The sequence below is a fragment of the Lytechinus pictus genome, chromosome 1, assembly GCF_037042905.1.
Source record: "Lytechinus pictus isolate F3 Inbred chromosome 1, Lp3.0, whole genome shotgun sequence".
Classification (NCBI taxonomy): domain Eukaryota; kingdom Metazoa; phylum Echinodermata; class Echinoidea; order Temnopleuroida; family Toxopneustidae; genus Lytechinus; species Lytechinus pictus.
Window position 1 is genome coordinate 39,629,758 of NC_087245.1, and position 67,506 is coordinate 39,697,263.

Consider the following 67,506-nt stretch of genomic DNA (forward strand, 5'->3'; position numbering starts at 1 on the left):
ATGAAAGTTGTCAGCGCATACTTAATTGTCAGTGCTGACAATATCAGTGAAATCCTTTGTTTTGATTGGCTGAGAGGCACTTACCTCCAACTGTTACTATGGTAACTGTCAGAGAAATACAAGTTGTCAGTGCTTACAAATTTCATGAAACAGTCCACTGATGTAACTATTCTTTTTTAAATAAAGTCAAGCAAACCTTTAAAATATAATTGTCATGTATACATCCAACTTTAATGCAATTTTGGCATCATGCTTGTTTGATTTTCCTTAAACATTCGAATAAAGCTTTTTGTTGGGTAGAAATGGCCCTGGACCTTTTGAAGACAAAGTTACAATTTTACGATACTGGCGAAATGACAGAGAACCTTGCCTTGCGACTTAATAGTGGATGGCCACCTATGAAGTACTGTGTAATAATTCATAAAACAGTACAGGGGGCCGTTTCATAAAGCTGTTCGTAAGTTAAGAGTGACTTTAAGAACGACTGGTGATCCTTTCTTGTGGTAAACGGTATATTCATTGGCGATGGTTTAGCGCATAATAAAGGATCACCAGTCGTTCTTAAAGTCGCTCTTAACTTACGAACAGCTTTATGAAACGGCCCCCAGGGCCCTGTTGCATTGATTTTTATGTAAAGGCAACTTTGCCATCTAGTAGTAATTACCATGGTAACAATGCTGATCAGCCAATCAACATTAAACATTCCAGGGACCGGTTGCATAAATATGTCATAATGACATCAATCTCAATCATGACATCAAATTAAACATAACTTGTGTTGTTGGCATAAACTCAGTTGCCTATAAATACCTGTCTTGTTTTAAAGTTATGTCAAGTTGTGACATAATTGAACAGCCATGACATAAACTGAATAGTAATTTATGAGCCTAGTGACGTAATCTTTAATAGGAAAAGTTAACCCATGGAAAGTTTTTGCAGTAAAGATCTTCGGGATTGCACTCATTCGATCTTGCTCCAAAATCTGACAGGTTACTAGTATGGGCATACTTTGAAATGCATTTTATGTAAATAACTGTCTGTATGTGCAGACATAAGTATAAGTACGGAGCAGATCATTAATCAAATTTTTTTTTTATCGGATGACCGTCCGGTGAGGATGATGACTGCAGATGCTTAATTGATATTTTTATGTTCCTCTTTGAATTCCTTACGTAAGGAGTCTAAAGTAGAACCTATGGATCGCAAGCGATTCTTTGGAAGTGCTTCCTGGCTGTGACAAGGAAGCGCTTACAGAGACAACCCTTTCAAAGGGTCCAGTTGAGGATGTCCTCAGCGCCAATTGCTGGGACTTCCTCATCTCCTGTTAGGAAAGTGAGTGAAGTTAAGCGAGGTGTCATTTGTCCATTTAAAGGGGGCGTGAATGTTCTTCAGAGGGACAAACTTGCTAATCACGCTTTTTTAGAGGTGGTGGAGAGAGAATGCGGGGGCTCCGCACCGATGCTCTAATTACACTCGTACGCGAACTGGATTTGAGAGGGTTGGTAGGTATATATTCGAGTTCCTAAATATGCGATGGAGCTGTGCAGTGAAAACCAGTTTTCAGTGAGAGCTTATTAGCGATATAGTAGAGTTATCAAGAGAACAGGGTTGGCCTGTACCTGCATAATTTAATCCATCACCACCCATTCACCAGCAGTTCCCATGCACTGGCGTTCTTTGCCATTTCTGGTCGGCCAATTGCCTCATGCCAGACAGGCTTGGTTTAAGCACAAATTTTCAGTTCCATCAGTAAAGCAAGAACAGAGACTTCACACTCCTCAGGAAAATCAGCCTCCACCAGCGGCACAACCAGCTTAAGTTACTGTCCAACCTGTGGTTCATAGACCTCCTGAGGGAAGTCTAACTGCTGGGGATTTGCTGAAACTACAAACAACTATCACCAGTCTCTACAGTTATCTGCTACTTTTTTTATTGGCTATTCTGTTTATTACTATTGTGATTTGCTGGTATTTTGGACTGTCGGACAGTCTCGATAGCCAGCTGAGCACTATTTCTCCCAGTTCCTGTTCCTTTTGAAACTTGGAACTGAAACTTTGACAACTGTTGATTCATGCTATATTTTGCTCTAAAAAAATTTGACTGTTTTGACTGTGTATTCTGCATCATTGGATATTCGCATAAAGGTGAGTGTCGTTGCAATTGTATACTGATACTGCTGTGTAATTTATGTATGTTTTATACTGCATTTTCGATAGTTCGAGTTCACCCCTTTAGCATTTAACAACTGGAAGAGGCCAGACCATGTTCTACAACTCTTGCAATCAACAATGTACAGTGGTGAAGAGAGTAATCTAAAACTTCGCAGGGAGAATAACACACAAAGACAGTATTAACAATGTGGCAAAGGCCTATTGTAAAACCAACGTTTCTTTCATTTCACATTACAGGACCCCACAGTGGCGAACTCCCACTACGGTCATAACAGGGAACCCACTGATTAAGAGATCCATGTTGATGGTGAACAGCTATGCAAGGCAACCGGTGTGATCAAAGGGCTATGTGCCACATTTGCTTCTCATTACATATTTGATGTGCAGTATCCCAGTACTTGCAAAAATACCCTGGTTTGCAGCAGTTTCTTGCTGGCCTTCAAACTGGCAAGCCACTGCCATTGAAGGTACATCGTTTAATCGACAGTGTCATCCATTGATTTTTTTTTCTTTCCTTTTATGAATTTGATCTTTAGTACCTCATTCTGCAAGAGTTCACCTTGGCAATAAGTTGGCTTTAATAAAAGCAGAAAAAAAAATAGAGAAACTATATTGGTAAAGAATTTATGAATTCATACTTGATACGGGAACTGTGTGTTATGGCTGGTGTTGAGAAGAAAACAACGACACCTCACCATCCACAGTCAAATCCAGTGGAGAGATTCAACCGTGTCCTTCTTGACATGCTTGGATATCTCTCCGACAAACAAAAGTCAGAGTGGCGACGGCATGAAAGTAAACTTGTACTATGCGTACAATGTTTGTGGCGAAAATGATACAACACATTTCTCACCTTATCGGATGTTTGGAAGGAATGCACGCAGGCCCGCCAATTGACTTGGCCTTAGGAATAGACCCACAGTGGTCTGTGCACACTGACAAGACATTAAAGCACTGCGAGAGTAGCAACCCGAGGCCTACAAGTAAGAATAGGCTGGGAGGAATACGGCTGCCTGCAGTATTGTCAATAAAGGGCACTACGATCAGAAAGTCAAGACACCAATCCAAGAGAAAGGTGTCCATGTTCAAGTAAAAAGAGGCACATCTAAGGGGAAAACACAAGTTAGCCAATAGATGGGGTGATGACGTGTATGAAGTTCAGTCAAAGATGGATGACTCACCTGTTCATCGAGTGCAGAAGGTGGGTACTGACCTTGCACCACAGGTCCTCCATCGGAATCTCTTGTTGAGATTTGACGGTAAACAAGAAACCTAACAAGAAGTGGATAACCCTCCTCGTGCCAAAGTACCAATCACCAACATCAGTCCACATGGTTCATCTGAACCAAATGATAGAGAATATGATGATATGTCATTTTTTTTTCAACTTCTTTTGTAATTATCCATGTTGGAACTAAAGAGAACAGTTTTTGGAGTAAGGATATTGGTGCTTTTGTCTTTTTAGCAGTGTGAGGCAAAGGTTCATCACTGCATGAATTGTTTTTTAATGCATACTTCCCAAATATGATTGTGAATTTCTACATAAGCATTGTTTAATTTAGAACAACAGTTTGGAACAATTTTGTTTGAAGAATAATTGCAACTTTCTTGATAGTGACAGGCATTTTCTTTGTGATTTGTCTTTGTACCGCAATGACTATGTACATTTGAATTAGCAAGGAGCAGAACATCTTTCATCTGTTTTTTTAACATCATCTACAACAAATTATTGAAAAGGGTTCCTGCAAGACAAATACGTCTCACTGGATTCCTCCAGAACCTAAGAAATAATGGATACAACCTCTGCCAAAAAAAAAGAAAAGGAAAGTCCCTGAAACAAAAAAAAGGAGATCGCATACTTGTATGTCTACAAGGCAGGAGAGAAGGACTTCAACTGCTCGGCCCTAATCTGGCAAAAGGGTCTTTCTGCAAAATTTTGGAATTTTTTTTTTTTCATATCTAGGGTTTATGAGGCCAAAATTTTCATCTGGCCAACTCTCAGTGGTGCTCGAGCTTTCGTTTTCGAGATACCAGAGGACACCAATATCAAATTCCATCATTTTACCGGTATCTAATCTGGCAGAAGGGTCTATCTGCACATAGACCCTATAAAAAGTGGTAGTAATCTGGCAAAGGGGTTTATCTGCACAGAGACCCTTTTGCCAGATTACATGGTGGAGAAGACGTATTTATTTAATCAGGCAAAAGGGTCTATCTGCACATAGACCCTTTTGCCAGATTAAATTATGGAGAAGATGTATTCATTTAATCAGGCAAAAGGGTCTATCTGCGCATACATCCTATTACCATTCAATATGTAGGAAAGCTGCTCGCATATGACGTCACAAATAAAATGATTCAAATTCTTTAAACTTTTTGAATCTTTGATGGAGTTTCCTCAAACCTTCGGTAATATGTTTAATTATTGCTTTATGCTATTTTTACAATGAACTTTTTCCAGGGTGAACTTCCCCTTTCACAGAGCTTCCAGCCTTATAAACCTTCTACTTCTGCGGGCACACACCAGTTACTTTAGTATATATTATTTTCATTGAGTTTATTTAAAACTGGACTCTCTTCTCTGAAATGACAAAAATAAGTGAATGATCTAAATCATCAGGTCAAGATTGCCATCAAGTACCTCAAACCTGGACATACATTTATGGCAGCTGACAGCATTCATCGCAATATTGCAATGAAATTAAACTCAAAGTCTGCAATATTTTATTTCCATGACTACCAGGACGAGATCAAGTCTTCCCGAAAGGGAACTAAATGCATTGTACTGAACCACACCGACATGTCCCACTTTGATGATCAGTCTCGCAAAAATACGAAGGTCCGATTGAGAGATGTGAGGGTGGTAGAATTCCTGAGAGGAACGGATAGTCTCTACATAAAATCTTCACATGAAGATCGGGAAGAATTCAAAGAGGTAAATTTTCTTCGAGAATCTGCCAGCAAAGAGATCACTGAGTTGATCGCAGATGGGGAGAACACAGTGGAATCAGTTCCAAGAATGGCATCAGCCCGTGGCATCTCTGAGGACAAGAAGATAATGCAGCTGGTCACTGTCATGCCACCTCACAAACAAATGTTCTACAAACAATTGAGTGTAAATAACCAAGCACCTGACCTTGAGGTGGAAGTAGGTATTTGAAATAAGTGAATGATCCAAATCATCAGGTCAAGATTGCCATCAAGTAACTTGAACTTGGACATACATTTATGGCAGCTAACAGCATTCATTGTAATATTGCCATGAAATTGAGCTCAAAGTCTGCAATATTTGATTTCCATGACTACCAGGACGAGATCAAGTCTTCCCGAAAGGGAATTAAATGCATTGTACTGAACCTCATGCATCGACATGTCCCACTTTGATGATCAGTCTCACAAAAATACTGTGCGTTTTCATGTATTGCCCCTACTAAACTCCCACCCAATATTTAAAAAATGCTCAATCCATTAATTGATTCATTCAAAATCCTTCTCAAAACTCACCTTTTAAAAAACTGTATACAAAAATGTATAACTCACTGTTCTGGAGGCACACACCAGTAGTATATAATATCTTCATTGAGTTTTTTAATATATAAATTAGATATGTTAAGAGGGGGGTGGGGTGTAGATACGGCAAACACCGTAAATGGTTTATCATACTTGATGCAGATGTTTGACCCTTAAAGTCTGATTATTGTGGGGTTTTAAAATAGGTTTTATAAAGCAAAATAAGCTCAAACATATACCGTTCAAGAATAAGCAAACGGAGAACAACTCAGGAACAGGACACAAATAAATACAACTAAGCGAGATGAAATCTGGTCGTTCACCGTTTAGTAATTCAGTTTACTAACATATACAAATTTAAAGTAAACAGCAAACAATTTAGTATCTATATTCATTTCTTACAAATATGAATTCTTATCAATAATTAATGATGTGTTTAAAAAAAAATCCTTTTACCATTGTGAAATTAAATTTATTCTACCGTTTGCCGCACATACTTCATCAACTCAACATATAGCAAGATTATATGGGAGTTCATGATTGAAATTCGTAAAAATGTAAGCAATTCTTCACATTTGTTTATCTTTGTACAGGGCCCCATTGTCACAAGCTATCTTAGGGTAATTTTATATGTATTGAACTCAAATGCAGAAATTGATTCCAACTGTCCACACCATAGTTTGTATATCTTCTGAATAAAGTCTATCCCAATAAATGAGTCTAATACTCTTTTGAAAGCAATATATAAAATCCTTGCAAAATCAAATTTTAAACATGAATACGGGGATAAAACAATTTTATCTAATATCCATATATTTTTAATGATGTTTTACGACTTGCTCTTTTATATGTTCATACTTTATCCTCTTTTTATTTTAATTATTTAATATCACATGTATATTTATTTCATTGCTATCTTGCCTTAGATGAATACATATTTCTTATTGCAGTATATTTACAAATGCTGCTGTTTTTAATGCTTAAAATATGTAATTATTCTATTAATAATTTCTAATTCAGCTGAGACTGTTGTTTTTGATATATCTTGAATTGAATAAGTGACATTGTGGTTAGCTCCATAAATTCATGTCTGTATTCATGAAAAATTTGAACTGTGAAGGAAAAATTATGAATCATTGAATGACCTAGATTTCAATTATGTATGTTTTGCTTATCTCGTTAATTGTTTTTTGTTAAACTGATTGTAATGCACAGTTGCACAACTGATGCACAATTGATTAAATTATACTGAATACATTCACTTTAATTGAAAAGGAAAAAATGTAAATTTGAATGAAATTTGAATGAATTTGTATATAGCGCTCATTAATTGAAATATGATTATGAAAACACATTTAGTGTTTTTAATAGCTGGGATTAAAGTTCAGTACTCAAGCTCACTTAAAATTTGTTTGTGCAGTTTATAACCATAGCCTACATGTTGGATTTGAGGCAGTTTCATGGTGATTGTGTAAGTGAATGATATTGCATCTGTATAATTGAGAGGATGGGCCCTGTACAAAGATTAAACAAATTTTAACTAATTAAAGTGTAAACACTAATCCCATGCAGAACATTGCAGAAGGTGAATACAGATTTAAGAAAGGAAGGGATGGATAGCACGAAAGAAGAAGAGTAGAGAAAAAGAAAAGGAGAGCAAGGGAGAGGAGAAAAAGGCAAAAAATAGAAGAAATGAAAAAACACAATTGGTAGATGTTAGACTGCCATATAAAAAACAAAATCATAGATTTTAGAAGAAAACAGATAGCTCTTAAAGAATGAAAGGCAAAGTAAAACTCTTCGTCAGTCTGTGGCATGTGTGAGAAAGAGAAATCAAAATACAATTGGTTATAATTAATGAAGATCTTATAAGATGGATAAAATTTAAAAAAAATATTGTTATGCCCAACTTTATAATTGATTAATTTTGTATAATCAACAATATCCTACCCAATTAAGTGTAAAATCTTGGATAGTGTCATTATTATTTTATTTATTTATTTTTTGTTGGGGGGGGGGTTAGGTTTTAAATTTTCCAATCGCTAAGACACCCTGTGCATCCAACCAATTGCTTTCAGAACAAAGTCAATTAGTTATAAACGCCTAGCAGATCAAATGGTTTTTGTAACATTCCTGGTAGACCAAATGGCTGTGGACCACATGCCTACTTAGACCAATTAGTTACGGACCAAACGCCTAGTAGATCAAATGTTTTTTGTTACATTCCTGGTAGACCAAATGGCTGTGGACCAAATGCCTACTTAGACCAATTAGTTACGGACCAAATGCCTATAGACCAAATGGTTTTTGTAACATTCCTGGTAGACCAAATGACTACTGAGACCAAATGGTTGTGGACCAGACACCTAGTAGACCAAATGCTTGTGGACCAAACGCCTAGTAAACCAAATGGTTTTGTAACAATGCCTAGTAGACAAAATGCTTGTGGACCAGACGCCTAGTAGACCAAATGCTTGTGGACCAAACGCATAGTAGACCAAATGGTTTTGTATCAATGCCTAGTAGACCGAATGGTCGTGGACTAAACGCCTTAATAGACCAAATACTTGTGGACCAAACGCCTAGTAGACCAGTGGTTTTGTAACAAGGTCTAGTAGACCAAATGCTTATGGACCAAACGCCTAGTAGACCAAATGCTTGTGGACCAAACGCCTAGTAGACCAAATGGTTGTGGACCAAATGCCTATTAGACCAAATGGTTTTGTAACAACGCCTAGTAGACCAAATGGTTATGGACCAAACGCCTAGTAGACCAAATGGTTTTGGACAAAATGGATAGTAAACCAAGTGGTTGTAGACCATGAAGTTGAGAGTCCTGCGCAGCCTGTCCAATATTATAATAGTTTACCAACCGTGCAGATATACCTTTCTGCCTGGTTAAATTAACACAATTTCCCTCTGTAATTATCTGACAACAGGGTGTATCTGCAGATAGACCCTGTTTGCCTGATAAAATAAACATATTATCTGCCATCATTTAAGGCAAAAAGGTCTATGTGCAGATAGACCCTTTTGCCAGATTACAGCCAATCTTTATAGGGTCTATGTGCAGATAGACCCAGTCAGTCCGCAAGCCCCTGTGTTAATGAGCAAATGAGCAAGATTCATCCAAGTCCTCTCGTGGCTGAATTCATGTCCCTGCAAAATCTCGTGAATTGTGAGACTTTCTTTCTCAAAGAATTTAACCACTTTCTCCTTGAGTAATATTGATTATTTTTGTACCATGGGCAAGAGTAAATGTTACCCTTTTATATTGGTCATTTCTTTTGAATGAAATATTTTGATAAATAAGTGATTTTTTTACCTGAAAAGATGCATCAAACAGAATTTTCTTCCTCTGTTTTCACTTGCAAATTGTGCAACATTTTGTGTTTTAGGCACCAACATTATTCATATCATCAGAAAGCTCAAACTCTATACTTTCTTACAATGTCACTCTTGATATGTGGCATCTTTTAGATGGGTCAGCAGCCAGTTATTTCCATCAAGATGCAAGACGAGATTTCTGAAATTTCTGAGTAACATAAAATCCAGAGTTCTGATTGGCTGAATACTGTTTTCAAAACAAACAGGCGCGGGTAATTTGAAGAGATTACCACATGGTGAGTGTGACCTTGCAGAGGCCCAGTGTGGGGAACATTGGAATTTGCGTGGGTGTGTGGTCTGTATGACCAATCAGAGCGCAGTATTCTTGTTTTTGAGCTGCAAAATGTACTTGGCCTATGAAAAGCTGGCTGCTGACCCATCTAAAATACATCTTCTTATAAAAATTATATCATATTAAAGCTTAGATCTTCAGCTTTATCATGATTTAAAAATCATTTGTGCCCAAACAGAAATTAAGTGTAAAAACAACAACTTTTGTTGCATTAAAAAAATATTTTGTTTCATGTTTTAGATCAAAAGTTTTTCCTATATTACAACATTCTTTTAAAAATCCAAACACATGACCTAAAAGAATGATTCTTCTTCTTTACAAAGATACCAAAAACATGAAATTTGGTCAATATTTAGAGCAGCAATGGCCGAATAAAAAGAGGTGTTTTGGTTCGCACCAAGCTCATTAACTATGCAAAAACCCTCTTGTCATGAATATCACTTGGATAAAAGAAGCTACTTTTTCAGGGCTTGCGGACTGACTAGACCCTTTTGCCAGATGAATATCACTGTCTTTGCTTCCGAGATTAATCTGGCAAAAGGGTCTATCTGCATTAAATTGGATCTTACAAGAAAAGGAAAGGGATTAAAATAATAAAATGGGACTAAAAATGATTTTTCAAAGATAAACTAAGTGATAGAATAGAGTCCACCAGCTAAAATTAACTCTCAAGTATTCTACAAGTAAATTAAATGCTCAAACTTCAAAGCTGATTTTCTCAGAAAGTTTTTCGAGGGCGATTGTGCAGATAGACCCTTTTGCCAGATTACGGCCGTGCTGTGGTGGTGTTTTCTGATGGAAACGGACTCCGCAACCCAAGCATCCTCCACAAAGGCACGTGCCAGAATATTGTGAGAGTGCGTTTTATACCCTACAAGACATTGGCAGAGCAGGAGCATCACCCTGGTTTAGCTAGGCCTACATGTACAGCTAGGTTGCTTTCTGTACAAAGCGCCCATGTTTTCAGGAAGGTGATGAAGGGGACTCGCAGGAAGAAGAAAGATAAAAAGGTTACCAGTAACTTATTTATACCCGGCAAACCTGGTCGGGTTTGCTACTGTCAATATGCATCTTATGTACATGTAGGTACATTATTATGTTGAACTTTAAAGAACCAAGATTAATAAAGACAAGTACTATATTTTAGATTTTTTTCTTCTTCAAATTTCAGTACCATCCTGCAGTCGTTGCTGATGTTCCACATTGGACCCTTTATCCTGGTATCCCCAATCCTCGGAAGGACACCAACAATGATGATCATGCTCCGCAAGCAATCATGTCAACTGGGCTGCCTGGCCCTGTTGCAGAGCTTGTTCATCCCCACAACAATACATCTTGCCAATCTTCATCCATTAACACCTTAGTGAGTTAACAACCTTGCCAGCCAGGGCCTGCTCATCAATCTCCCACCATGGCCTGCCAGTCCACGCCCATGACCTTGCCAGTCAACACCAGTACCTTGCCAACCAGTAACGAACAATCTTGTCCCCCGGAGCATCATCAGTCACCATTCTTACATGTATCTTGCCGGTCCCCAGCTACATTTACTCACTTGCTGAAGGAGCCTTGCCGTGGTTTCCAAACAATCATCCTCATCAATTTTGCCCATCATGTAACGTCACAGATTCATCAATAAAGTTGTCAATTTACGATAGATAGAAGTTTTAAGGCGAGCATGCAACAGATTTGCCAGTCAGGGGTAGGGGAAATTCAACGTACAGGGTGCGCGATATATTCCAGCTCAAAGATATGAAGGTACAGTGGTAGCCCGACCTATGGTGCCACATAATTGTAGTAGTAAGTGTTAAAAGAGATTAGAGAGATTAGTCTCTATTAATATTGTATGGTAATCATGTTTTATATATACATATATATATACATGTATACATTCTCGGATCTGGGCAGCATCAAGTGGGGACTTCCATCAACACTGGCTGCTCTGGATCTGGGGATTCTCCAACCACGCTTCACCCAACGTTTTCATCCGACTCAACCTGTACATATCATTGCCTGTTTTACCTGTTTATTTCTTGATGTTCGCCGGCGATGTCTCGGGTGTCGTCGATATCTTTGTAAGTATAATCACCGTTAAGTTTTCCTCCTTTTCCTGTCGTGACTCGCTCACTTTCTCAACTCTATCTTTTGTGTGTGTAACTTACTTGAATTCTTCTTCAAAAAGTCCTCTTTCCGTTCCATATATATACATATATACATATACATATATATATATATAGAGAGAGAGAGAGAGGGAGAGAGAGATTTTGTAGTGTGGGTCAGAAGTGTGGGCCAAACTTTAGGAAGTGTGAGTCATATGGCCCAAACTCCAGGGGAAGTATGGGCCAAAATTTTATGAATGTGTGTATATTTACCAGTCTTGAATGTGAGAATAAATGAAAGAATGAATGAACTTGAATGTCTCGGTATCTAGAAAGCATGCGCAAAGTCAAAGAGTCAAAGTGCATGTTTGTCGGTGCACGTGCGGAACATTTAATTTTCCAGAACGTCGCTGGATACGGGTTTCAAGTTTATTTGGACTAAAATTTGACCTCGAAAAATGGCCGACGACGACATTAACACCATGTTGTCTGATCCTCTGGTAAGTAGATTGAAATTATCTTAAATTTTCCCCTATGATTTAGTTACCTTTATTAAGGGCCTTCGACTAGGCTTTAGTTTAGTTAGACCTGCGGTACCGTAACCAAGGGAGCTCCGGCGGCCCAGCGGGCTCCCTGAGTTAACGGTACCGTAGACTTTAGTCACTCGTACCGCGGAAGGCTGAATGGGGGTCGCCGAAGGACCCTTTGTGACTTGTGTACTGAAACATAGCAGTACTTCTTCCTCTCTTTGACTTTGCTAGAGTCCAGAGTTCCATATGTACCCCTGCTAGAATTGAAAATAAAAATATGAAGAAGGTTGAAAATAATATATCTAAGCTGAATCTAGGGGTTATATGATGGGGGAGTGAAAATAGATAGATCTATCATCTAGATCTAGCCTAGAGGTCTAGGGCCTACCAAAATATGGCTTTATTCCATCAAATTTTCAATGCATGTAATTGTCCGTAGATATGGGAATGTATAGAGAACCATTTTGTTGAAGGCCATACATGCACATTATATCAGAGCATTCTGGTGGCAATCAAATGATCAACTACATGAAGTAGTAGTAGTAGTAGAAGTGGTAGTAGAAGATGGAGTAAAGGTAGAAGTAGTACTGGTTAAATTGTGTGGCGACTGCAACATATTATGTGGCAGATCCCTACTCATTCACGTGTAGCATTAATGTGATTCCTTACCATATTGAATATCATTGTTTCTTTTTTTTTTAAGGCAGCTGGGTCAGTTGTCTTAAAGACAAAACAAAACCAAAACAATAGGATGCCATGAATGGTCATGGTGGTTTGGATCAGGAAAAATGACACATTCCTTATCTTTTATTTCCAGGTGCATGATCACAAGACATCCTCATCATTTGGCCGAGCTGAAGTCGTTGTTGAAGATCAACATTTCCAGTACTTCAAGCTTTATGATGAGTTGCGCAAATTAACACCTAAGAGCACACCGTCAGATAACCTGACAAACGCACCGTACTTCCTTGCACATACTGGTAAGGCTGTGTCGAAGCCAAGCTCCGAGCTTACCGAGGCATGGAGAGCATGTGGCCTGCAGGGAGGGGTCTCCACCAGAACCATCCGCAAGACAGTTGCCTCAGCAGTAAGCAAGATTCATCCTTGACACAGAGAATAAAAATATGTGCGCTGTACGATTGCAATGAACGGCAGAATCTTCAGCAGAATTGTCTGAACAAAATGCCCTTTACTCGACCACCCTTACCCCTCCCCCAACTCTAACTTTTGTCAATCTGAACTTTACACTACCAATGTTTTTTTTTCTCTTATAAAAAAATGTATAATGCAAAATATTTATTATTCAAACCCTAAAAGGACTGTGGTATTATGGTAGATGAAAAAAAAACTGGGGGAGGGGGGCCTAAATGACCCCTTCCCCCTTGATATCTCGGCCAAAGATCACGCGATCACCGCAAAAAATAGCAGAATGGTTTGTGTACAATGTAATCTACAAGTTTGAAATTGAAATTTATCCAAAGTAGTCTTTTTGTGACATTTTCAGGGCGATCCTCGCGAAGGAAAACTTACATCATGTAGATGAGAATGCAAAAATGACCGCGGTGTACGTTGGTGAGTCATCTCTCAAAATGTCCAAGCTCGGTGTCGATATTGATAGTTGCATAGCACACGAAATATGTACTCACTTCGGAAAATTTGTAAAATTGGAGTGCACCGTCAGCATCCCTGGGGCTAATGTATCTGACGCTGGCCCTGCATCTAGATCTAGATCAATTACGGATGTGTTGATGTCGACCGCAAAACAACTTGCCCGTCAGTCCCACATTCCGAACGCAATATCCATCAATTGCAAACGGACAAACCAGGCCAAGCTCCACAACGCCATCGTCGATGTTCTTCAAAGCATCTGACAACTTGGCAAGATGGGGTCGCCGGAAGAGGGGGAGAGGTTCGTGAAGGCACTAAAAGACAGCCTCTGGTACATCGATGGCCACCAATCCACACTGAGAGAGAGGGTCACACTGCCGCCCCTCTTGGCAAGTTTGGAGAGGTAGTTGTATTGAAGTCAGTTAGCCCTATGTTTTTTTTTCATTAAAAAAGAATGAGTTGCGTTTTATTTTCTAATACTGAGTCGACTGTCTATGCCGTATGGTCGCCACTCGCTATACACAGTGCTGTCACAACTCACACGACAGATAAAAGTGGGTTAAAAGGTTACAAAAGGTCAAACTTTCATCTTCTGGAAAACAATGAATAATGAAATCGGTTCCTCATTATGAGCTGGAAAAAATGGGACGGGAAACTCAACATCGAGTTTCATTGGCCTAATCAGTAAAAAAAACTCCAAAATTGCTGATTTTTGGTCAAGATACTCTTTGTGGTATTCTTAACATTTGTATTCGAAAAATTTCTGGTATGAAAATCATTTTCCTATGTACTTTATTGTTTTATGAATTTCTTATGTATGTCATTAATTTTTTTACCTTTTGTTATAGTTTATTTTTCGATGGAATATGTGACAGGCACTTGATAAAACAGAATACTGCTAAAACAATTTAATTTCAGCCATTGAGAGCAAATATAAGCATATTTATATATGAACCATGTGAAAAGAGTGAAATTGCAGTTCTTCTGGACACAAAATCACTTCTTTGAGCGATTTTTGGTCTGACATGTATGTACAAATAATTATCTAACTTTAGAACCGTACCCCTGGGCATCACAAATTTGATGGCAAAATTTGTTGGAAACTCGTAGGAAAAAAATCATGAAAAGTCGTGGCGAGAGCTTTGTGCCTTCCAGAGTACTTGGGCGAAATCTGCCAAATGGTGTGAGTCAAATTATGGTGGTCAAACCATCAAAGCAAGCTTTAATAAACTGCATTTGGAAGTAATGTATAAATGAGTACAGTATTGAAGGAAGGCTTGTAATGGAAGTTTGAGGTGTACCAAGGCATTTTTAAGTTGAAGGCACGGGATGAGATGTCTGCAGAGTGGCGCAAGAAGGTGGCAACCTTCATGTGCCATTCGTTAGAAACTGCTGAGCAGTATTACACTGCAAGATTTAAGACCTCCCAGAACATCGAATGCCGCGATAAGGTGTGGAGTCTTCTTCCACAGGAAAAATTCAGAGGAAATGGTCTGGCCTGAAGATGGGAGCTCTTCGCTACAAGGCTGCTAGAATGCAAACAGGTAAATATGTGGAGGATACAAAAATCACACTACGCAAATTGTGAATACTGTAGGCATGAGTGCAATGGTGCATGATATTACGAGGTGAAAATTCTGTCGCTATCTTATATCGAGTACGAAAGCTTGATTTTTCCATGAACAAGAATAAGAATATTTGTTGTGAATTTGTAAATTGGCTCAGAAGTTTGTTGGAGATCAACTACACATCTCAATTAACCTTTTGTTGAATTATATTTACCTTTGTTGAATTATGAATCTTCTAGAAATTCTGTAAAATATGCTGGAGTTATTTTATGGAACAAAATACCTAAAGAAATAAAAAGATGCCCATCTCTTGCCTCTTTCAAAAACAGATATAAAAATTCCTTATTGATGCCTATAAATAAATTTGAAAATAAGTTGTATTGCCTTATATCATCCACCCATATAATTATGTTTACAGTACTTTCTCTTTCTCTTCTATGATTATTATGATTATATTATGGTCTCGGGAGCCCAGCCTTAGAAAGGCCATTGGCCTATGCTGGCTCCCTCATATTCTCATTTATTCTCTTGTTAAATGTATTTCTATTTTTGTATCTTTATTTGTATATAGTGTATTCTTTGATTTGTATGTTGTATGTTTTTTAATGAGAATTTGGAATAAATAAATGAATGAATGAATGAATGAATGAATGAATGAATGAATCAGAAGTGCCTGCATGTTATGGTTCATATAACATAACAATCTTGAATTATTTGCCCTAATTTCAATTCATGCTTGAATTCCTTTTCCACTCTTACTTAACACTTCTGGCATTGAATATCCTGTATGATTTATCAGTTCCATTGAGTGATTGAACAAATAATTACTAACAAAAACCTAATTTTGTCCTTTTCTTTGTTCAAACTCACCTTGGAGTTTTAAGCAAAAAATGTTCATATTTTATATCATTCGTTTTGCAGGACGATGAAAAACTTCGAGCCTGGGTGGACGCATAAACCCAAACCCTGTTTTCTGTTTTAAGGAAAACAGAGGACATGTGGACCCAGATACCAGAAGACTTCAACTATGTCAATGAAGAGCACGCTAAGACAATGCCCGCTGTAGTCAAGCCTGTGTACTTTCGAGAATCAGAACCACCACTGCGTGCTATCGAGGAACCTGCCATCGAGGAGCATGCCATTGACGAACATGTCATCGATAAACCTGCCTTACAAGAACCTCCTAGCTCTGAAACCCCAACAGTTGTTATTCCAGAGGTTCCATCTATGGACGAAGAGTCATCACTACAGCAAATGGAAATTGATTCCCCAGCTGATGCAAGCCCATTGACTTCAAATGGCTCATCAAGTCCAACTTCATCAAGTTCCTCGTCTACATCATCCAGATCAACAGATTTGTCATACGAAGCTTCAGACGAATCCTCTGATTCAGAGGAAGACTCAGATGCAGTAAAGTTTGCCACACAAAAGAACTTCATTGTGGCAGAGAGCAGCCTTAATGATCTTCTCTTAGGGTTGAAGTGTCAAGCTTGCCAAGATGGGCACATAGCTTAACTGAAGAAATACCAAACTGGCACCATGGTGACTGTCAATGTAAATTGTGTCTGTGGAAATCTTGTCACAAAATGGTCATCCCAACCCACCATTGGTCGACAGCCTGTAGGCAACATCCTTACCGCAGGAGCAATACTGCTAGGGGGGCAATCTTATGAGAAGATGGCATTTTTTGCAAGTTTACTCAACTTAGAATTTATCTCACGGACAACGTTCAATGGAATTCAGGAGTCGATGCTCTTCCCTACTATTAATACTTTTTACCAGCAAGAGATTCGGGAGTGCAGGGAAGCAGTACGAGGAAGACTTGTCACTGTTATTGCAGATGGCCGTTGCGATTCACCCGGCTACAATGCGAAGTACTGTACTTATACCTGCATGGATTCTGCTACGTATAAAGTCATTGCCATGGCTTTAGTCCAGGTTTCGCAAGCCAATAGTTCAGTCGCTATGGAGAAGGTGGGCTGTAAGATGTCGTTGGATGACATGCTGGCTGCTGGGGTCGAAGTTAAGATTTTCGCCACTGATCGGCACGGTGGTATAAGAAAGATGCTGCGAGAGGAGTACGAATGGATTGATCATCAGTTTGATGTATGGCATTTCGCCAAATCGGTTGTGAAGAGACTAACCAACAAGGCAAAGACCAGAGATTGTCAGGATCTTGCACCGTGGATACAGCATATCTCTAATCATATTTGGTGGTCTAGCCAAAACTGCAGAGAGGATCCGGACATGCTAGTAGAAATGTTACAATCCATGACACATCATCTAGTTGACGTACACACTTGGAACTCTGGAGAAAAATTCCACGAGTGTGCCCATGCACCACTGACTGATGACGAAACTGAAGAGAGAAAGTGGCTTGAGCCGGGATCCAAAGCGCATGAAGCCGTTCAGCAAGTCATTTTTGACAAGCTACTAGTGAAAGATATGAAGCATCTGACAAAGGCCTGCCACACTGGTGTACTAGAATCATACCATGGACTATACTTAAAGTATTGTCCAAAGAGGCAGCACTTTTTCTACCCAGCGATGCTTGCAAGGGCAGTTGACAGTACTTGACCATAATGCAAACATAGGAAGAAGTCAAGCAACAATCATTCGTCCAAGAAAAGGACCCGGCAAGAAAGGAGAGGCACGCTACAAGTATGCATATTCCAAAGGAGCAAGAGCATGGGGTAAGAAGGTGCTAGAGCACAAGGAGTATGCTTATATTTTTAAACCCTTAAAGAGGATTTCAGATCTCGTATTTTTTGGCAACCCTATTTGGGTATTTATTTTTATTTACAGCTTCCTAAAAGCCATCCCCCCAAAAAAAGGCCAAATAAAAATAATTGAGAAAAGGAACCTTTTTATATTCTTTCCACATCAAAGTGTAAAAATCAACCAGGATAAAATAAAATCTTTGAAACAATAAAAGATAATTTTTGTAACAAATTTCTTTGACTAGGTCTGGAATCAAACTGAAATTTGGCAAGGGGCAGTTTTCCCCAGGCAAGATTTTCCCACATTCCAATCTCCCTTGCTATTTTCTATCCTTTCCGTCAACGACACATCCCCCACCACCTGGGTGAATATTTCAATGAAATAATACAAACATTCAATTAAAATACAAAAAGACACTTAGGGTAAATGTTTAATCTGGAGTATCAAACAAAATAAACAAAACATACTTTAATGAACCCAACTAAAAATGTGTCCCATACTTCCATTAACAGTCGAAAAATCTGGCACACACTTCCATCCAAAGGTTCAACCATGAAAGCGCCCTTGGTCCCATTTTACATCCTTTAAAAATATCATCCAAACAAGGCATTTGGGGGAGAATTTAATCGAAATTTGTCATTAATTTCATAATATAGATTCTAAAGATGGAATCCAAACCATTTTCTTATGAATTTTGTTTAACATTTGTTCATAAACTTAATTTGAAAAGGTGTCTCACATTTCCCTAACCATAGTTTTGTGTACTTTAGTAAGCAAAAACCACAAAAATTAAAAAAATATTACGACAAATTTAAAGCGTTTTCAGAAACAATGTGATTTCAGAATTTAAATTTTTCTCATTAAAATTACAGTTTGGGTAGAAAAAAAGAATATAGTATTCAAGACTAATGCATAAATCATCTGTTGAGCATTTTTAAAATTGTTTAAATCGAGCAGAAAATAAAAAGTGAAATCCACTTTGTAAGGCTGAATTACCATTTTCCGTTATTCCCTCTTTTCAATACTATATGGGGCAGGTCTTGTTAACATCTTCCATATACAAGGCGAAAGTTTCTAAAACTGACAAAAAGAGGAGTAGTGAATTGAAATTTCGTGAAAGAATTAAAATTGTCAGTATTTGAGGCGATAAAGCATCAAATTTTGTTCAAAAACATGAAATTTCAACTTTATACTTTGCAAAACAAACAAGTAATTTGCGAGACCCACACTTCCACCCCTTGTACAAAACAAATGGGCGGATATAACACGAGATAGCGTGAAATTTTCAAGATTGTTATCATTTCTCAAAGATAGCGTGTCTCTTTTGCCAGAGGGGGAGAGAGAGAGTTAGAGGATTTGTATGGCCTTTTGTAGAGACTGGAGAGATAGAGAGCAAAAGAGCGAGTCAGTGGTAAGTTCTGGGTATCGTGACTCTGGGTCTGGTGGTTATTATTTTAAGAACGGAGGAGTATTTTGAGGAAAATTTGATGGACTCTTCCAGCTTTGCTACCCTAGAGGGTTGAGCTCGCAACTCATAACTCCCACTCCCAAGGTGGTACATCTAACCCCGAGTCATCACGGATCTGCTTGCACGGCTTGGCCTCTCCTTCGGAAGGGAACCAGCGAAGCAAGGTGAAGTGGACTGGGAGACATTTCACAATGTCACGAAGGAAACAGCCACCATGGCTGGTCTGAACGAGCAATCAAAACGTTGCGACTCTACCTCCTTTTGCCTGCCAAAGACTTTGCTAAGCAAGTCTCGGCAGGCACCACTTCATCTCCTTGCCTATTTGGACAGCATCTATGGTGCTGTTCAAAACAATAACCTGCTGCTTCAGGAATTCATGGGTTTGGTCCAGGGTAAGGACGAAAAACAATAAGATTTTCTGAAGCGACTCCAATTGAAGGAAAGTAGACAAGTTGAGGTGGGGAGAGTTCTCCAACCAAGCAGCTACTCAAAAGCTTCTCGATAAATAAGCTAGGATGTCATGACTAAATACCTCTTCACTGTAACAAATCTTCATAATCAGATTATAGCACCCCCTTTTTCGAAATTAATTAGTATTATAAGAGAGGCAGAGGCAACCAGGACGCCAAGATGGCCCAATACAAGCCCAACCACAAAACAGGCTGTAGTTATGTCCAACAATTTGAGAACATGAGTTTATACCATACTGAGCACCAAAAAAAAAAAACCCATCAAAACATAATCAACTCCAGAAAAGCTCTAGCAAAGGAGCATCTTCCAACAAACCCAAGTCCAATCCCTCCATATCCCGTCCCAAATCAGCCCATCAATGCCCAGTTAGGGAGTTCTAGTTTGCTGCTTCAAGTGTGGCGAGTTTGATCACTTTCGGGATGATTGTGAAAACCCAATGAACGAAGAACTAAAGAAAAGAATTTGGCTAAAAGAGATCAAATCATGAAGGCCTAGGAGGCAATGAATGAATCAAAACCTGTCAGAAGTCTCCCAAACGAATAAAGACCTGTCAGTGGACGGATAGGTGGTCACGTCTTTTCCCGACAATCAGTGGAAAGAACATTTTCGGATGTCGAAACAGACATTTGAATACCTTGCCAATGAACTATGTTGAGTTTTGGAGAAGGAAACAATGGATTGAAAACAGCCCATCCGCTACAAATAGAGGTTTTCCGCAGTGTTGTGGTGGTTGGTAACCCCAGTGGAATACAGAACCGCAGCGACCTTATTTGGAAGCAGAAAAGCAACACTCTGCTACATTCTTTGAGAGGTCTCCCGAGGCATTCTTGACCGTTTATTCAACAGATACATTGTTCTTCCACAAAGAGAAAGATTGGAAGAAGTTGTGGAAGGATTCCAGAGGAGAGGCTTCCCTCAATGTGCTGGTGCTATCGATGGCACACATTTGCCTGTCATTGCCCCTGTTTACAGCCCTGCCAATTTAAATATATATCAAAAGGGATGGTAGCCAAGTCTCCATCTAGTTTTTCAGAAAATTGAAACAGAGTATGACTTAAATCTTTTCAATACTACGTTTTCATTGTATTGTGATTCAGTACCCACTACCATTCATATTTGCAGAAGACACAAGTGATTTCACTAATGCAAAGGTTTACATGAATTCAGTATTATGTTCAGTGTGTGACACTAATATTTCTTTTGAAAAAGAATTACATGACAATCAACCTTGCCAATTTCTATATATATCGAAAGGGACGGCAGCCAAGAATCTATCTAGTTTTTAAAGCTGAACATGTAAATATGCATTATTTGCACTTGAAGGTATGAGAATTAAGACAAAAGACTTGATAGAGAGGGAGTGGAATACCTTATTGTGTACGGATTCCCTCGGTCGGTTAGAAAAATCCAGCGGAAATGGAAAAAAAGCCTGAAGACTAAGCCTGAGTCATATCGATTATTTTGAAACCGGTGTTCGACAGCTTTAATTCGATCGAACTTCGATGCATCGAAATTTTGAAGGCGGGGAAAATCGAGTCATTTTTTTTTTGCTCCGGCCGTCGTGTCGATGCGCTACATGCACGCACTGCATGCACTGACAGTACGGTATGCGCTGGCCGGCCAGGTGAGAGTTGCACAAGCAGATGACAGAGCAAAGTTCGTTTGCATTTTCCATGATCACAAAACACAAAAAAGGCCGGGGACCAATGCAGAATTCTTCCCAAAATATCTTCAACAATGATATTTGCAGATGACAACATATAAGTTTAAAATGAAACAATATTAAAGACATGAATCACGCAGAGTCGATCCGAATGATTTTCGGTCAACTAGCATACGCAGTCCAGACTCGCACACACCAGCACCGTACACTCACTCTCCCGAAACGACAGGCGTGCTTGCCAGTGCCAGCAAACAAGTGCAACCAGCGGAGAGCGCTGTAACTTGTCTGAGATTGTGTAGTTGGCGGGGTAGTTGGATCCAAAATGAGCTCTAAATAAATTGATGGGAATAATTACGTAGTTTTCTCTGGGTGGTCATTTGAATTGGTATTCAATGCTAATATAACGATTGTGAGGAAAGATTGTGGAATATGAATGGCAAGCTTTAATAAACTGCATTTGGAAGTAATGTATAAATGAGTACAGTATTGAAGGAAGGCTTGTAATGGGAAGTTTGAGGTGTACCAAGGCATTGTATGTGGATGTATTTCTCTCAATTTTGTTGTTATGTTGCAGGCACGGGATGAGATGTCTGCAGAGTGGCGCAAAAGGTGGCAACCTTCATGTGCCATTCGTTAGAAACTGCTGAGCAGTATTACACTGCAAGATTTAAGACCTCCCAGAACATTGAATGTCGCGATAAGGTGTGTAGTCTTCTTCTTGGATAGGTATTTATCCTTTATTATGCAATGAATATATCAAATCTGTTATTGCTACCCTAATATTACATGTTTTAATGATATTGTCTTTGATATCACATGACTCTTGCTTTAAGATACTTGCAACTGCCAAATAAAAATAAAAAACATTTACTTCTTATCTAACCCCTAATTTTGATTTGACTTCTTAATCTTATCCAATCCCAGTAATATGTGTAATATTTTGCACGTTATAAGCACTGGACCAATGTGTTATAGTCTATGTGGAACCTTTCTCAGTGGAGCTTACTCAAAGACAAAAGAACACAAGTGAATTTACAACCTAACTACCAGTAGTTGATTTTGTTATTAGGTAATTGTACCGACTACAAATTCAATCAAACAATTTTATCCTCCTTATGCCTGCATTGTACTATCAGTGAGCAAAGAACACATTCTTTTGTTTGGGGCCAGTACAGATTTTAACCTGCATATATATTATGCTTCAGATTTGTAGTGTGAAATTGATAACTATTTATAAATTCAATCCTACATGTTTCCTTAAAATCAACAGCAGCCAGAAATGCAGGAGCAGACTGCTTCCGAGCCACAAGAGGAAAGCGCTCCTGAATGTCCTGTAGATGATCGTCATGATGATCATGAACATGCTGGACCATCAACGAGGCAGACGACCGCCCTAGAAAGTACTCCGGCACAGGAACCATCTAAGGTGCTGTTCAAAACAAGAACCTGCTGCTAAAGGAATTTATGGGTTGATTCCAGGGTGAGGATGAAAAACTATCAGGTTTTCTGAAGTGACTCCAACTGAAGGAAAAAAGACAAGATGAGGTGGGGGGAGTTCTCCCAACAAGCAGCAACTCAAAAGCTGCTCGATGAATATAAGCTAGGATGTCATGACGAATACCTCTTGACCATAACAAATCTTCATAATCAGATTATAGCACACCCTTTTTCGAAATTAATTAGCATTGTGAGAGGCTGAGAAAACCAGGACTGCCAAGATGGCAAATACAAGCCCAACCACAAACAGGCTGTAGTTTCGTCCAACAGTTTGAGAACATGAGTTTATACCATACTGAGCACCAAAACCCAAGTCCAATCCCTCCACATCCCATCCCAAGTCAGCCCCTCAATGCCGAGTTAGGGTTCTACGTGTAGTTTGCTTCAAGTGTGGCGAGTTTGATCACCTTCTGGATGATGGTGAAAAACCCACCAAATGAAGACCTAAAAAATATAAATTTAGCCGAAAGAGATTAAATTATTAAGGCCTAGGAGGCAATGAATGAATCCAAACCTGTCAGGAGTCCCCCAAACGAATAAAGACCTCTGTCAGTGGGCAGATAGGTGGTCAAGTCTTTTACCGACAATCAGCGAGAAAGAAAATTTTCCGATGTCGAAACAGACATTTGAATACCTTGCCAATGAACTACGTCCAGTTTTGGAGAAGGAAACAATGAATTGGAAACAGTCCATCCACTACAAATGGAGTTTTCTGCAGTGTTGTGGTGATTGGTAACCCCAGTGGAATACAGAACCGTGGCAACCTTATTTGGAATCAGAAAAGCAACACTCTGCTACATTCTTTGAGAGGTCTCCCGAGGCATTCTTGACCGTGTATTCAACAGATACATTGTTCTTCCACAAGGAGAAAGACTGGAAGAAGTTGTGGAAGGATTCCAGAGGAGAGGCTTCCCTCAGTGTGCTGGTGCTATCGATGGCACACATTTGCCTGTCATTGCCCCTGTTTACAGCCCTGCCAATTTAAATATATATTGGTATTCAATGCTGATATAATGATTGTGAGGAAAGATTGTGGAATGTGCCATTCGTTAGAAACTGCTGAGCAGTATTACACTGCAAGATTTAAGACCTCCCAGAACATCGAATGCCGCGATAAGGTGTGGAGTCTTCTTCTTGGATAGGTATTTATCCTTTATTATGCAATGATTAATATATCAAATCTGTTATTGCTACCCTAATATTACATGTTTTAATGATATTGTCTTTGATATCAGATGACTCTTGCTTTAAGATACTTGCAACTGCCAAATAAAAATAAAAAACATTTACTTCTTATCTAACCCCTAATTTTGATTTGACTTCTTAATCTTATCCAATCCCAGTAACATGTGTAATATTTTGCACGTTATAAACACTGGACCAAGGTGTTATTGTCTATGTGGAACCTTTCTCAGTGGAGCTTACTCAAAGACAAAGGAACACAGGTGAATTTACAACTTAACTACCAGTAGTTGATTTTGTTATTAGGTAATTGTACCGACTACAAATTCAATCAAACAATTTTATCCTCCTTATGCCTGCATTGTACTATCAGTGAGCAAAGAACACATTCTTTTATTTGGGGTCAGTACAGATTTTAACCTGCATATATATTATGCTTCAGATTTGTAGTGTGAAATTGATAACTATTCATGAATGCAATCCTACATGTTTCCTTAAAATCAACAGCAGCCAGAAATGCAGGAGCAGACTGCTTCCGAGCCACAAGAGGAAAGCGCTCCTGAATGTCCTGTAGATGATCGTCATGATGATCATGACCATGCTGGACCATCAACGAGGCAGACGACCGCCCTAGAAAGTACTCCGGCACAGGAACCATCTATGGTGCCAATCAAAACAATAACCTGCTGCTAAAGGAATTTATCGGTTGATTCCAGGGTGAGGATGAAAAACCATCAGGTTTTCTGAAGCGACTCCAACTGAAGGAAAGAAGACAAGTTGAGGTGGGGGGAGTTCTCCCAACAAGCAGCAACTCAAAAGCTGCTCGATGAATATAAGCTAGGATGTCATGATGGATACCTCTTGACCGCAACAAATCTTCATAATCAGATTATAGCACCCCCTTTTTTCGAAATTAATTAGCATTGTGAGAGAGGCTGAGACAACCAGGACTGCCAAGATGGCAAATACAAGCCCAACCACAAAACAGGCTGTAGTTTCGTCCAACTATTTGAGAACATGACTTTATACCATACTGAGTACCAAAAAGATAAACATAATAAACTCCAGAAAAGCTCTAGCATCTTCCAACAAACCCAAGTCCAATCCCTCCACATCCCGTCCCAAGTCAGCCCTTCGATGCCCAGTTAGAGTTCTAGTTTGCTTCTAGTGTGGCGAGTTTGATCACCTTTGGGATGATTGTGAAAACCCACTGAAAGAAGAACTAAAGAATAGAAATTTAGCCGAAAGAGATTGAATTATTAAGGCCTAGGAGGCAATGAATGAATCCAAACCTTTCAGAAATCCCCCAAACGAATAAAGACCCCTGTCAGTGGGCAGACAGGTGGTCAAGTCTTTTACCGACAATCAGTGGAAAGAACATTTTCAGATGTCGAAACAGACATTTGAATACCTTGCCAATGAACTACGTCCAGTTTTGGAGAAGGAAACAATGGATTGAAAACAGCCCATCCACTACAAATGGAGATTTTCCGCAGTGTTGTGGTGGTTGGTAACCCCAGTGGAATACAGAACCGTGGCGACCTTATTTGGAATCAGAAAAGCAACACTCTGCTACATTCTTTGAGAGGTCTCCCGAGGCATTCTTGACCGTTTATTCAACAGATACATTGTTCTTCCACGAGGAGAAAGATTGGAAGAGGTTGTGGCGGGATTCTAGAGGAGAGGCTTCCCTCAGTGTGCTGGTGCTATCGATAGCACACATTTGCCTGTCATTGCCCCTGTTTACAGCTCTGCCAATTTAAATATATATCGAAAGGGATGGTAGCCAAGTCTCCATCTAGTTTTTAGAGTTCAGAAATTGAAACAGAGTATGACTTAGATCTTTTTGATACTACATTTTCATTGTATTGTGATTCAGTACCCACTACCATTCATATTTGCAGAAGACACAAGTGAACTCACTAATGCAAAGGTTTACATGAATTTAGTATTATGTTCAGTGTGTGACACTAATATTTCTTTTAAAAAAAAATTACACGACAATCAACCTTTCCGATTTCTATATATATATATATATATCGAAAAGGACGGCAGCCAAGAATCCATCTAGTTTTTAAGAGTTCAGAAAATTAAACTAATATTTCTTTTGAAAAAGAATTACACGACAATCAACCTTGCCGATATATATATATATATATATATATATCTAAAGGGACGGCAGCCAAGAATCCATATAGTTTTAAAGCTGAACGTGTAATATGCATTATTTGCACTTGAAGGTATAAGAATTAAGACAAAAGACTTGATAGAAGGGGAGCAGAATACCTTATTATGCACGGAATCCCTCAGTCTGCTAGGAAAATCCAGCGGAAATTGAAAAAAAAGCCTGAAAACTAAACTTGTAAATAGGCATTATTGACATTATTTGCCCATTTCAACTGACACAAATCTTGAAATGAAATTGTTACACTTATTTCCAAATGTAAAAGAGCAAAGACAGAGAACGTGGAAGAGGGGAGCAGAGCACAATCCTGCTAGAATGCAAAGAAGTAAATATGTGGAGGATACAAAAATCACAGTACGCATCTTGTGAATACTGTAGACATGAGTGCAATGGTGCACGATGTTACGAGGTGAAAATTCTGTCGCTATCTTATATCGAATACGAAAGCTTGATTTTTCCATGAACAAGAATAAGAATATTTGTTGTGAATTTGTAAATTGGCTCAGAAGTTTGTTGGAGATCAACTACACATCTCAATCAACCTTTATCTTATAATGTCACATTAAATCAATACGTTTGATGCTTTGATGCCCTCTGCAACAGAGTTTCACCCCAAGGATGTTTTGTTTTGGTGAATGTTGTAAATTTTGCCAAAAATGGCAATTGTTCTCTAATTCATTATTGTGGTAAAATTTACAGGTTGGTCATGATTGGAATTGTATGAATCTTTTCGTTAATGACTGATGTGTCTCATTTGCAACTTTTCTGCGATTGACATTGTGCAGATGGTGGTGAGCTGAATGGGGATTCTAAATGAAATGATACTAGAAAAAATAGCGAAGGAGGTGAAGGAAGGAGTAATTGAACCTGAGGAAGCAGGCTTTCGCTCATCTCAAGTCTTCATTGAAAGCAGCACGGCTTGGATGTTCGGCAGTACACCGACTTGTGCGTTTGTCACACCACCCAAGAGTTTGTTCAGTTCCTCGCTGTCACGTACGATGAGCTGAAGGTGATAAGGGATGATCCTAGACTTCTTGTTTCTTGTACATGAGCAGCATTACCAGCAAGTTCCAAGATTTGGGCAGTCAGTGTAACAAGTACATTCTGGAGAACAGACTAAGGAAAGGAAAAGAATATGATGGATGCGAATACGTCTTTGTTGAGACTGTAATGTGTTGAAATTGAATGCCGGAAGCTGTTTTGTGTCTTAGTATACTTTATAGCAGTCAATTTACATTAGACATGGGACCAGGGGGAGACTGCTGCTATATAAATTAAAACAGCTAACAGCGGGACCTGATCTTGTAACAGTCAGGTTTTTCAGTAGTGCTGCCATGAAGATGGGTGCTCCAGCACCTACACTCTGTGCATAGTTGCCATTGCAAAGAAACTGGCGAACACATCCCACTAGGACCTGAAGACCTATGCAGGATGAGCGAGCCTTTGCCTTGGTTCAGGCCTTTCCACTCTTCCCTCTTTCAAACATGATGTTTTACTATTGAGACGAGATGATAGAGAGTTGAAGATACATGTTAGACCAGAGAAATATCAATTTTGGGAATAATAAGAGACAGAATTTATCACAAAAATATTCTTGGTGGACAATCCGCTCACATGACCCTTTTAGAAAACTTGTGAAGGAATGCATATGAAAATGACAAAGTGATTATATTATATTTATTTTTTTTCAAGAGAAATTTGGAAGTAACTGTGATTTCTTTAACCTAATGCCAGGGTCTTTCCCCCTTTTTATTCTTTATGGTGGGTAATCCGCTCAAATGACCCTTTTAGAAAACTTGTGAAGGAATGCATATGAAAATGACAAAGTGATTATATTATATTTATTTCAAAAGCCTTTCTGAAATGGATCTGAGGACTGCCCAGCCTGTCCTTCATATTTCATGTTGTACCCTGTCCCTGTTGCTATGGTAATCTTCCCAAGAGCACACAGATAAAATACTATGGGACATATTATTACCCAACATGGAGCAACCTGATCATATGCCGCTTTTTACATTGGAAAAGAGCTACTCTGCAAATTGAACAGCATGAAAAATCTTCTACCCACATGGAAGCAGAGGGTCATCCATTACTAATGTGACTGAGAATGATCTGTGATTCTGTATCTCTACAACTCAAGGAACCTCAAGATAGGAGAGGGTTTTGGTATATTTGTGACTGACCCGAAGGTCTCTCAGTTTGGGCAGCTCAGCATCTCGAGGATGAACTAATTAAATACCGAATAGTACGTGGTATTACGGAGCTGAACTTGAGAGAAAGCCTGGCATGCTCTAAGTTCAAGACTTGATGATTTGGAAAAAAGAAGAATGGAAGATGCAGTGTACTATTAATGGAGTGAATGTTGACTTTAACCTTAAGACTCTGCAGCCCAAGTTAACATTCTGCCAGAACATATCTTCGACTTCAGGAATGGGAATTCAAACCTTGATGAGGGTGAGATTACGTTCATATTCAAAGCATGTTATGATTCCACTGGGGATAAAATGGGCCCGAAGCAGCGTAAGGAGTCAAAACTCAGAGAAGAAGCAGCAGCAGCAGCTAGCCCGGCATCTTTGGGGGACAAGGCTCGCGATAGTTTGCATGATGATTTTGAATCGTACGTTCGTAAAAATTTGGAAACTTTGGTTGGAGGTCAGAAGCAGTTAGAAATTAAGCTCGCAGCCTCAATTGAATTCGACTCTCAGAGAATAGCAGAACTAGAATCAGCTAAAGACAAATTGGAACAGAAAGTACCTTTGTGACTGAAAGACATGAATTTGATGAAGAGAATTAATGATGATATTGATGATGTGACAACGAAAGTGACATAGCAATCAAGCAAAGCTAACGACGCTCCCACTCGCGCATGCGAGCATAAGCAATCAAAACCCATTCTGAGTCGTTCGTTCAATGACCCTACCAAGACGCATACGGACCTTACAGGATTAGGGAGACTACGCAATCATGAGTACACTATTGCTATTAGACAAGACGTGGAGCCTGTAAAGTGCCTGCCCAAACAATTCCACATAAGATAAAGAGACAATTTAAGGATGAAACGGCAAATCAGTATGCAGAATTGTTTGACTAAAAATATCACGTCATGATTCCTGAAGTAAAATTTTATGCAACAGATTTATGTCAACACTTATGTTGATGTCATGATTCAGGGATTTATGTCATAAATAATGACATATAACTTGTATGCAACAGGGCCCAGGAATGTTACTATAAAAGTCATGTTTATATAATGGGGCACAGCAGAGCTCTCCATCAACATTTCCTTGGTTTTGACTGGATGAGAAGCATGGGTGTCTGTTACCATGGTAACTTTCAGATAATGACAGCTTCTCAGTGCTGGCAACTTTCATGAAATGGTCCCCCGGGTTCTGCTGCATTGAAGTTCACACTATGTTATCTTTGCCATCCAATTGTAATTACCATAGTGACAATGCCCAACAACCAATCAAAATCAAGGGTTACCATGAATTAACCTTCGGGTAGCAAGGTTACCTTTTATGCAACCGACCCCAGCGGCCCATAACATAAAACTAAGTGATTGATCATGGGGCTTTTTTTTACGATTGATCATACACAGTAATGAATGCAATCAATTATGGAAATCACTCCTACATTCAACCATTACGCTTTATGTTATGTGACCCACGACTTACTTTGGAAGAACAATTACAATACACAACAAGCTGGCAAGAGCTCCCGCTATGAGTCCTCCTCTGTTTGTCTAATTGAGCCGGTGGGTTTGGTGATGTAGTCACTGGTGGAAAAGACTTCAGGGGCCGCGAACTTCTTCTGTTTGGTGGCGGTTATTTTTTTCTGCCAAGAAATGAAATAATTATGGGTTTCCTGGTTGTTAAACCTCTAGGCAAATGAATACAAAATGGTGTAATAGGTTTCACGGTACACCATGTATCTTTCTCGGGCAAGTATTGGTCCTGAAAAGGACCACCCAATTTTGATGTTTCGACAAGTGTGTTCTTGTTGTCCTCAGGAGAAATGCAATATCAATGAATGGAGAAAACAACTGTTTTAGATCAGCTTTTGCATTCGTGGATCAGTTGACACTTCTCATTTCAAATATAATGACAAACACACCCTATGGCTGATGGTACTAGGTTACCTCTATCAAGTTAACCTGATGTAAGAATTTAATAGCAAACAGTTAAATGGTCATTACTGCTTTGGTTTCTCATAATTAAACTATAATTGCAAGGACTTGCGATTCATTTTGATTAGAGTCCATTGCTTTTACTCTGAAGCATTCATCTTGATTAGAGTCCATTGCTTTTACTCTGAAGCATTAATCTTTATGGATGGAACATGATAAATAAAAATGTATTTCTTACAGTACTGGGTATGAAACAACATGTCTCATCATATATCCTGCACAAATCAAATCACTTTTAATTTTTTTAGAAAATAGCATTAAAAAGAAAAACATCACAAATTTTAACAATCCATAACTCTGTATTCTTTGACAGATCTCCATCAAACCTTTACCAATATATTTCGTTAATTTTCCTTTTACTAAAAACCAACTTATCGTCAGGTTGAATTACCCCTTTAGCTTTATACCCGTAACAGAAGTGAATCCAGAGTTGTACTTTTAACGCCCGGTCCAGAATTGAGGATTAAGCAAAAAAAAATGTCATCAGTCCAACATTAACGAGATTTAGACATTTTACAGGGTGTGCCCTCACCTCCTGCTCCCCCCCCCCCACCATCCCCCATCCCTGACCCTTGCCTGCCTACAGTAAGCTCTCTAATGACTTACTGAAAAGAGTGGTAATGAGCTGAATAGCGACTTGATGGAATTAAGAGTCCCAAGATCTTTCTCTGCAGTGTTGACAAGTTCCTCGTAGGCATCAACATTCTTTCTTACAATGGATACAAATTCCTGCAACATAAAAACAGTTTGCAAAAAAAAAAGTATATCTCATGAGCAGCTAATAGACCAGTTCGTAGTTACTTCATGGACAATTTTGGTCAAATGACCTTTCATTTCTTTCATTATGATAGGCAGATTTCAAAGCAAGATATTACGTAAGCAAGCCTTACATAGCAGGATGAAGAAATTGAATAGACCAGGTGACTATAATAGCACATCAATGAAAACTCTATGAAGGTATTTTTTGCATTTCTACTATGAATGCATATTAGAGTATGTTGTACAATGTACTCGGCAAACTGTGAAATATACCAGTCATTTGTGGACGCATTGTTTTTTTTTGTGAATGTAAATGAAAAACACAATTTAAAAGAATATATGAATAATCAAGACATCAAAGTTGGTGCTTATCTCATTAGATTTTTTAAACCACCGTGTCACTTTAGCACCAATGACCTTCCTCTGATCATGCGCAGAGTGGAACTACGAACTGGGTTATTTGGTCTGTGACATGGAGGATTCAGCAATGGCCACAGAGGTGATAAAGAGCTATGTCTGTTCTGCTTTAACAACTCTTATTACAGACAGTTTTCACAGCTTTACCGACGCCACATCAGCCAGACATGTAAACTGATGATTGGTCTACTTGCCATGGACTCATCCTACATGGTCTCATTCCAGACCTGCCAACCTCTGGGAATGAAAAACTGTATTCTGTGTAAAAAAAAAATGTATTTTTCCCCAAAAAAGTGCATTTCATAATAAAATGCTTGGCGCGCTCGCTCATCGCGGCGCTCAAGCTGCATGCAAGCTAAAATGCGCACTGCTCTTGCAGATGAAAAAAACATTAAAACATGTGTATATATACAGTATCTTCACACTGGTTTTAACAAAATGATTGAAAAAAAAAAGTTACCTGAAATTACATTGATCTATTAACCATATTTGTGTACGTTTTATGAAATAGAGACATGTAGAGATTATTTTTCTCAATAAATTACGATTTAGTAAGTTTTTTTTTATACAAAAAACATATTTTTCAAAGAAAAAATGTACTGCCGTATTTTGGTGGCAAAAACGTACTAAATACGGCTAAAACGTACTGGTTGGCAGGTCTGTAATTCCAGTTCATTTACAACCAGCTCGACGACTAACCGTTTGGTCTAATTGCCTTTTATTTTTAGACCATTTACCATTTTGTCTAAGTTCCAGTAAGGCTAACACCATTATGTTAACAAATAACAATAGCTACATTTATATACCACTTAATACTTGACATTTCTGAGCATCTGATTCTGGCATGCCCGCACACAATGTTCCAAGACTCAACGTCTAGGCAGTTTACAAACGTACATATGTGCAGTCATATATCCTGCGCACAGGTGGATACATACAGTATAAGTACAAGCTAAGTAAAATACTTACGAAATCAATACTTCTGCATACCAGCCTTATGGGGCATTGCAAGAAACTTGCGATCAATCGCAAGTCTGTTTTCAGTCCCTAAATCAATTGTAAGTCTTGAAATCAATTGCAAATTTGCGATTGATTGCTAATCTGCTTCTTGATACAAGGAGTGTATTCTACATTGCTACAGTCAAAAATTGATCTATCAATTGTAAAATTGCAACAGATAATTTGCAATTGATTGCAAACATTTTCTTGCAACACCCCCCTAGCCTTGGTTAATTTTCATTTGGTCTAATGCCAATCCGTGCAATTGCCAACTCGTCTACTCTCATTCGGTCTACCATCAGTTGGTCCAATATCCACATTAATGGGGTGTTGCAAGAAACTTGCGATCAATGGCAAGTGTATTTTTGGTCCCTAAATCAATCATAATGTCTTGCAATTAATTGCAAATTAGTGATTGATTGCTAATTTGCTCCATAAAACAAGGAGTTTAATCTGATTTGCAATAACTAACGTTGATCTAGCAATTGTAAAATTGCAACAGAATATTTGCAATTGATCGCAAATATTTTCTTGCAACACCCCTTTAGTCCATATACCATTTGGTCTAATTAGACTAAGTGTTAATTGGGCAAAATTAATGAAAATGAAAACAAATATTAGACCAACTGGTTACGAGACGAAATGGTCATAGATCAACTGGTGATTAGACGAGGTGATGATTGGACCAAATGGTTGTTGGACGAAATGTTGATGGACGGAATGGCATTAGACTATAAAGTGAAGGTAGACCATGTGGTGAGTGGACGAATTGGTAGTCGACGTATTGGCAATTTACCGTTAGCCTTAATCTCAAGAAGGTTACTTTCCTCTCTCATCTGTCTATCCCTCATCTTTCAATTCCCAATCAAAGTCTTTCATTCTCCTAAAATTCTCTTCATTCCATCATCCCAATTCACATGGCAAATCATAGGTCTCTTCAGTGTCAAATTCATACGAATCCCCATTTTCTTTCTTAATCCCCTCTAATTTTTATTTACCTCCAGCTGATCAATCCGTGTAAATATTTTCTCCATGTTCTTGGCTTTGGTTTGAATTTCTGGAAGACTTCTGTTCAAGGCAAGGGAGGAGTCTGTTCTTACCTAAAAAATAAACAAATTAGAAATACAGCCAACTTGAGTACAGCAAGGGCCTGTTTCACAAAACTTTTTTTTCATTCAATAACAGTTTAAAGCTACAGAAATCATTAAATTTGATTGGTTGATAGTATACTTAGAAATAAGATATTTGTTATTCTAACAATATTTCATAAAAAAGGTACCAGGTATTCAGTTCTAAGCCATAGATGACACAACACTGTAAGCTCTCCTAATTAATCTGAATGAAATTAACCCTTTGAACCTGAAAAGCCGGAATACCGCCTTAACTATGAACACACATATACCCGAAATGCCAGAATACCGGCTTTAAGTCATGTGATTGGAAAAGCAAGGGTTTTAGATATCAGGTGACCTGTCAAAATGATATCAATTTAGAGATATTTAGTCAAAAACTTCAGTTTATTATTTTGTCGATGATTGGCTTTCATTCATAAGGTTTTAGCATAAAAAATTACCCAAATATACTACCCTACCAAGGAGGCTTGTGAAATAATACACTGCCAGGGTTCCCACAGAAATTTGAAAACAGAATTCCATGACTTCCCGTGATGTCCCGGGAGAAATTTGGTATGTCACAAAACTGGGAAAAATGGCAATCATGAACACCAATTATAATAGCAGAGTATGTTCACAGAGTATGAGAGTTGCGAGACACGACAAACTGGAAAGCTGCCATAGCCAGGAGGTAAATGCATTTCAATGACTTTACAAAAATTTTCCAAATTCCCTGACTTTTCCCTGACCACAAATTTTTCCAGGATTTTCCATGACTATTAAAACCTGACGGCGAGTCATATACAGACTATGCATAAGCTATTTTCGAAGTTTACTTCTGTCACTCAAAGCAGTGATTTTGAGACAAAACTTGAGATTATCGTTTGTACGGGAAGCTATACATTGGCCAGGTCCGGCGGGGTACTGGCAGAGTAAAGGTGCTGCAGTAATGGCTGGGCTAGAATCATGAGAATAGGAGATCATTTATTTCAAATGTCATGCATTCCTTCATTTTGCCGATTAGTTTGACATCTGCAAATAATTCAGGGTGAGGGTCATGATCATTCCAATTAATTCAGGGTTCAAAGGGTTAAGGTTGAAGTTCTAACCTCTATTTCATACATCCTCCCATGAAAAGAACACCTGATCAATCTACTGATGGGCTTGATAAAAGTGAGAATTTATTTGAAGTAAAATATGTAAGATAATAATAATAATAATAATTAGACTTATATCGCGCCGAATTCACTCTGTAGAATGCTCACGGCCCTTTTTAGAAAATTATAAAGGAAATTAAGAAGAATTGAAGAGAAATGTTTTAAGATATTGTTTGAAAGTTTCAGAGGTCAAGCACTGTTTAATGTTTTCAGGGAGGCTATTCCATAACTTGAAAAGATCGTTCCCCCCAGGTTTTGGAAACTTTGGGGGTAACGAGAGAACTGGAAGAGGAGGAACGTAAGGATCTTGATTGGGTATAACTTTTGATCAGTGAAATGAGGTACTGGGAAGAAGAGCCATGGACACAGTGGAAAGTTAACAACAAAATCTTGAATATATTACGTTGTTTTACAGGGAGCCAATGTAAGATAGTAATGGGGGAGTTGCACAGGTGTGGCATCAACATCTTGTGAATGGCTGCATTGCCAATGGGAGGATATCCACAACACTAGTAATCTCAACATTCAAATGCTTAAATAATTGTCTTATTATTCTCAAACTTTGATTGCTTTGTTTTCACACGAGCTAACTTGTTCCTAGAATTTCATACTTCTTTAAATTCAGTTCCCATTTAAGTAGCCGCCCTTTCACACGGTAAAAAATAATCGTAATTTGAATGATGATTCCAGTGAAAAACAAGGCTAATGACAAATTCTTAGCACGTGTGAAACCAAACTAGAATCACAAAGGCTTATCACAATCCCAATTTCCAATTCTACTCCAGTTCTTATTTCCAGTTAAGTTTCACTCAAATTACGGTACAAACTTTACGTGTGAAAGGCTTGTCCTCCAAAACATCTTTTTTTTTTGGGGGGGGGGGGGAGCTTATGTGTCCTTTCAAGCACTTTCGTAGATAATACTATTGCCATACACTCATTATCGATGCAGTGCTTTGATTGACAAGTCACCAAGGACATATACCGCATTCGCTTGGGAATTCAAATTCAAATCACAATTTTCGAGTGAGCGTGTGAAAGGTTTGATGATTCTTAAGACAAATTGCAATCATCAATACCATGATGATTCAAGATTCATGTGTGAAAAGGGCCTACATGTAGGTCTACTCACCATGTCCACAACTGCACAAAACTCATCAAGTTTGGTCAGCATTTCTTCAATTTCTTCTTCTAAATGTTGGCTCTACAGGCAGGATGAAAGTAAGATAATGTATAAAGTATGAATTAACTAAAAAAAAGAAGATAAAATTGCTCCTAATGCAATTTTTTAAAGTCATACCGGGGCCCTGTAACATAATAGTTAGCGAATGATCACTGAGGCATATTCTATGATTGATTTTACCGATTATTGTGAATGATCAATTGTAAAAATCAGCTCCATGGTCAATTGCTAAGCTTTATGCTTCAGACATCTGCCGCCCTCTATATGCGTCTCGTAGCTTAGCTACTTACAAAGAGGACAAGATGGCCACGTAAACTTCCGTAAGTGAAATCTCATCTTCTCATAATAAATTTTTGCGTTTTTTTCATCATTTATATTGTTTTAAAAAATATAATCAATATTGTATAAACTTCGAAAATGAAGATCTAGCCCATTTACATGATTCAAAGATCTAGCTAGGTCTTTTGCAGGGAAAGTAGAAATCTCGGGGGCAAATTTTTTTTACTGTTTTATACAGGTATGTATATGCACATGATTGGGGCACAATCCCTGGCTCCGTGCACTTATAGGAGCATTACATGCCGCCGTGCACAGGAATTGCGCGAAATTGATAAATTTTACAATATCTAAAATACAATCAAATTGTTCTATTTCACTTACTGAACGATATAAAGTCTCTTTGGCGACTTCTTTGCATCTATTGGTTAGGAATTGCGCATACACTACATTTCATTCAATATCAAAACGACAGTGATAGCAAACCGTTGCACGAGATGTAAGTCGGATGAGGATTCAAACTATGACATTGAGATCGAAGCCGAAATACAGCCGTTCCCGATGCCTGATGTGGCTGAAATTCAGGTCAAGGATCGATTATACTTCTGACAAAATTTGAGGTGAAAATAGTTTCCTAGCATCGCCAGATCGGCTTGTGCGAAACTACACTAACGCCAATTACTTAGCATTCCAAACTTGTCATTGACATTAGAAAGTCCAAACCTATTCAGCGTGGAGTCTCGTACGAGCACAATCGGCTACGCATGCGCACCAATTCTCTCCGGACACCTGCATGTATGATGGGGGGAACTTAAAGGAGAATGAAACTCTTGGAGCAAGTTAGCTTTTGTGAAAGCAGAAAAATCAAAGAATAAGATCAACAAAACTTTGAGTAAAATAGGACTAGCAATAAGAGTTATGAGCATTTGAATGTCGAGATCACTAATGCTATGGAGATCCTCCCATTGGCAATGCGACCAAGATCTGTGATGTCACACACGTACAACTCTCCCATTTGGACACTGAAAATATACCCCAAAACATCTCTTTTTGCTCATTCTAATCATATGACAAACGATTCATCAATGATATAATGTTGTGAAACCTCTGTACTTGTCATCTCATAAAGAAAACACCTCACCTTGTGATAGACTCTATAAAAGTGATAATATAAGTGAAATAAGTACTAAAGTAATGAGGGAGTTGTACGTGTGTGATATCACAGATCTTGGTCGCATTGCCGTTGGGAGGATCTACATGGCACTAGTGATCTCAATATTCGAATGCTCATAACTTTCTTATTATTCATTCAATCTTCCTCAAACTTTCAACAATATGTTTCTTTGATTTTTCTCTTTGATATGGATTCAGCTGGTTTCAAGGGTTTCATTCTCCTTTAAAAGCTACACACTTCGTTTACAAACGATAAAAACTATGCCAATTTTAATATTTAAACAAATTATCTTTCACTTATTTGTGGCAAACATTCTTAAGATCATTAACCAAGAAGGAAATATCACAAAACTCACTAATACGAAAATCCTGCTGTGTTTTCCGAACACCTCTTGATTTTGCCGCCCGATGTAGAAGGGGTCCTAAAGCTAAGCACTCGATTTATCATGCAAAAAAAAAGTACTTCCTGTGCCTCAATTTCTAAAATAAGTTCATACTATTATAGGATATGAAATTAAAGCAAATATAACTCCAAAATGCTTTAGATCAGCGCCGCCCCTAGACCAAAAGCTTTGGTCTCTGTTATATTGGTTGTGAGAGAGTTCTCTCAAAAATGGGATAGAATGGGGTCACAATAGCATCCAAAATAAAAGGGGAAAAATAAATTATGCTCTTAGTCTTACCTCATTATATGGATGAAGGTCTATCGTGACACAGAATCCTGACATCGAGGCACAAAGTGGACCCTCAAAAAAAGGAAAAGTTCTGTCTCGTTCATTCTCCTTTCAAAATTGAAAACAAAATGGCCGACCAATACCAAGAACGAACGCGACATGGAGGTAACTTTTCCTTTTTTTGAGAGTCCAGTTTGTGCCTCAAAGTCAGGATTCTGTGTCACGATAGATCATCATCCATATAAATTATAATCAAGGTAAGCAGTAGAGGCGCACAGCCAATATGGGAAACTCTCTCCAATAGGGGAGACAATCTCCCATTTGAGCCCCCCTGGATCCGCGCCTGAAACTGACGGCTGCCAGCTCTCTAAAAAGTTACACGTGTTACGCGATGCCGGCCCGAGGTTCTGTCGCTTGACGCCTGAGCTTCGGCACGACTCGCACTCGGTTTTGAGACAGACTTGACCAACAAAACTTACAGTAGTTCTCACCTGTTTCTTTTGCTCTATTTCAAAATAGCTGGCATATTCAGATGCAGCAGGCCTGACACATTCTTCGACAGAAAATAACCCTTCTGAACTTGCAGTGACTTCTGCCATTATTTGTAATTTCGCAAAATTCTAACAAGACGGACACTTCGACGGATAAAAAGGTAAATATTGAAAACATGATATACCGTATGCAGCGCGAGATGGCGCTGTTTAATTACTACTCTCCACACTATGATAAGGATCTTGTAGACGGTGTAAGCATAGAGCTAATTATAGCTCTATGGTGTAAGGATGAAGATTTCTGAAATAGAAAGAATATGCACTGTAAAAAACGAAGTGCTAATTTATCACTTATAGTGCTTGTATAGTGACTGCACTACGAGTGCTGATTTTCTAGTTCAAATTTTAACTAGAAAATTAGCACTCGTAGTGCAGTCACTATACAAGCACTGTAATTGCTGAATTAGCACTTCATTTTTTACAGTGTGGCGGGAATAAATAACAAGCGAAATTAAATTTTGGGAATTTATGAAAATGAAATTAAGAGAATACATGAATGGCATTTTCCCGTGAAAGAGCAAAACTCAGAAAATTCACATTGAAAAATTACAAAAAGAAATTAAAGATTTAGAATATCGCTTGACGATCACTTTTCATATTGACATCCAAAAGGAATTTGAATTACAAAAAAAGAGGAACTAGATAAACTTTTCGACTATTCTCGTCAAGGTCTAAAGGTCCGTTCAAGAGCCTAATGGTCTGAAGAAGGAGAAAGAAATTCACAGTTCTTTGAACAATTACTTAAATCCAATAAAAGGAGGAGCGCGATTAAGGAGATTTATAAATGAAAATCAGGAAATGGTGCGAGATTGCTAAGGTATTATAAAAATCATTCGGGAGTTTTATAAAAAAAAAATTACATGCAAGGTAAAAATCTTGAAACTCGTGATGATATTGAAAATATGTTTTTTAATGATTTATCCAAATTGAGTAAAGACGATAGAGAGTTATGTGAATATCCGATAACACATGAAGAATGTTTTCAGGCTTTAAAGGAAATGAAATGGAATAAATCGCCTGGCAATGATGGTTTTACCGCATTTGGCCACTTTTAGTTAGGGAAGATCATAGTTGAAGCTTTCAATGAGGGTTTTGAAGTTAAAATGTCAAATTCGCAGAGACAGGGGGTAATTACTCTAATTGAAAAAGAAGGTAAAAATCCTTTGTACATGAAAAACTACAGGCCGATAACTCTTTTGAATGTAGATTATAAGATTTTGTCAAAAGTGTTAGCGACAAGGGTGAAAGAGATCTTGGGAGATATTATTAATTGTGATCAAGTGGGTTATGTCAAAGATCGTAATATTGGGGAAGCAGTTCGGTTAATATTGATGATATGTTTTTAGTCTTTGTATCAACTTCTAGGTTTTTTAATTGCTGTGGATTTTGAAAAGGCATTCGATTATATCTCTCCAGGGGCGGATCCAGCCTTCGCCAATAGGGGGGGGGGGGGGCTGGAAATTTTTTCAGCCATATTTTCCCCGATCGGCCGCTCGAAGTTGATTTCGGTTGTTTCTTTGAATGGGTAGTCCTAATAGTCACTTCTTAGCTTTATTCTTGTCAATCAACATAAATAAATAATAATCCTTATTTAAATAGTGCAAGCGCGAAGCGCGAGCTAATTTTTTTTAATATGTATTTTGTCATAAAATTTGAATATTCTGATAAATATTGGTGATCCTGAACAAGATGTGTATGCAACTAAATAATAACTTCGAGCGCGAAGCGCGAGCAGTAATTTTCAATATGCGTTTTGAACTGATCGAAAAGGTACATGTTAAAGGACTGCTTGCAGTTAGCCATGACGATATTACATATTTTAAACAATCAAATAATGCGAGCGCGAAGCGCGAGCTGAAAATTTTTCAAATTTCTACCTAAAGAATGGAAATTCTAAGCACTTTTCGTAATCGTGAACAGGATGGGTATATAACTAAACAATTGATGCGAGCGCGAAGCGCGAGCGGAAAAATTCGAGATTTAGACCTAAAAACGTGACACTGAATTCCTCTATTCATGTTTTGTAAATCCTGAAAAGGATTAGTAATTGGAGATCTTTCTACATTAATAATGCGAGCGCAGAGCGAGAGCAGAAATTTTTGATTTTGTAATCTGAAACTGGATAATGTTTTTAATATAGAACAAACTGCGTATCTGAATAAACATGCGCGCGTGTTTCAGATTGAGACCTAGAATCTGGGCATTCTAAATACATGTTTCATCATAAAAATCAATAAAGCGAGCGCGAAGCGCGAGCTTAAGATATTTGATAGTCCAATCTAGAAATGGGACAATTTAAGCTCTATACTTCAAGCATTTTGTAGGAAATTTGTGAGGTGGATATGGATCGCACTCAATAAAGAGCTGGTATTTTTCATTATTATTACTTTGAGTTTTGACATAGGACTGGGACATTCTAAGGACATTATGTCATCATATCAAAATGATGACTATCTTCCTATTCCTCTTCCTAAGCGCGACTCGGAGATAAAACTTTTCGATATTCCATTCTGAAAAAGGGACAATCTATTAAATTAATATCTTATTTATTGATCTAATAAGCCAAATGAGAGCGCGAAATCTGGTAATATTATGACCTGAAAACTGGTTAATTCAAGCACTTTTGTAATAATGAAAAGGATGCATTAGTTAATATATTTTAACAATCAATGCGAGCGCAAATCGCGAGCCGAAAGTTTTGATAACTGTCACGAATTAATTATACATAGCGAGCGTGTAGTGATACGTTTTGACAATCAGACCTGAATAGGGATATTTTGAGAACTTTATGGAATACATGCAAATAATAGGTACCTGACAAATCAAAAATTTTGATATTCAGACCATAAAACTGACATTTTTACAGAGCACTCTTAAAATATCAATTTGTACATCAAACAAAATAATGAAAGTTCGATTTCCGAGCTGAAATATGTTTTGTATATTGATGTCCAAACTTGATATTTTAAGCTCCATATTGAGCAAGATATATATGTAAATCACCTATCAAGGAATGCGAGCGCGAAGCGCGAGCGGAAATAGTGACATGAAAGATTGTTTTTATTTTCCAAGTTTTCCCTCATCTTATTTTATTCACTCGTCTTCCTCCTCTTCTTTTTTCTCCTCCTTTCCCCTCCCTTTTCCCCTTTGTTCTCCCCCTTTTTTTGCTCCGCCAATAGGGGGGGGGGGGCGGGCCCCTCGCCCCCCTGAATCCGCCTATGCTCTCAAACTTTTATTCAAAACTTTAGAACATTTCGGGTTTGGGAAAAATCTGTGATCTTGGGTCAAAACTCTTTATAATAATGTTAGTAGTATGTTAAACGGGGACATTCCACGGGATATTTTGAAGTTAATAGAGGAGTAAGGTAGGGGGGTCCACTCTCTCCATATTTATTTATCATAGCGATTGAATTATTAGCTCATTATATTAGGAGAGATGATAATATTAAAGGGATAGGATTTGGGAAACGGGAATTAGAACAAGTTCTATATGCAGATGACATTATACATTGTTTTTAAAAGCTATGGACTCGATCCATAGAGTAAAGAAAATATTCTCAGACTTTTAAAATTTAAGTGGATTGAAGGTTAATATGGATAAAACAAACTTTTTATGGTTGGGAGAATAAAGAGATAGACCTGGTTTACCGGTTCTTGGACATTGGTTACAACATATTAAAATCTTAGGGGTATATTTTGCAGGGGATTGTAAAGTCAAAGATGACTTGAACTCTGTATAAGGAAATTTTGAGCAAAATTAAAAGACTTATTGGTTGGTGGAGGCAAAGAGATCTTACGATGTATGGTAAAATATAAAACTTTTGAAAATGCATGCATTTTCAAAATTAAATTATGTTTCTTCCCTGATGACAGTCACAAATACGTTTTAAAGAAATAAAACAAAATAATATCAATTTTATTTGGGGAGAAAGAGATAGAATAAAACGCAAGGTTCTATATCAAGATTATTCTGTTTGGGAGGACCGAGAGCTCAAAACTCTGAGGTCTTTGTTAACATGGTTAAGACACAACGAATAATGTGGATTAAACGTTTACTAGACGGAGGGAAAAGTTCGGGTTGGAAAGCAACCTTCGAATATTTTTTTGTTCTTTGCGGGGTGGTCGAATCATAATTTCTTTCTGTGTAATTATGATACGAGTAAAATGAATTTGAAAGGTATACCATTATTTTACATAGATATGCTGAAGGCATGGCACGAATTGGATAAAATAATGTAAACATTTTGGAGGGAAAAGTAATCCCATCAGGTGGGTGTTTCATAAAGCTGTTCGTAAGTTAAGAGCGACTTTAAGAACGACTGGTGATCCTTTCTTACGCGCTAGATAATCACCAACATGTCATGGTGACCATCATCTACCACAAGAAAGGATCACCAGTCGTTCTTAAAGTCGCTCTTAACTTACGAACAGCTTTATGAAACGGGCCCCAGTTATTTTTTAATAACAAGCGTATATGCCTCAATAATAAGACCTTTTTTGATATTGAATATTTCAGAAAGGTATAGTTAAGGTCTCAGATATAATAGTTGGAGGTCAATTTAGACCAGTTTCACACTGGTATGATGTGAAATTTTCATCTGAAAACTTGCTCAGAATTCAAAAGATATTTTCAGTAATAACAAAAGAGTGGATACAACAAGGTGATTTTATGGAAATGGATACAGACAACTTTGTCTCTCGCTCTTTTGTATTCTTTATAATTTCTCTATCTCTCTCTTCATTTCTCTCTGATTTCCCACTGTCTCTGACATTCATTTTCCCCACTGTCTCTCTCATTTTCCCCAATCTCTGTCTCTCTCATTCATTTTCCGACTAGCTGTCTGTCTCTCTCTCATTAATTTTCCCCGTGTGCACTAGCGTACCCACGGGGGGGGGGGGGGGCAGAGGGGGCAGATTGCCCCCCCTGACGAGTCACAACACATGCAAGGGACATATCCCTGCCCCCCCCCCCTGACGAGTCTTGAAGACTTGTTTTTTTTTTTTTTTTTTTTGCTTGTCAAATTTTTTTCTGGTACGAAATCCTTTATTTGTGGTTGAAAACCTTTTTTTTTTCTTGCTTGTCAAATTTTTTTCTGGTACGAAATCCTTTATTTGTGGTGAAGACCTTTTTTTTTCTCCCATTGTCTGTCTCTCATTTTCCTCACTGTCTGCCTGACTCATTTTCCCACCACTGTTTCTGTCTCAGTCATTTTCCCACTGGGCATTTTACCCGATATTACCCGGGTTGTAACAGGTAATAACGTATAGTTATTACCACGGTAACACCAGTGGGTAGTAACGGGGAAATAGTAGACCAATCTTTCCCCGTTATTACCCGGACCCGATATTACTCCATTTACCCAATATTACCCAGTATGATGTAACCGATATTTCCAGTTATTTTCATGATATTACTGCCCGATATTACTCCATTTACCCAATATTTCTCAGTATGATGTAACTACTATTTCCAGCATTTTAATGATATCACCACCTCATATTACTCTGTTTACCCAATATTACCCAATTAATGTCGGCTCATTAAAAAAACAATTAGTGTCATTAGGGTAATTGAAGCACATTTTTACAACTCCATACTCTAAGCCATATCATCTTATCCTATCCTAAAATCCTACATCCTAATCCTAATCCTATCCTACACCTATCCACCAAACCCTGTCATTTACTTCTATATATTGAGCGAGTTTACAACACTTGACAAATTATGGTTAACAATTATTCAACCCTAAAACATTTTTCTAAAATTAATGTCATGATTATGACTAATATGATATATAAAATACACATTTTTCTGAAAATTTTCTGGGTGGAATAATTGCATAAACATAAACACATTAATTATTACAGCTATATTAGCTAAAATTTTGGCCATTTATTGTAGTAATGAATATTCATGAGTAACTAATATTCCCAGCATTTTCCTGATATTACCATCTGATATTACTCCATTTACCCAATATTAATGGGTTCCGCATGGGTTGGAGGTCTCGTTTCCATCTGAGTCCTATCTGGGCACCATGTGGGTTCAAGTATATGTTTTCATCTGGGTTCCATGTGGGCCCATATGGGACCCAGATATCCCAGATAAGAACCGTATGTGATCCAGATACTTTGCTGTCTGGGAATGGAAGCGTTTCAACATTACCCATTACCCCTTATCAACCTGTTTGTAACTGGGTAAAATGTTGGTTTCATCAGGGTGATAACAGTAATTTTGTGGACTTTGAAAATTTCGCTGGGATTGCTGTAAGATTGCTCTTATTACTAAAGTTTGCAATGTTATAACCAATCAAAGTCATTCAACATTACCCTTATTACCCCTCATCACCCTGTTGTAACTAGGTAAATGTAGGTTTCATCAGGGTGATAACAGTAACAGGTATCAACAGGAATTATAATTTTGGTAATAACATGGTAATAACGGTAATATTTGGTGTTACTCAAATTTCCGGGTGATATTACCGGTAATAACCGGTAAAATTGGTAATCGGTAACAAATTGCCCAGTGGGTTATCACCCCCCCCCCCCTTTCTCTCACTCTCACTTCTTCTCGACATCCCGCTGTACTTATGTATGATTGAGCAACCTTTAATTCAAATAGTACAAACAACCGCAGTCTAAAACATGTACATTGTAAGGTACATGTGCAATACATATTTATTTCTGACCCAATACATGTAATGATAACATTTCTATATCACAATAATTGCCTCTTGACTGAATGACTGAATACACCGTGTTCTAATACATTTGTCTATTTTATAGTTAGATTTGGATTTCACTCTGTAATGATTATTGAAGTTCTTCCTCCAGTTCAACCCTAGATGCTTAACCTAATTGAACCTATCTATTGAAAGAGAAGTCTGTTATGAGTGTTTAAATAGATTCAAATCCAATTAACCGTGAATTGCCAAAACTATCTATATGGTTTAAATGTAATAAGCTTTCACATAATATAGATAAAACAAACTGTATGTATTTCAAACAAACAAATTCACATATTGCTGAATTTCCTTACAATATAATCATAAACAATACTCCTCTGAAAAGAAAAAAGGATACAAAATATTTAGGTGTTACAATACATGAAAATTTAAATTGGAACGAACACATACGTTGCATAAGTATATCGAGAAACGTCAGTGTACTTTACAAAATGAAAAACATTATTTCACAAACTACCCTTGTTACACTATACAATTCATTAATTTTACCCTGTATATCGTACTGCAATATAGTTTGGGCAACCTGTGCAAAAACTAAAATTAATACAATATATCTATTACAGAAAAAGCTATTCGAATTTGTAATGATTCGCAGTATTTAGCACACACAAACCCATGGAGCGTTGTGGCCCAGTGGATTAGTCTTCGGACTTTGAAACAGAGGGTCGTGGGTTCGAATCCCAGCCATGGCGTAATTTCCTTCGGCAAGAAATTTATCCACATTGTGCTGCACTCGACCCAGGTGAGGTGAATGGGTACCCGGTAGGATTTATTCCTTGAATGCTTTAGCGCCTATATGGTCAGCTACAGCCGGGGTAATAATAATATACCAAGTATATTTTCAGCGCCTTATTGTCAGGATATTTAAAATATTAAAGTTTTCTGTGTTTTCACTTAATCATTAAATCACTTTTCCTGTGATTTAATCATCACCAGATACTCTCCCATGACCATCTCCATCATGGCCTTCATTTTCACCATTATCACCATCATCATCATTCATCTTCATCATAATAAAATTATGAACAAAATAACATTTCCATTCTGCTTTATAAGTATTAATTTAATGAGTTTTATTTCGGGGTTGTCATTTTTTTCAAGCAATCTGCTTATAATGACAATCCTTTTCCTGCAAACTGTCAATGTTAAATTTTCTTTGTTGGTAGTAGATCATATTTGTTTAGAATGACTTTTTTATTCTGTATTTTTTTTTTATGATTCATACCAAAATCAATTACCGATATATTACGTTTGTTACGTAATGAAAATTGTATTGTATATGAATGTTATGAATGCAGAAGAAAAAATAAATCAAATCAATCAAATCAAATATATTTCATCAATAAACTGCTTGGCTTTCAGAGTGAATACGGCAGGCAGTCTAGCTGTAAAAACAAGAATGTCACCCCTCCACCCACACACACCTTGATAAAGAAAAATGACTCCTATACCCCTTGTGCTGCCACGGGTAATTGCTGCTAGTCTTTAATAAATTGTATTATATTCTTAATTAAGTATATTATTTTGAGTTCAAGAAAACAGGGAATATTGCCAACCCGACAGAAAGTGACACATTTGGTTAAAGAATATAGAGATACAGAATATCAAATAGCGTTTTAAAAGGGGAAGCTTGATGTGCACTTAACAAAATGGGAACAAATCAATGCATACTATGGATATATTGGTTGCTTCATTTTTGTATCTGTTTTGTTTTGTTTATTTGTTTGAATCATGGACCTATTACAATAATAGGTCCATGTTCAAATACATATAGTTGTACCAGAGCAGGATGTATAGTGTATGGGTGTACGTGTGTAAATGGATGTGTGTGTGAGTCTTGTAACGTGGGAAGGGGGGGGGGGGGTAGTTGTGGGTGGTGGTGAGTTTTGAAGTGAGCTTGTGTGAGTGTACATATTTATTTGTTTCGTATACCATGTACAAAATCTTGATTTATATGAATTGTGATTGAATTTATTTATTTAAAAGAGGAAGAAAATAAAATATCATAAAAAAAAAGTACTCTGATTTAAAGGGTATACGTTCACCCTGAAGAAAATTTTGTTGTAAAAATACCCTGGGAAAAATAGCATAAAATATTTGTTAAGGTTTCAGGAATATCCGTTAAAGATTAAGAAAGTTACCAGAATTTTAAGTTTTGGATTTGTGTCGTCATAAACGAGCAGCTGCCCCATATATAGGTAATATGAAACATGATGAAATGCATGAATTTAATTTTTTTAATGGTTCCTGATAGTGACTTATTTTCGTTTTCTTTTCATGATCGGGTGTGAAATGATTTGTCTATTGATATACGAAAGGTGCAGTATTACAGTAATAACCATTTTCAATTGATTCCATTTATTTAGTTATTACTCTAATTCGCTGTGTAGGAATCCTGCCCGTATATTACATCACAAATCAAATGATTAAAAATCTAATAACGTAGTAATTCTTTGATGGATTTTTCTCAAATCTTCGGCAATATTTGTTATCATTTTTTTCTTCTAGTTTTACAATAAATTTTAGTCAGGGTGAACTTCCCCTTTAATTTCCAAAGAGCAAACGGCTGACGGAACACTTTTTATGAAATTCGAATTTCATGAAAAGTGTTCGGTCAGCATTCCTTAAAGCTAGAGAAAAGATATTCGCGTCTTGATGTGCGTAAGTTTTTCTTTGCTAACCGAGTGATAGATGTGTGGAACATGCAGTCTCCCAGAAGATGAAGTTACTGCCTGTTCAGTGATTGCATTTAAGAATAGACTGGATAAGCATTGGGAGAAGATTGCCCATGATTTTGAGTGATTTTTTATTCTGGTGTGTTTTCATGGTATTTTTTGCTGTCTACGATACCCCTGCCACCCCTCCCTGCCAACATAGTAGCGCATCTAATTTTGTCTGAAGGAGAGCAGCAATAGACATTCTACTTTGATCGATGAACAGGCTTAGTCCTACAACATCGTTGGAGTAAACTAAACTAACTAAACTAAAATTCACCCAACTTTCACCATAAATATACAAATACCTACAATATACATGTATATAATTATAAAATACATGTAAGAATTTTGCCGATATCGTTTTCCCTTTTTAACGATATCAGCTTCCAATCGGACCCCTCTTCGCAAGTGAAATATTTTGGTCACTTAAAAAAGGTATTGTATTACCGAACGTGTGTTTTCTATGGGAAAAGTTGAGAAAAAACAAAATCACTGATGAGCTATTTTGACCATATTGTATTATTTTGAGAGAGAATTTGAAAATGTGTTTTTGACAATTTTTTCATCATGTTTCTATTCAAGTTCCCTTTGGATGGATGTTGCAAAGTTTTGAGAGCTGTTGTCTGTTGAATTACCGATCGGCCTTGTGTTACCGAACGCGCGCATCCTACGCATCAGAAAATATTTTTTTACTTGAAGGTGGTCACTGAAGTCTGGGTTTTCCCGGCGGTTAAACTCTGTGGAAGAGAATTCCACAGGTTAGGCCCTGCATGAGCAAAGGCCCGTTCCCCGCATCATTTCTTACCAACTGGAATTCATAGTTGAATGCTTTTTCAAACTTCCCTCAAATAATTTCTGTACCGTATATCCCCACGATAGTTAACCCTTTCCCTGCACCGTATATAAGCTCCAAAGCTCCAAAGGAAACAGCGCCACCTCCCGTCCAACCTAACCCCAGTTTGAGGTACAGTCATAGAGATATATACTAATAACGCTACATCTCTATGGGTACAGTATACTGCTCAACTTTGGCAAAAAGGAAGCAAGTGACACATAAAGTCGAATTTAAATTATTGTTGTTTCTGAAACACCCTTTGTATGTTGCACGTTCAGGCAAAATTTTGGGAAGAAATTATTTTGTTCTATGACAGGATATTGAAGAAAATATGCTTTTAAATTGCATTGACGCCTATGTAAATGACGAACACACATTGCTCATTTACAACAAATTATTTATAATTATATAACACCAAGAAAACATTCGATTTACTATTCTTTCGTAGGGCTGTGCAAAAAAAAAAAAATCACGCAACTAAGAAATTAAACATATTCATCAACAGCAACAACAAAATAACAATAACATAATACATAACATCACAAAGAATTTGAAGGAAAATATTTTTGATTCCATATTTTTTTATCAATTTTTTTTATATAAATATGATAAGAGCGTCTCAATACTTTCAATGAAATCCACCACCCACCCACCCCCATCTAACAAAGTTTTTGTTAGAAGAAAAAAAAGGAAATAACATTTCAGAGTTTACAGTTCGATTTCGTGAAGGATATTATTCCAATCACATCAAATAGGTCCCTAAATATCCTCTCCCGATTTTGTTTTCTTGTTGTTGTTGATTGACTCCCCTTCGTCTATTGATTCTTTCTTTACCCTCAATCGCTATTTGCTAACAATAAAGAAACCTATACATTACCATGCTCTATTAATTTGAATGAGGAAGCATGCAGGCATTGCATGAAATCACAACGCAAGTCATTTATAATTATTAACGATTAATTTCGATGCACCCACATACATAGTAATTACTGTATTTTTCACATTATTAAATAACACTTTTTTATTTGGGGGGGGGGGTAAAGCAAAGATTTAGAAAGTGGGAAAAATTAGGCCTATAGTTATAATATGTTTGATGTTAACATTCAGTTTGCAGTATATGCTTGAAGATCGAGAATTATGTGGGTGGCCTGCCATTGGAGATAACCTTCAAACACTGCAGTGGCGCCGCTCCAGACCCGGGCAACTAGAATTTGTAATGACCAAAGCTTCTTGGGATATTTTCTTATATTTTACTAACCGGGGACATCACAACCAGTGACGTCCCCGGTTCAGAAATTAAACTATAATAACCATGCCAATCAATAACAAAATCATCATCTCATAAACCGTTTCATATAGTAAACGCATGATTATTTTGTAAAAAGATCCCGTTCGCAACTGAACCCAAGCTGTGTGTGTAGACAGTGTAGATAGGGTGCGTCCCCGGTTAGCCAACTGTGCACGCTATGCATGTCCGAAAAAGACCCCTGTTTAAATTCAAATTTTTAGCGTATGAGCTAGGCCATATGTTTTGTGTATGAGATCACAAACACACGTCCCCAGTTTTACAAGTGAGTCCCCGAATGTCAAATTACATGACCGAGCTGGTGTGTATGGGTGAGGGCACTGGTGGATCCAGGGAGGGGCACATCTGGCCCGTGCCCCCCCCCCCCCCTTGAGAGACATCAAAAACAATTTTTATTGGAATATAATTATATTCCCCTAAAAATGCATACGCAAGTGAGGTTTTTTTTTGCTTATCATTTTTTCCTGTATACAAAATGCCCCCCCCCCACCCTCCCCCTTTGGGAAAATCCTGGATCCGCCCCTGAGTGACTAGGATGTATGCGTGATCTAATTTCAACAAATGCGTATCAATCAGATATTCATTTCTGTTTCTGTTTCCGTCTCGTACTGACCTTAAAAGTCGCCATCCGGAAGACATGTCCGGGGCTCGAACCTCGACCATCTGAATCAATTCGTTAATTCCTGAACGTAGCTTCATTGGTTTATAGACAAACGCCACAACGTTCAGCGATTGTCTATTCTTCAGTTCGTGAAAAAAAGGAGAAAATTGGGAAAAGATGAAGAAAAGGGAGGAATTGAGACTTTAAAAGGAGGTCTGTGTTGCGTAAGGGCACCATAGTACAGCTGACGATTGGTCTACGATCCCATTTTTGAACACTTGAAATCGCATTTTGCTCTCTTTCTGAAAATGTGAATGAAAAGTATATCTTTTTCATTTGAGATTCAAACTACATGACTTGAAAGAATATTAATATAACAATTTTGGATGATGCAAGCCTTCAATTTGGAGTGAAGGCTATATTAGTTTCAGATCGTAGCCAATCATTATCCTTGACAATGACGTGTTATTACGACTAGATATTAAATTCGCTTTTATTCTCAGAAGGATGATAGCGTAGTCACATATGTATATTCGTATGATAATTTAGAACATTCAATATTAGCATCAAATTCTACTACGTTTTATTCCAAATTCGGGTCGCATAGCAATCGTAAGGTGTGCGATGGCCTTACCTCTACACCCTAGAATTGTTATGAATTGAGAGAAAAAAATGACGTCCCCAATTAAAATGCCACCGCCCCCGCACCCCATGTTATTGGTAAGGGATTCTGAACGAATCATTGAACTACTGTATTACAAATTATGTAGTATGTAAGGAATGCATTCTTTGAGCATAATGCATTTAACATAATGGGATTAGTAAAGAAGTAACTGAACTGAGCTCATGGATAAATTCTTTCGTCAAACTATAACTTACATGATCATATACGCCTACGTTGCCTCCATCCATTTCTTTTCCTTTTCATTTCATGACTGAGAATTTCCAGTGGCGTAACAGGCGGGGGGCACCCCCCCCCCCCGGCGAGTTTCATCGGGAAAATAAAAAAACGGGAAAAGAGATAAGGGAGAAATGGAAAGGGAAAGAAAGAATGAAAGAAAAGGAGAAAGGGAAAGAGAAGGGAAAAAGTGAAAAGAAAGGGAAAGAAAGAACATAAATATAGGGAAAATGGAAGGAAAGTGGGAAAAGAAAGGAAAGAAGAACATGAATTCTGAGGAAGTACAAATATCCTGAAATACTGATATATTGGCATGATCAGCAAGAGAAATAAAACAAAAAGATATAAGTCAATGGCACGGGCAAGAATTGCGGCAAAATGGGAGAAAGAGGCAAAAAGAAACGGGAAATGAAAGTTAGAGCCAAAAGCTAAATTGGAAATCAGAATATGAAAAAAAAGGGACAAGAACGGCTGCCAAGGATTGAATAATATAAAGAACGGGTAGAAAGGTGGATGGCGGTCTATTATAAGTTTGCTTAATTTTATGCAATAATGGTCGCAATCAGGACAAAAAAATCCTTAGCCAAGGGTTATAGCCAAGGGATAGTTATACCCCCCCCCCCTCCTATATTATGTCCTAAGTTACCGAAGTAGAGCTTGCTGCTTCAAAATATTTCGTTTATTATCCGCAACTTTGTTGAACATCATATCTGTTATACTAAATAGGTTCATTATTGCGGATTGAAATAATAGCTAGAGGGTATTCATTTGTCTCGCAATCTACTATGGTCAACAAGGAAATTCGTGATCACTCTCGCAAAAAGTGTTCACTGGCTTTCTAGGAAATTCGTGATCACTCTCGCAAAAAGTGATCACGAATTTCCTAGAAAGCCAGTGAACACTTTTTGCGAGAGTGATCACGAATTTCCTTGTGGACCATAGTAGATTGCGAGACAAATGAATACCCTCTAGCTATCATATCTGTTGTCTACAGTGCGTCCCCAAAAAACTATACACCTTTGAAATGGCTGTCATTGCATTGCTAAATGTTCGGTTGACCTTTATCCCATCAACGTACTTCACCTACTTAAGTCCTATCTTATCCCGACTCTCATGAACACATTGCTGAGATCCACATGATAAAGTCAAAATGCTGCACTAAAAATTGCAATTCATGATCATTCATGCATTAAATTTCAATTTAATAACTCGTGAAATTTTCTCAAACAACAAACTGATCACAATTAATCATTAATTCATCACAAAACCCTCAACTTTGCAAGTTAAAAAAAAAACTGAACTGCTGAAAGAAATTGGAAGGCTAATTCCGGCCCAGGCTAATTTTCATACCCTTTGTTTCAGTGGGCAGTGCTCGCTCAAGCATGAATAGTTTTCCAACTTTTTGGTGTCATTTGAAAGTATACTTTATTGGCTTTCCATATATATAAGTCTTTCCCCAAAAAGTGATATATTTCTTATTTGGCAGCCATTTCAAAAGTGTATAGTTTTTTTGGGACGCACTGTATGTACCCGCGACTTGATAAAAAGTGGCCATCTTCAATGTTTAAAACTATCACAAGGTTCCGCCCCAGACCAGGGGAGGCACAGGGTAAATGTTGTCATAAGCATCCTACTAAACCTGCAAAGTGCTCCAAAAAGCTTTCTCGTTCTTTAAATTTCGAACATTTTCTCACCCATTCACTGTTAGTTCCCGACAAGGTTTGTCACTAACATAAATCTATCAGGACATTATAATTATAAATTTCGTTCGCGCTACGCGCTCGCAGTAACTTGTTGACTGAGATAAATAAATTATCTATTCACATGGGGCTTAAACATCCAAAGTTCAAGTCATTATGCTTTTTCGCGATTAGAATTTTCATTATTCGTTTTTAGCGAGATACATCCTGCATATTCATAATTTTCATAAATCAAAATTTTTCAGCTCGCATGAATTGTTTAATTAGATAGTCATCCAGTTATGACAAAAAAAGTGCTTAGAACGTCCAGTTATCATCTCAAGATATAACAAAAATCAGCTCGCATTATTTATTTGGTGAGATATCATCTTCATGACCCAATGCAAAACAACTAGTCCTTAACAAGTCCATTTTAAAGTCAGTATAGGTCTACATTAAAACAAAATTTGGCTCGCGCTTCTAGCTCGATTTTGTAAAATCGCCAAAATATTCGTGTCTTGCCCCCCCCCCTTGAATGTTCTTTTGCCTCCCCTAGGTTAAAAATCCTGGTGCCGCCATTGTCCAGGTCCCGATCCGCATAGCACTGGCCCCAAAAAGTTCTACAAGTACAACCGAGATCAAAAAAGAAAAGATGAAAGAAAATGAAAGGAAGATGTAAGATAGGATGTAATTTTCTGCATACCATGTCAAAATTAATCTAAAATTATATACATGTATTCTCATGAAAAGATGATTTTTTTTTCTCGCTCGCTTCGCTCGCTCGGGACTTTTTGCCACACGCGCTATGCTCTGCCCCTAATTTTTTTGTACTAACCACGCATTGAGCTTCGCCCTTAAAAAAATCCTGTTTATACCATGATATGACCGGGAATTTTTGGCTCTTGCCCCCCCCCCCTGGCCACCGACCCCCGTTACGCCCCTGGAGAGTTCTCATACTTATTTTTAGATATTTCTTGTTCTGTCTCTTTATACATGTTGTATAATTCAGAGCAGCCCCTCCCATTTTTCCACTGTAAAATAGGCACACCTTCATTCCCAGTCCCCGGGCGCTTATTGTGTGATTCTGCGTTGAAAAGCATATTATCCTCGGCCATCTCACATTATTATCCTCTTTTTTTTCTTACGTAATGGCTTTTGACTGACGCTCATAATGTGAATGACCCGAAACAATGCTAAAGACCCCAATGACGAAATCAAACCCTGGGAGGGTTCGTGACATACAGAAGTGAAAATCGCTTTATTGTGGTCTACATCGACGATATGGAGCTAATAGCTCCATGAATAGAGTAAAATATGCGGCGGCGAACACCGAAGCTTTAAAGTGCCTTCGACTCGTCAACAAGAGGTATCTCGCTATGTTGACATACAACTTTTTGTATGATGATGATGATGATGCACATCATTTGTATAGCGCCATATATCTATCAAAGTCATTCAAAGGCGCATTTTTGGAGGAGCCAACCGATCTGGGTCGCCGAGAAGGGCGCGCACACAGAACTGTGACCCGCAGGTCTCTCCTCCTAATACACCGGGGTTTCCTCCTACTCTTATTCGAATAGTGCAGTGGGTTCTTAAAGGTCAAGTCCACCCCAGAAAATTGTTGATTTGAATAAAAAGAGAAAAAATCAAACTAACATAACGCTGAAAATTTCATCAAAATCGGATGTAAAATAAGAAAGTTATCACATTTTAAAGTTTAGCTAATTTTTCACAAAACAGTAATATGCACAACTTTTTTTTTTTGTGACATGCAAATGAGACAGACGATGATGTCCCTCACCAGTGGTGTAACTACAGGGGTGCCCCCATGCCCCCCATCGGCTGGCAAAAAAAAACAGGGAAAAGGAGAAAAAGAGGGAGAAAGGAAGATAAACGTAGTGGGAAAGAAGAAATAATTGTTCATTATAATTTTATATTATATTATAATTATATTATGTTATATTACATAAGAAACATTTTTGTCATAACTTTATGAAACATGATTTGCTCAGGGCCTATGTCTTCATTGTTCCTGGTGCTCGCATTGTCTGTTTAACGAGATATATAATCCTGTTGTACTAAAACCTACCGTTTTCAAGTCTATATACACCAAATATATTTCCTCGCCCTCGCACTTCGAGTTATTATTGTTTTATGTAGTGACATATGCTCCTTTTTCATGACTACTTAAAGCGATTGCCCCATTTTAAGGTCTTAGTATAAAACATTGCCTGTCCGTGCTTACGTTCGCATTAGTGGATTGGTGAGATATGTCTGCTCTTCATGAATTCATAAAAATCAGTCCTTAAAATGTCCCCATTTCTGATCTGATTATAAAAACTTTTCAGCTCGCGCTTCGCGCTCGCATCATTTGGTTAGCGAGATGCGTATGTTAATCATGATTACAATGACTACAATTGCTTCATGTCTTTAGATGTAATTCTAACAAAATCAGCAAGCACTTAGCACTCGCATTATATGACTATGGTGAAATATGTATACTCTTAATGGATTCCTAAAATATAGTCCTTTATCCCTGTTTGGGGTCAATATATACACAAATTTTAGCTCGCGCCTCGCTCTCGCATTGTTTGTTTAGCGAGACAGGTACGTATCATGATTGCAAAAAAATTGCTTATAATGTCCCTTTTTAGGTCTGAATATAAAAAAAATTCAGCTCGCGCTTCGCGCTCGCATTATTTGATCAGTGACATACATATTCGTTTAATGGCACTGTCTTTCAATTGTTTCTATAAGGTCAGTATACCTGGCAACAGCGCGCTTCGCGCGCTCACTAAGTGACTAATTTTTTTTGCTGGTGCCCCCCAATGCCGCGACCCACGGTACGCCACTGTCCCTCACTCTATTTCTTTTTGTTTTTTATTGTTTGAATTATACAATATTTCATGTTTTACAGATTTAACAATAAGGACCAGCTTGGCTGAACCATACAGTATTAAACAATGCTAATTCCACATGATCAGAGAGGAATTAATCGTTGCTTCACTTGGCAATGTGGATAAAATTAGAATATGTCATATTTCATACAATAAAATACAAAAGAAATAGTGAGTGGATGACATCATCAGTCTCCTCATTTGCATACCGACCAGGATGTGCATATAACTGTTTTGCGAATTTAAGCGAAACTTTAAAATGTCATAACTTTCTTATTTTACATCCGATTTTGATGAAATTTTCAGTGTTATACTTGTTTGATTTTTCTCTTTTTATTCAAATCAACTTTTGTTGGGATGGACTTGTCCTTTAACGTGTAAAGGTGGTGACTCTCCTCTACACGGGGCCTCCATTTAACGTCCTATCCGGGAGACGGAGTGTTTTCCATTGTAACATAGCCTGCATCTATGAAACAAGGGGGAGACGTTTACACACAACGCGGTGGCTTCAGTCATCCACCCGGGGTGGACTCGAACCCATGATCTTTGGTTGGACAGGCAGACACTACTGACTGAGCCAACTTCGCTCTCTGAATGACGACTTGGCTATCGTAATGTTGCCATATTAATATATATGACTTGGCGAGATATCGAATGTCGCCTTGTTTACAAACGACTTTTTGCGTGTCGATTAGTATCTTGCCCATCTCGCCATTTTGACATAATAACGTTATGTCGAATTGGCGAGATAAATCAATGCCACGTCGGATGATGTCGACAAGCCAGTGGAACTTCCGTACGGCGCCACAAGATATAATGTGACGCAAAATAACAATATAGGTCACATCGACTTGAGTTTGACAAGCTGCAGGGGAGAGGATTGAGAAGAGAAAGATTTTTGTCAGCACTGCAGTTATCAAAAGTTAAAGTTAAGTATTCCGGGCGTGGCCATAGTTCTCCAGTTCACAGAGAGAGAAAAGAGCCACGTGTTCATTTAGCTCTTTAAAATATATAATAATAATAATTTTCATTAATATTATAATTGTTATTATTATCATTATTCAAGGGTCGTGGAACTGTTTAGAGAGTGGTTTGTTTATCAATAATTGGGAAACTATGCAAAAAAATACAGATAGTCTTTTTTGCGTTTACCCCCCCCCCCCACATAGTATACACAATAATGCTGTGGGGCTTACGTAATAAGGCCCAACAATAATAACAGCACTGTCTATTCGAAAGACGTTAAGAAGTGAAAAACGCACCCCCTAAAAAAAAACAATAATAATTATGAGAATGTTGAATAAGCGGCTATGGTTTTTTTGTAATAAGAACAGTTGTAATATTACACGTTCTTCAACACATGTATCAGCAGCACGAATTGAACGTTCAAAGCAGAAACGGAAACTTTTTTTAACGAAAAGCTGTTGACAGCTTGCCAAAAATCAAAATATAATGTGAACAAAATCAATGGGCATGTCATTATAGCTATTGAAAATGTCATAATTCAAATTTTAATCCATGCGCTGTCATAATTTGACACTACTTGATCCAACCCTAATGCCTAATGATGAATTTATTTCTATACATGTATAAGCCGGTTTCTGGTCTGATTATTTTTCTTTATATGGAGTTTCCTGTTCGATATCTTTGTTTATGGCTTCTCGTTTGTTGTCATTTCCATTATGTTCATGTCTCATAGATATATTCATATTTTTCATTTTCATATTTTCTTTGTTGGAGGCCTAATTTGCTAAGCTTTCTGTATGATAAGAAAAAAATCTATCAAAGTCATAAATAACTCAAAGAAATCGGATTCACAAAAGTCACATTGCTTCCGTTGTACAACACACGCCGTGACTGGCGTATCTGAAGCTAAGGGGTTAAGAGAGCACTGATCCCCCCCCCCTCCCCCAACGTAACACACACCTTGAAAGAGTGGGGGGGGGAAGAAAAGGATTGGGGAGATTAGAAGTAGGAAAGAAAAGGGGAATCGGAAAACAAAGGAGAAAGAAAATGGGAGAAAAAAAACCGAAAAGGTAAATGAAAAAAGTACAAGGAAAAGGACAAACAAAAAAGTAACAAAAACACATTCACCTTTGAAAAAGTGTTTCCATCATTCACGAGAAGCTGGCAAGAGATGAATATTGAGAAAAGTGAGACAAACGGTTCCAAAGCTCCGCTTATAAACTACCGATAACTTTGTAGAAACATGTTGTAGTAGGTCCATGGGTGATGGTAGGAGAGAACTATCGAGGAAGTTGAGAGAAGATATTGCAAGACATCCAGATGCATATAATATATAAGGAATTCATTTTATACGTTTACTGAAATTTTACTCTGTACAAATGCATGTAATTCAGCCTTTGGTTGCTAATTAAATTTTATCACAATAAATACCATTTATATATCTATCTATCTATCTATCTATCTATATATCTATGGGAAAGGAAATAATCATAACAACACCCTTTGTGAAACCATAAGTATTACACCAAATAAATTTATACTACCATGACTACTGAGAATTTGCTCTCGCTTGTTCCGGGAACATTGACATTCTCGAGCAGCCTATTAAAGAATAGTCATTTTCTCGACAAAATACATGTACCTGAATACCTCAAACATTTAGCCGCAAGGTCTCCAATTATCCCAATTTCTGGCCAAAGAAAATGAAAATCATGTACTTTTTTATGATAATGCAAAATCAAATAGGAGACATTTTAGATAAACAAAACAAGGAAAAGGAACTAACAAAATATCGATGGGAATTATGAAGACAAAATAGAGTAGGACGTTGTTTGAAGGTTTGCATGGTGGCATGTACAATCGCTGATGTGGTTTACGGTACACCATGTGGAGTGTTATAGAAACAGTGGATAGAAGAAGAGAAAAATGGATAGGCGAGAAAGTGGAGATTTGAGAGTAGAGTATTCGTTCTTGAAAGTAGTCCTGAAAAGGACTGTAAACCAGGAAAGATTGATGAGTTGAGAACAGCTTGAGTAGTAGAGCTGGCTTGAGTCGGCGAGTAGAGATCATGAGTAGTAGAGAGACTCGACGTTTCGGACAGCTTGACTGAAGACGGACAGTCAAGCTGTCCGAAACGTAGAGAAGGATCATATTTCTTCTGCATGGAAAGTTTATGTACAGAATGAAAATCACCTTTTTTTTTTGGGGGGGGGGGATGAAAGAAAATCAGGGGAAACACGAGTTAACTAGATATTCTTTTGGGGCAAATAATGGGGGGGGGGGATAGAGTACTTATATCCAGTTATTATGTAGCCTGTATATGTATAAGGTTGACAATGCATTTGATCGAAAGATTTAAACTCATTGTCTTCCTTGTGACCCTTTACACTTTTTTTGCCGTTTTCTTAGCTTTCAAACTCCCTGAAAACTTGAAAAGATGGTCAAGTAGACTAGTTACCTATACTGGCGACAAGATGCCCTTGACACTTTGTGCAAAATAACCTGATCCAGAAATGATACCTTTCTCGCTTTAATACTAACCATACTCGTATCGATTATGAGTAGATACTTTGAATAGACTTGCTCTTGCCGATCAAGGACTCTGTCGAGAGTCCCGATCGGGGAGCTTGTGCCATATTCCATTAGCAAGGAATGTTTTCAGGTTACAGCCTTTGACCTCAGCCGATCTTGAGAGCCGCCCTGTAATCCAGATATTTTAATCGGAGCTGGAAAAAATATATATTCCATATTTCCGATGTCCATTATGAATGAAGGCTGTTTGGACACACGGTTTTACAGTTCATGTGAACTGCAGGATTGCATGTACGAAGGGGGGGGGGGGGTAATACCACGGAAAATATTTCTATGACAAATCCTGAAACTAATGCAGAGAAATTATCCAAACATTGACTCTCCCCCACGCAAAAAAATAGAAGAAATGACCAAGTAGGCCTAAGTGAAATGGATATAGGAGGGCGTATCACTGTCCTTTCTTCCGTATTTTCGTCTATGCACGGTTTTCAAAGTGGGGGGGGGGGGGGGGGGGGGGGCTGGCCATGTAAAAAAAAATCACAATCAAAATTATGGTAATTTGTACGTTTTTGTACACGGTTTTGGATTACAATATCTTTTGAGTTCACCACCGGTGGGTACCAGATCAGACTTCAATAAAGATTCTTCTTACGGAGGATTTGGTTGTGGAGTTAGTGAAGTAAAAAAAAAAGATCATTGAATTTGAAAGCGGATTGAGATGACTTGGAAAAGAGGGGGATACAGTAACAGAGGAATTAGATGACCAAAATGGTCAATTGAATCATGGAGGTAGAAAAGAATGATTAGAACATAACAAAGAGAGGAAGGAGGAAAATACGGAAGGGGTATAATTATGAGGAGATTGGAAAGGACGACGCCTGGATATTGGATTGGGGACAAGACGACCAAAATTGTGATGTTATTTTTTTTTTCTTAGTTGAATAATAGGTATATCGTCGAGTTACACGGCCCTGATGGGTGTTTCATAAAGTTGAGAGCGACCTTAAGTGCGTCTGGTGAACCTTTCTTACGCATTAAATAATCACCAGTGAACATTTAATGGTGAATATCATTTACCAAAAGAAAGGATCGCCAGCCGTTCTTAAAGGACAAGTCCACCCCAACAAAAAGTTGATTTGAATAAAAAGAGAAAAATCCAACAAGCATAACACTGAAAATTTCATCAAAATCGGATGTAAAATAAGAAAGTTATGACATTTTAAAGTTTCGCTTAATTGCACAAAACAGTTATATGCACATCCTGGTCTGTATGCAAATGAGGAGACTGATGACGTCATCCACTCACTATTTCTTTTATATTTTATTATAGGAAATATGAAATATTCTAATTTTCTCCTCATTGTCAAGTGATGCAACAATTAATTCCTCCCTGAACATGTGGAATTAGCGCAGTTTAATACCATATGGTTCAGTCAAGTTGGTCCTTATTTTCAAATCTATAAAAAATGAAATATTGTGTAATTCAAACAATAAAAAACAAAAGAAATAGTGAGTGATGGACATCATCTACTGACTCACCTAGTTGTGCATATCACCGTTTTGTGAAAAATAAGCGAAACTTTAAAATGTCATAACTTTCTTATTTTACATCCAATTTTGATGAAATTTTCAGCACTATGCTAGTTTGATTTTTCTCTATTTATTCAAGTCAGCATTTTCCTGGGGTGGACTTGACCTTTAAAGTTGTTCTTAACTTGCGAACTGCTTTATGAAACGGCCCCTGGTCTCTCTTTTGATACCCCTTTTCATTTTCATTTCAATTTTTCTTCTTCTTCATTCTGTTTTTTCTCATCTCCTTTTCAATACTTAAAAGTTCGTAGAGGTGTTCGCCCTAACCCCTTGTGGGGTCGCCCCGGGAGGATAGTGGCGCGCGGTTTTGTGTTACTGAACCCGCCGTGCGTCGTAACGCGAAACCTCCCTCATAGCGTCAAGGAACCAATGGACTATAACCCCATCTGTTCAAGTTGAATGTCTTTCTTCTGACATATTATGTGAACTGTTTAAGTCGAAATTTTCGGAATGATCATGAAAATTATGAGATAATTCCCAGATTAAATCGATCGAGACCCGAGAACATAGCCCCATCTGTAAGGAACATACTGCTAGAGAGAGAGAGAGAGAGAGAAAGCGACGCCGCACCGGTTGCCATTCCCTTACAGCTCAAAACACCTGATCAAAATTAAAGACAATGTTTGAAGCGCAGGGCTTGACCTCCTTGCCGACCTTCAAGCCATGGGGTGGTTCAAGTTAGGTATCCAGTCCACTATGGTGACAGATTGCAATGATGATGACAGCGATCGCAAGAATGGCGGCAATGATGGTAAAGATGATGAAGACGATGATGATGATGATGATGATGATGCTGATGATTGCTATGAGGGCGATGATGATGATGATGATGATGATGATGGAGATGGTGGTGATGGTGATAATAATGATGATGTTTGTGATGATGATGATGATGCTGGTGGTGGTGAGGATGGGGATGAAGTTGATGATGATAATAATGATGATGCTATGACGATGATGATGATGATGATGGTGACGACGATGATGGTTGTGGTGGTGATGGTGATAATAATGATGATGGTTGTGATGATGATGAGGATGAAGATGATGATGGTTGTGATGATGATGAGGATGAAGATGATGATGGTTGTGATGATGATGACGATGGTGGTGGTGGTGTGGATTGATGTCGGCGATGATGAGATTGAATGAATATTTCGAGAAAATTCATTCTTTCATCTCAATAAAAAGTTGAAACACATTAGGGACATAATATTCTTTCTGTTACAAAACTGGTAACCTATGTCGGAAAGCTTTCTGTACCTCTGAAACAATAACCTAACCGAACTATTTTTTTAATTGTCAGGTGGATGCAGCCTACCCCCCCCCCCCCCCCCCGCACACACACATACACCCATGAAGAAAACTTAATTGGTGAAGACCCATTAATGCAACTGGACATTTGAATGGCATTCTGTTAGCCATTTCGAACGGTTGATCTTCATAATTATTGCGCATAAACTTAAGAAGCCATGACAGTCAAGCGGATCCCCTTCACCGTGTCCATAAGAAAGGATGCGACGTCAAATCCTTTGTTAAACTTATATTTAACTTTCTCAATTCCTCCGGAATGTGAATTTAGTGAGGATGAATGATTTAAGATGGATTTTAAGGCCTTGTTTTCAAGTTTGAAGTTATGCGCGGGGTGTAATAGTAAATCTAGTTACGGTCTTGAGGTTGTAAGCAGTTAGGCAATCGCCGGCAGTGATTTGGACCGGGGATTTTGCTTTCTCAGTCATCACTCAATAGGTAACCCGATTTACATGTACGCATCAGCATCACCATGAACGTTAAGTCTGTACATGAAAGTCTTCGGTCAAGCATTCTGCCCTTAATTGTCCGCATAACAACGCCCCCACAAAAGCCACTATTTTTAAGTTTGAATGTACCTCTTATAAATCTGTTGAATCGGATTAGAACTTAGAAGCTGTCTTGTTTAAACCATGGATCCTCAGCCATATCGGCGTTCAGACAGTGAGTGTGATAACGGTCTTTGCTTAAAAAGGCGTCTTGAATAACCAAAACGGAGATCGTTATGTAACATACAAATCAGATTTACGATACACAGTTGTTTCAATTTAAAAAAAGAACTGGGGTTTTATTTGCGCTACCACAGACTATTCGAGATGCCTGGCAGAATATCATGAAAACGAACTCAGATGGATTTGGGATTATTTTTTTTCGTAGGTAATGAGCCTTGACATATTTGCTCTAGACATTTACACATTGAAGGAAAATAAAGATCACTTATCAATAACGAAATGAAACTTCAGGAGGAAATGAAAAAATATTTTTATTTATGAGAATAAGCCAGTTCGGAGTTTCATTCTGCGCATGATCAGAAGGTCACTTGTTAAAAAAAGTGATTTAATATTCGATGACATAAGCGCTGATGTCTTGATTATTCATATATTCCTTTGAATTTGATTTTTTATTAGCTCCACAAAAAACAACAATGCATCTACTAGCGACGGGTATTTCACAGTTGGCCAAGTGCATTGTTATAACAACATGCTAATGCATTCAAAGTAGAAAAAAAAAACCTTTATCATGTTCATTCATTGGTGTGTATTCTAGTCACCTGGGCCCCATCTTACAAAGAGTTACGATTGATCCAATCAATCGTAACTCTATGGAAATCCACCAGTGTCATAATTCTTTCTACTGGAAATTTGCAAAATGACAGCGGCTTTGTAAACAAAGGAGATCACCAAATTGTCCAGAAATCAATTAATTTATGGATATACATTCATATCTAGAATTTTTTTTTTAAATAAACATGTATTTTATATGTTGACTTTGCTGACTTTCCATTGTTGCGATTGATTGGATCAATCGTAACTCTTTGTACAACGGGGCCCAGGTCTATTCAATTACTGCATCCTGCCATGTATAAGACATGCTTACATAATCATGATAATAGTTGCCTTGAATTCGTACTTTAACTTGTATGGCGTAGGCCAAAATTATTCTCAGCTTCCACAAGGATGCCAGAGTATGACACCCCCGGTCAATGTATTGAAATGATTTTCTAATTGGTTAATGATCATATAATTATAATTATGTTTAGAATTAATTGGACTCATATAATTCATAAAAGAACTCATTTCAATCATAATCTCATGATGAAGCGGATATAACATTTGCAATAAAACCAATGTGTAGGAATTTGATTTATTTCATATTAATTTCATTTCATCATGGAAGTAGAAAGTAGTTTATGAATGAAAATTAGCCAATTGAAGCATTTTGACATCATTTAAAGATAAAATCGCGCATTAACATTATAGTATTACACTTTTGATGAATAAAATATATTTTCTATCTTGAAAAGTGGGAGGATAGTACAGCCCCCCCCCCCCCTCCCCGGGGCTTACGCCCGTGGCCGGAAAGATGTGAGAATGGCTCGAACCTCGAACCCCTGCATCATTGTAAAGGCCTGGTCCCACTGGCCGACGGACACAAAACGTACTCATAATGGATATAGCGGACAAGCAAAATTTCGGGGTGGCTCCATCCGTTTTCATCGTCCAGATAATGGACAAAATGGGCGACAGTGGCGTAGCTATGGGGGGCCTGGGGGCACGTGCCCCCCTGAGATTTGGTATGCCCCCCCCCCCCCCCAGGTGCCCCCCTAAAAAAAATTGGCAGAGCAAAAAAAAGGGAGAAAGAAGAAAAGAAAAAAGGAAAAGGAGAAAGACAGAAGAAAAAAGAAGAAGAAAATAAGAGGAGGAAAACGAGTGAATAAAATAATGTGAGGGGAAGACTTGCAAAAGAGAACCAAAAAATCTTTCATGTTACTATATAAAATTTTTGCTTGCGCTTCGCGCCAGAATTGCCTGTTCGATGAGATTCATATCTTGCTCAATAGGCTGATATGGAGCAAGTTTTGAAGTCAATATTCAAAACGTATTTTAGCTCGGACATCGAGCTTTCATTATTTTTTTCCTTTACAAATTTAAGTGCTCTGTAAAATGTCCATTTTATGGTCAACATATCAGCATTTTAAGCTCACGATGCGTGATCACATTGTTTGATTTGCCAAGTTCCTATTGTCTACGTGTATTCCATAAAGTTCCATTTGATAAATAAATGTATTCAGAATGCGCAGATTCTAGGTCTAAATCTAAAACATGCGCGATAGCCTGCATGTTCTTTATTTAAAATGTACTTAAATTATCCATTTTCACATCAGAATATCAACAATTGTCCGCTCACGCTTCACGATCGCATCATTAATGATACCCAATTAACTATATCCTATTTATGATTTACAAAACATGAATAGAGTGTCCCGCTTTTAAGTCTAAAATCTCAATTTTCTTCCTTTCGCGCCTCGCGCTCGCATCAATTGTTTAGTTACAGACCCATTTATTAATACAAAAAGTGCTTAGAATGACAATTTTTTTTAGGTCGGAATGTAAAAAAAAAATTGCTCGCGCTTCGCGCTCCCATTATCATGATTATTTAAATATATACCGTCTTCGTGGGTAACTGTAAGCAGTCCTTAACAGGTCCCTTTTCGATAATGCTGGAATAGTTAATAAAAATTTCTGCTCGCGCTTGGCGTTCGCGGTAATCATCTAGTTACATACAAAATTTGTTCAGGATCATACATAACATTGCCCAGAATATTAAATTTTCAGCACAAAATACATGAAAGTAAAATAAAAAAATCGCTCGTGCTTCGCGCTCGCACTTTTTATAAGGCTTATGAGATTGTTTAATGTTTATGGTGTTTTATAAGAATAAAACTAAGTAGTGACTGATCGGGGAAAATATAGGTGAAGATAATTTCGGGCCCCGACCCCTATTGGCGAAAGTCGGATCCGCCCTTGTGACACATACACACACACCGGAAAAAATGGTGCACCCCCTGAAAAAGCAAGGACCCCCCAGTACCCCCCCCCCCCCCAGGAAAAAAATCCTAGCTACGCCACTGATGGGTGAGCAACGAAATCACATTTATTTATTTATTTCAAAATATTTATTCAGGATAAAAACATGTATCAGCACAATGGCTGTTTTACATCATGGTCCTGAAGGACAAAATACAATCAGTAAAATAAATTCAATAATCATGAATATTAATATAGTAGCAACAAAGCGAATATAAGATACAAACAAACAATGTAGCAAAAATTAAGAGTACGACAAAAGTTTAAATCAAGAGAAGGGTGACACGTCGAGTTTGGATGATCACATGTTCGATGGATATAGAGCGTCTGAATGCACGTATCCAAAGAGTACACAACGGATGAATAACGTTTTACAACGGATGGCAAGATTCTCTTCCGTTTTACATTCTGTAGAGGGACCAAGCCTTTACTTCCCCAACGTAATGTAGCTTGGATAAGCTAGTTCGTAGTTCCACTCTGCGCATGATCAGAAGATTCTGCGCTTGATCAGAGGAAGGGAATTGGTACTAAACTGACATGGTGGTTTAAAATTTAATGAGATAAGCACCAACTTTGATATCTTTATTCATATATATATTCTTTTGCATTGTGTTTTTCACTTGTATCCACAAAAAACAACAATGCGTCCACGAACGACTGGTATTTCACAGTTTGCCAAGTACATTGTACAACATGCTATAAAATGCATTTAAAAATGTAACAATACCTTCATAGAGTGTTCATTGGTGTGCTTTTCTAGTTACCTGGCTTATTCAATTTCTTCATACTGCTATGTAAGGCACGCTTACGTAATATCTTGCTTTGAAATCTGCCTATCATAATGAAAGAAATGAAAGGTAATTTGACCAAAATTGTCCATGAAGTAACTACGAACTGGTCTCTTACAGGCACACTAGCGAACAGATGCATGGGTGTTTCAATTAGCCGTTCGTAAAGTTACGCGCGACTCTTATAGACGGGTCAATATATGGTTTGACCCGGAACAAA

General features: G+C 37.9%; 3 protein-coding genes across 4 annotated transcripts; 2 read left to right on the forward strand and 1 right to left on the reverse strand.

Annotated features, from left to right (window-relative positions):
- Window positions 1–2,692: 2,692 nt before the first annotated feature.
- LOC129262655 (biogenesis of lysosome-related organelles complex 1 subunit 4-like) lies at window positions 2,693–38,959 on the reverse strand. 2 transcript variants are annotated; one of them, XM_064102703.1, is made up of 6 exons: window positions 38,774–38,959; window positions 36,109–36,180; window positions 33,709–33,810; window positions 31,142–31,264; window positions 30,024–30,183; window positions 2,693–5,212 (listed from the first exon to the last, which is right to left on the reverse strand). In XM_064102703.1, exons 1-5 carry the CDS (start codon window positions 38,879–38,881, stop codon window positions 30,070–30,072), a joined length of 519 nt encoding a protein of 172 aa, XP_063958773.1. In that variant the 5' UTR covers window positions 38,882–38,959; the 3' UTR covers window positions 2,693–5,212; window positions 30,024–30,069. The 2 variants fall into 2 exon arrangements, with proteins under 2 accessions (XP_063958773.1, XP_063958768.1); XM_064102698.1 differs by lacking the exon at window positions 2,693–5,212 and having other exon boundaries at window positions 28,038–30,183; window positions 38,774–38,957.
- On the forward strand, window positions 16,702–17,739 carry LOC129267074 (uncharacterized). The gene has a single exon (XM_054904827.2). The coding sequence runs from the start codon at window positions 16,702–16,704 to the stop codon at window positions 17,737–17,739; it is 1,038 nt and encodes a 345-aa protein (XP_054760802.2).
- Window positions 17,851–24,857, forward strand: LOC135155495 (uncharacterized). Its single transcript, XM_064104651.1, has 4 exons — window positions 17,851–17,855; window positions 22,060–22,117; window positions 22,756–22,911; window positions 24,672–24,857. The coding sequence occupies exons 1-4, from the start codon at window positions 17,851–17,853 to the stop codon at window positions 24,855–24,857; spliced, it is 405 nt and encodes a 134-aa protein (XP_063960721.1).
- Window positions 38,960–67,506: the final 28,547 nt, after the last annotated feature.

Excerpts from the sequence above, each read along its gene's own strand:
- LOC129267074 (XM_054904827.2), top strand. The coding sequence starts at position 16,702 with ATGGTGACTGTCAATGTAAATTGTGTCTGTGGAAATCTTGTCACAAAA.
- LOC135155495 (XM_064104651.1), top strand. Across the intron at positions 22,118-22,755 it reads GCAACCTTCATGTGCCATTC|CAGCCAGAAATGCAGGAGCA; the intron begins GTTAGAAACTGC and ends TAAAATCAACAG. Across the intron at positions 22,912-24,671 it reads CGGCACAGGAACCATCTAAG|CAGCCAGAAATGCAGGAGCA; the intron begins GTGCTGTTCAAA and ends TAAAATCAACAG.
- LOC129262655 (XM_064102703.1), bottom strand. The coding sequence starts at position 38,881 with ATGGCAGAAGTCACTGCAAGTTCAGAAGGGTTATTTTCTGTCGAAGAA. Across the intron at positions 36,181-38,773 it reads AAATAGAGCAAAAGAAACAG|AGCCAACATTTAGAAGAAGA; the intron begins GTGAGAACTACT and ends TCCTGCCTGTAG. Across the intron at positions 31,265-33,708 it reads CACGGATTGATCAGCTGGAG|GAATTTGTATCCATTGTAAG; the intron begins GTAAATAAAAAT and ends TTTATGTTGCAG.